Raw genomic sequence first — 63,853 nt, 5'->3', positions numbered from 1 at the left:
CTACCAGAATGTCTTAATTCACAAATTTCGGAAATTTTCCACAAAAGGTGCTTAAGCTTCAAAGTGGATGAACAAAATTTCTGAAATTTTGCAGGATGGTTTAATTATTAGGGTAATCGATGATATTAAATTTTGGCGGTTAAAGGTCGACGGGTTGGGAAGATAAGGGGGTCGTGTGAATTTTCGGCAGGGTAAGACTTAGTGACCATTTTACTCGTTATTAGCATTTACAATTTTTTTTTAACAAAACTTGTCTGTGTCCCAAAATTAACCTTTGTGCCATTTTATAATAGTTAAAATATAACAAATATTTTAATAAAATATGATAACAGATGGCGCCACCAAACTTTTTAATATAGCCGAGAAATTGACAACTCATTGCTGGTTTATTTTTCAATGAAGAAACTTAATGAAATTAAAAGTATTAAAATTCCAACAACAAAGGAAATCTTTAATTCAAAATAAAGCCTTTCAAACACAATATATACAATACATGGGGTTTCCATCATACATATAAGTATAATAATTAATCCTGTGTGAACCGTCTTTGTAAGCCAAGTAATGAAACACAGGATTAATATTCACAGCATCCACACCTACTACGTTATAATAATTAAGTTTTCAACCTGGACAGTATAAATAGAAAATGTTCAAAAATTTTTACAAGAATGCTCTCCTCATATTAATGGGTAAAGAATCTACAGCATGTTGAATACAATATGCACCGTACATCCGCTACCTTCTAAATGCTTAACTTAATGTCTTGTCTTAGCAATGCAAACACATTACTTTTTTCCGACATGTCCGCATGACCCAAAATTTGTGTTACAGTTGTCTCCTTCAAAAGCAACAGATTTTTGAAAACAATTAATTTTTCTCGGCGTATTTGTTAACAAGTCCTTAATGGTAGCTGCTTTTTTGTTTGAGACTGATGTCATCTGGACGAGTTTATATTCAATTCCAATAGTTTTGTCAGTAAAATAATGAATTATAACTGGAAATATCTTTGCATCTTTGTGATTGCTATTATCAGTTGCAATTCCTATGAATGGAAGATTTTTTAACTCTTCTACCTGTAATGTCATTTCTAATGAATACGATGCCAAACACCTTTAATCGAAGCTGCTGTCTTGGTTCCGGCAGAAGAAATTCCTGTTGCTACCATCGAGTCATTGAAAATTTTGGAGTTCAATTTATTTGTGCAATCTACAGATTTAAAGCTGAAATGATGTATGGCTGTGTGATAAGCTAATGCTAATGCTAATTCAGCAGCAGAAACCTTCTCCTCTAATTTTATAATTGTGTAGTGCAATACATTTCTCAATTCGTACATTGCTTCCAATTGATGTAATATTTTTCTTATGACAATCTGTTTCCAGATGATGTCTTTCCTTTATAAGCAATATTCAGTGTTTGGTTGCAAATTGGAGAAAATGCTTTATCATCCTTGTACAAAGGTCTAGGGCCTTGGTAAATCTTAGTTCTAAATTATGCCGCTAAGGCGAACAGCACCAATCACGGGAACTGGATTTGTCAGTTTCGAGTCGTGGTTACACGTGGGTCTTGTGTTTGTTCGGTCTTGGTTAATAGCGAGGTTGACGCGGAAGTTTTCAACGCGTAAACATGTTGAAAACTTCCGTCGGACCTTCGGCGCCGCTTTCCTGTAAGTCTAGAAGTTTTGGCAATGGCCTTTGGAAAGAAAGTGGAATCATGCTCGACATTCCAAAGGTCATTGCCAAACTTCTAGGCTTACAGGAAAGCGGCGCCGAAGGTCCGACGTACACGTTTTCGCGTTGAAAACTTCGGCCTCAACCTCGCTAATAATGGAATGCAATTTATGCTTGTCATTTGTTTGTCATACTGTCAACGTTGTTGAACTCGTTACATGTTAAATAAAATGGAATGTATCAACTTGTATACGACCTTTTGTTCGTGTGATTTAAAATATACCGGTACAGTACTTGTGTTTTCTATTCATAATTATAAATTATAAATGCTTTGTTCGAAATTACTAGATAAAAGTGAAAATAGAATAAATTTATGAATAGACAGACACCTTGCTAAAAATGAATTATTCTATAAAAAAATATTGTAAGATTATCAAATGGAACTACGAATAAAATAAAACATAGGAAGACTTAAAATTTGATATTTTCCCACTGACTTGTGAGAGAAGTGCTATTATTAGTAGTAATTGAACGTTCTGTAATTTGCATAAGTATATAGCCTAAAAACATTACCGTTTGCATTAATTATAAATTCCTTACTTACATGACATAGGCAGCCATCATATTGTCTGCATACTATTTCACATGATATATTCACATGACAGTCACATGCTTGCAGTACATCATGTCATGTGATAACTGATTAACTGCAAGTAATAACATGCCAGAATTTTTTTTTTTAAATGGGATTTTATTTTATAAATACTCTATTTTCAAATCATTAGGCTTGTATTAATTGACAGATCAAAAGTATGAATATGAATCTATGAGCACTGAATTTTGGCTCTATGGAGGACTATTGACATTGTCAGAGTAATCACACAAAAATGGGTAAACAGGTTTATTATAACAATGGTATGCATTTCAGTATCGATACCGATCAAAAGTAATTGCAAGATGTCAATTCACATGAAAGCTGATTGACCAATAATATGTTAAAATTTAAAAAATAGATTATCATCTTATAAAAACTCAATACTTTTAAATAAAACCCTCAAAAGAACAAATAGGAAGTGGTCAGCTCTCAAAAGAGGAATTAAACATTTGCAGATTGTTTTACAGCTTGGTGTCACTACTTTCTCTTATTAATCTAGGCAACAAACTGCTGATCATGTAAGTCAAAAATGATCAAATTTATTCAAAATGTAAGACATTCTTAGTACTCATCAGTTCATTGATCATGGAGATATTAAGGGTCAAAGTTGGCAATTTAACATTATGTATGTGGCTGAGCTTTAATACAGTACTACTACACTAATCTAGTGCGCTAATGCACTCCATGATCTTCAATACTTTGGAATGAAAAGGGTGCAAGAAACTTTTGACTCCTCATGGGTAATAATGTCTATTATTTTTATATAATCATATATTCTGTGATTTTGCTTTTTGTGTTTTTGATACTTCACATACTTTCATATGCATTTTAACCAATATCGGTCACGAATAAAGGAGAGTTTCGAAGTGGTGTCCTATCCAAGAGCATGTCGCTACGAAAAGTCCCGGGTATTTCTATTCCTTTCCTGTCCCTTTTGCTTTTTTTCCATTTTCCTTAATTGTAAGAAAGTTATAAGTTAGTATAAGCTGATACGACCCGCGTTTGATTGTCGCGCATGTGAGAATTTTATATATTTAGACTGTTATAAATTAAATAATTACTATGCAGTGGCGTGCCGTCATCGGAAGCGGTGGAAGCGCCGCTTCCCTTGTATTTTCTAAAATATAAATTCATATTGGGCGATTATTTTCATATTTGAACGTACAGTACTTTCAATTAATTAAAATTAATATTTTATTATAAGACACACACACCTTTATGCTGAGAACTATAAATTTAAATTTAATCATCAAAAACAAACGTTTTCGGCCACTCCACTGGCCGCCATCAGGTTAACTATATTCGAATACTATTTCGAACAACCCGTTCAAAATTGAAACAGATTACAATAGAACTCACGCGCTCAACTACGTAAACCAAATGTAATATAAATAACATAGAAAAATAAATAAAACAAAATAAATAAAATAAAACATGCCAATGGTACATGTAAACATAGCAATATCCATATATCTATAGGCAATCATTTGCGCCTAGTTAATGTGTTCTTGTGACTTTTTTAATTAGAAACTTCCAAGCTGATGGTAAAATGGTCGCATCTTTGTAATTTAAGCATTTTTTGGTTAAGCTGGACTTATAAATTTCACATTTTTCGGTTGTCGCTGCAAGTGTCGGCGAATGGACAGGTGTTATGATTTTGGCTTCTTCCCATTTAACAACGGATCCCTCCGTCTGCGCCATTTTTGCTAACGTTGTTTTATTATAACCACATTTTGTATTTTATTACAAATTTCTATACTATGTGTATTCTAAATTTCTATACATGTGAAAAAAACCGATAAGATTGCTATTGTATATTCGAATATCAGCGGAGGAATGGAAGCGCTGTGTTGTCGAAACCGGGTCAGCTTCCAAGCAGCCGGATTATAGGCATTGGCGCATGCATTTTACAGAGCACCTCCTTGTTTAGCCGGTGGAAGCTACACAGGGTACGGAGCTATCTGACTAAATGAATTGTTTTAGATAATCCTTACTTCCTCAGCAGATTTACCAACAATAATACACAAACACCTAATTACTTGCTGAGCTTGCTGATATCTTTATTTTCAAACGTTTTCAACCTAGTTATCATAGGTCATCCTCAGGAAAAAATTTATTCCATTTTCACATTCGAATATATAGCCTTCGAATGCTCGTGATATTACAACGTTTCGAATTTTCAAAAATTTTAACGGTTTAAATAATAACAAATTAAACCAACTACAAACACATTAAAAACATTACTAATTAACAAACATAAAATAAATAAATAAATAAATAAATATTGTATCAAAAGTAGATTAAACTAGTTAAAGCTGCCATGTCCTTTCTACGGGTTTTTTAAATCCCATTTCTTTTTCTATTACGTATTTCCATGCTGTTGGAAGATTATTTGCGTCTTTTGCATTTAAACATTTGTTTTCCACCTTACTCTTATATATTTCTACTTTCTCCATCCCTAATGCAATCGTCGGGGAATGGACTGCCTTTACTATTCTCGCTTCATCCCATTTTACGTTCGCTCCTTCTTCTTGTCCCATGATCGCCAAAATGGTGTTGTTGTGCCCTTTTTTTACATCATATTTGTGTTCTTTTATACGTGTTGCCAAATTACGTCTAGTTACTCCAATATATTCTTTTGTTGCCGCTAATTGCTCGTTCTCAAATGGAATCTTATAAACCCCCGCCTTATCCTGCATTCTCATTGCGTCCTTGTCATTTCTAAGTAATCTGTATATGCTTGGTGCTCTTTTATAAATCATTTTTGTGCCTTTATATCTACATAACTCTTCCATCACCCCTTCCATTTTTCTGTCGTACGTGAACTTGCTGATCCGATCCTCTCTATTAAATCCTCTGTGTCTATGCTGTTTGTAACTCTTAAGTAACCCTTCTATTATGTTCACTTTATAACCTAACTGCTTTGCCACTTTTTTAATTCTGTCAATCTCCTTAATTTGATCTCGTACATCTGTGCAATATACGTACGCCCTTTTAATAAGCGCTTTAAACGCTGCCATCTTATATTTGAACGGATCATTAGACCACGCCGGTATATATAGGGGCGCAAGCGTGGGTTTTAAATATACTGAAGTTTGTATACCTCCCTTTTAAACTTTATATTTATGTCCAGAAAATGGAGGCATGTTTACGTAGGTCAATCAGACTTATGAAGAACAAAAAATATGGAATTTTAAATGAGTGCATTGATTTGGAAAACACAATATACCAAAGAAATCCAGAATGGTTAAAAGAGATCAACGGTAGAACAGTAAAGCTTACAGAAAGGGTTAAAAATACCTTGGAAAGGAAATATTGCAGAAAGATGACATGGATTATAAAGAAACAGGCTCCCAAAGGGCAAAAACGAGATATAAAGCCATACATCCTATGGGACCAGATTGAGGTGCCAAAAGACGTAGAGAAGGTGTTAAAGAATGGGCCCAATTATGTTCCTGGCGACAAAAGCGAATGGGAAACTGCAATAGCTGAGCTGGAAAGAGGGATGGCCGGCCTTAACGAGGTTGAAAGAGATTATTTCAGATGGAAAATGGCATTTAGAAAAAAGAAAGAGGAACTAAAAATGAAGGGAAAAGAAAGATTAAATATGAAGTTTACAAAGGAATGGATGGCAAGAGAGCAGCTAGTGTTAACAAAAGCGGATAAGACTAAACAAATGGTAATTATGAAAAGAGAAAGGTATAATGAAGCCATCAAGGATTATATTAGGAAGACGGAATGTGATATTGTGGATGAAAAGATTGTAACGGCAACGAACAACAAGGTTAAGCGGCTTGAAAGAACACCACTCTCAACGTACCTGCCATTCTTAAAAAGATCGCATAATCCTAACCCCCGAATGCCACGAATATTTGCGTTCGCGAAAACACATAAGGAGGGCAAGGAGATTCGGCCGGTAGTTGAAAAATGCAATGCACCAACCTTTATACTGGAGAAGAGATTAAAAAAGTACATATATGAGGAGATGGTGGAAAATATGTATGTAGCGAATGATCCGAATAAGGTAGTAAAGGAGTTGCAGGATTTGGCTTTAATGAACGATGAGGTGGGGACGGTAATGGATTATGAAAGCATGTACCCGTCCGTGAATCTAACATCATGCTTCAATGCCCTTACTGAATTTTTGATAGAGCATAATCCAGGGTTGGCGGCGCATGTTGAGGACTTAAATGGACTTGCGGATTTGATGTGCTATCAATCATTTTTTGGATTTGGTGGGGTGACATACAAGCAAAAGAAAGGTGTCCCGATGGGAAGTCCCATGTCGGGACTCCTATGCGAGTTGGTAGTACGTCAACTAGAAAAAGATATCCTAAGATCATTTGAGGAGTACATTGTAATGTACAAGAGATATGTGGATGACGTATTGATAATTTGGAAGGATGAACGAAAGATTGGAGATTTTTTAATTGCTATGAATGACAATCCGCATGGGTTAAAGCTAAAAATGGAACAAAAAAAGCCGTACGCAACTCCATTTTCTGGACATAAATATAAAGTTTAAAAGGGGAGGTATACAAACTTCAGTATATTTAAAACCCACGCTTGCGCCCCTATATATACCGGCGTGGTCTAATGATCCGTTCAAATATAAGATGGCAGCGTTTAAAGCGCTTATTAAAAGGGCGTACGTATATTGCACAGATGTACGAGATCAAATTAAGGAGATTGACAGAATTAAAAAAGTGGCAAAGCAGTTAGGTTATAAAGTGAACATAATAGAAGGGTTACTTAAGAGTTACAAACAGCATAGACACAGAGGATTTAATAGAGAGGATCGGATCAGCAAGTTCACGTACGACAGAAAAATGGAAGGGGTGATAGAAGAGTTATGTAGATATAAAGGCACAAAAATGATTTATAAAAGAGCACCAAGCATATACAGATTACTTAGAAATGACAAGGACGCAATGAGAATGCAGGATAAGGCGGGGGTTTATAAGATTCCATTTGAGAACGAGCAATTAGCGGGCAACAAAAGAATATATTGGAGTAACTAGACGTAATTTGGCAACACGTATAAAAGAACACAAATATGATGTAAAAAAAGGGCACAATAACACCATTTTGGCGATCATGGGACAAGAGGAAGGAGCGAACGTAAAATGGGATGAAGCGAGAATAGTAAAGGCAGTCCATTCCCCGACGATTGCATTAGGGATGGAGAAAGTAGAAATATATAAGAGTAAGGTGGAAAACAAATGTTTAAATGCAAAAGACGCAAATAATCTTCCAACAGCATGGAAATACGTAATAGAAAAAGAAATGGGATTTAAAAACCCGTAGAAAGGACATGGCAGCTTTAACTAGTTTAATCTACTTTTGATACAATATTTATTTATTTATTTATTTTATGTTTGTTAATTAGTAATGTTTTTAATGTGTTTGTAGTTGGTTTAATTTGTTATTATTTAAACCGTTAAAATTTTTGAAAATTCGAAACGTTGTAATATCACGAGCATTCGAAGGCTATATATTCGAATGTGAAAATGGAATAAATTTTTTCCTGAGGATGACCTATAATAACTAGGTTGAAAACGTTTGAAAATAAAGATATCAGCAAGCTCAGCAAGTAATTAGGTGTTTGTGTATTATTGTTGAATTGTTTTAGATTTAAAAAGTAAAGAGCATTCAATGTTATTTTTATGTACGTTTTTTTTTTTGCAAAGTTATATTTGATTATAATTTTCTTTTAGTTATACTGTAATTATATTGACAGATTTTCAAACAAAATCTTTAAAATTTTCATCACTTTTACATGTTAATAATTTTAATATTATAAAAAACAATTTTTCCAAGCGTGTTTTAATTCTTTGAATTAAGTAAATTTTATGGGAAATTTTTTGATTTATCTAAATTACGTAGCGAATCGCAATATTTATATTCGTGTCCGGACTACACGGACAAGTAACTCTTAGACATATAAAGTATTATAATTAATGACGATCCGAACAAAGACGTGCTAAAAGAATTATATGATTTAATATCATTAATTTTTACGGTACCGTCTACCGATGGGCCTGCTGAGCGCAGTTTTTCGACCAGGAAGCAAATTCATACATAGCATTCAACAAATTGCAAATTCCGAGCGGACAAAGCCGTGGGTAACAGCTAGTTTTGTATAAATGTATATTACTTTAAAATTGTTTGTTCCCTGTCCTTCGTTCTATCTTTTCTATTGTCTTATTTTTCTGGAATGTTCTTATTTAACCCTCCTCCTTGTTATGTGGATAACTAATCTCCGAGAACAATAGATGGAATGCAACCCTGAGGGCGAGAAGGGTAGCAAGTGGTTCACTCTGGAGCAGGAAGCCAGAGAGTTAAGATGGCGAAATCGGTCTCCCCAGTGCGTTTTAGCCTCGCATGGGTAGAGACAAAAACTTCGGAAAGAGAGAGAATGATTTCTTGTGAGGAATAGAAAACACAGTCAGCCTTTCGAACTGATTATAAAATAGTGCGAGAATTGAGCCCATTCATGATCCCAGGAAGAATCCCATACCAACGACAAATAGAGAGGAAAGAGGGTACCTCTTTCCTCTTTATTTGTCGTTGGTACGAGATTCTTCCACAATCTGTTGCCATCCTGTTTTTATAATTAATTAGAAAAACTGAAGAGTTTTATTTTTATTAGTTACAACTAGGTGCTTACGACTACTTATAAGTTATGTATAGTTTTAAACAATTTGACGATTGATTCGGGTAGAGGTCGCCACGCGAATTTTGTCGGGAATTGATCTTGTGTTATTTTTCGTGCGAGTACATTGTGTATTATTTAGTGGGAGAGGTATTTGTTGGCATCCTAAAAGAATCTCATATTGCGATGAGCAAGAAATAAATTTGATATTTTATTCCTTTATCTACATTTCGCTCTATCAAATTTCACCATGGTATGTCACCATTCCAATGGACAATGTTCCCTCTAATTTTTTTTGTAGCTGAGCGGAACATATATTTCTCTGAGCATATATACAGGTATACCTCGCCTTACGTCGGTAATTGGTTCCAGGAGAGGCGATGTAAGTCGAATTTACTTGTGTAGTTACGACGTAAGTCGAAACTACGGTGGAAAATGCCAATAATGAACACTTAAAGACCGCTAAATAAGACGACAACACAGATGTTTTCATGTTTCGTTCTCTAGGATTTATCATGATTATATTAAAGTAAGCACATTTACAGTAAATGTTAACATGATTTTATGTGCTTTTAACGCTTTTCTAGTGATATTACGACTTTAATATTTGGGGCGGACGGATGTAAAGTCGAATAAAATGACTTAAACTTGATTTTTATTTTTCCATATACTTTTTTGGCAAACGACGTAACTCGAGGTATACCTGTATATAAAATTTTATTTTTTCCTATAAAAATTAAAATAATTATAGAGATTAAAACTTATTTTAAAACATACTTCCATACAAAATATTATTTTTCGTCAATGATTTAATGTATTTAATCGAAATATACGTAGTAGAGGGAACATTGCCAATGGATGCTGTCATTGTTCGGGTCACCATTGTAATTTATTTCATTCGCAGACAATTTACTAGTACTGTACATATACTATTAATCATGTACACTTAATTTTTAATCCACAATATTTAATTTGAAACATTTGCTAGCTACATATATTTTCTTAGAACCTTCTGACTTTTGTTCGAAAGATAAGTGCATTAGTTCTCCCCTTACAAAAAGCAATTAACACCCCACTGTGTTTATGATCTTGTTTGAGGGTTGACCTTGTCAGAGACTTTTTAATTGAAAAGGGCTGTGGCGTTTTTGTTTACTATTTTCGCTTAGTTTTATTGCTTTGATAGTTAAAAACACGGAATAACGGCTTATGTGAATGCGTTGGGGGTACTAAATTTATGCGATATAAATAAACAACACAAATAAAAAAGGTTAACAAAATTCATTTAAATCATTTACGTGAAACATAAACGTATATAACTAATAATACAAAAAATATAAAATGAAAAGAATTCAAGTATACATGAAACATTACCGTCTATAACTACTAATACAAAAATAGAGTCCTTAAGGAAGAAAAATTAAAACACAGTTGAATCCGCATAAGTGGTCATAGGCATAAGTCGACACCATCGGTTAAGTAGTCAGTTTTCTGTGGTCCCGGCCGACTTACATAGGCATCAATGTTAAAAAAACTGGTTTACTCGTCACCACTGGATAAGTCGATATACTTTAACTGTCCCACAATCGTTTAGACGTCCGATAAGTTGACTCCCCCCCCTGAAAAAGTGAGTTCACACCGCATAGTGCGGTGTGAACTCATTTTTTTTCAGGAGGGGAGTCGGCTTATTTATTAAGGCATTTTTATTAATATGTATATATAAACATTTTATGTATTTTTACATATAAAATAATAACAGATAAACAAAGAAAATATACAATCTATATGAACGTCATAGCCGATTCCGATTTTGCATTTTCTCACGTCATGCGTTATTTGTAGCACGTGTTTCACATTTCTGAAAACTAACAATGCTTACGCTGAAGGAAAAACACGAACTTGCGTCTGAATTTGAATGTAAGAGAACTTCGCAAGCCGAATTTGCAAAACAAAAAAACCTTCCAAAAACAACATTGGTGGGAATCCTGAAGAAAAAGGAGGGGAAATTAAAACTTTTTCATGGATTTTCGTCGCGGCTGTCTCGAAAACGCCAGAGAAAGTCGCCGTACCAAGATGTCGAAGATGCTCTCGTATGTTGGCTAAAGCAAATTGGCGTCGAATCTTCCTGTTTCGGGACGATACTGAAACAAAAGGCGATGGAAATTGCTGGATCCCCGAGTACTTAGAGTAGAAACCAACTTTAGTGCCAGTGATCGATGGTCAGAGAGGTAGGTACAGTACATTGCACTACTGTGATATCGGACCTTCTCGTCCTCCCTCTTTTTTTTTTGTAACCCTTTCCGCCCTGTGGGCACTAAAAGGGCCTCTTATAGCAAGCCCATTATGGGTTCGGCCAGGCCCACAATGGGGCGGCCGGGTGGTGAGGGACGGGGACCGACATATCCGGATGCACCACCCCCGAAAAATTTCTGGGAATTTTTCGACCCGTCCGGATTTGATCCCGGGTCCCTCAGGGGCTGCAGGCTGCTAACCTTGACCGCTCGGCCATCCGGCCGCTTCTCGTCCTCCCTCACTTGCGGTTTTGTCGGAACGGGTGCAATCCACCTGCACGCGGTAATAAAGAGTTGTAAAAGGGAATAATAAATATAGACAAGGAACCATAAAAAGAAAGGAGGGAAAAAAAGGCGGAAAGAGGGACAGGAGTTCGGAACACGGGGGAGAGAGGAAGGACGAAGTGGTGGACCATAAAGTTTTTTTTGTGTAGAAGTATTTGAGTGTTTTAATTTTTGTGAGACGAACCGACGGGGCGGAATCCGCTGATTCAGAACGGGTTCCCTACATTGGCGCAGCCGACAGGATTGTGAAGCCAGATCGACAAGATTCGATCTGTAAAGAGTGATTACGATCCAGAATAAGAAGAGCTGATCGACAACTGAGCTGAGTGGATAATTGGGCACGGCGCAAAGGTCTGAGAAATATACAAGGTTTACACCAGAGGAGAGGTAGGAAAATTTTGTACTTTGTCGGAAACGAAATTCACGGCGGTATGCTAAGCGTAAAGGGAGTCAGAAAGGAAGATCTACGGATCGTGGCGGAAGAGCTTTGTGCCACAATAGACGAGAATCTGAAGATATTGGAGTTAAGGGAGCTTATTATAAAAAGCGACGATTTTGCTAGTGACCCGGATTTTGTATTGGAAATTTTAATCTCGACTGTGGCTGAAAGGAAACAGAAGGAAGAGCAAGAAGCGGAAAGGAAATGGATAGAAGCTGAAAGGGAACGGGAAATAGGGAGGACGAGAAGGTCCGATATCACTACACAACACATTTTCACTTTCCCTTGGTATGTCGACTTATGCGGACTCAACTGTATATAGGTAACATGAAAAGTACTGTACAATCTGCAGCAATATTTTCAACGCAGGACCTGCATTGAAGAAAACTAAATAGAAATTCAGTTCTCTTCAATGCAGTCTTTGCACATAGGTGTTACATGCGACAAATATAAAAATTTTTCACATTTCTTACATTTATACTGTGTATATCGATTTTTTGCCCTTCCACATTCTGCACATCTTCCTCTTTTTTTCTGTGTTTCTACTGAGAGTTTAGGTGAGTTGGGTGATGGATATATCCTTTCGGCACTTTCTTTTATACTTTTTGGAAGCCAGTACATGTTTTCTCTTCTCAATCTGTTCAAACATTAGTTCCATTCCTAACTGCTTTAAGAAATCTTTCCTGCTTATATCATTCGTTGTATTCTTATTACTGTGGTGTATAATGTGTGCATTGACACCAGCAATATTTAAAAGACAATAAAAAATAACCATTGTCCATCTTTTTGTGTTTCTTTGAACGTTATAATTTGAAGTTAATTGACCCAATGTATTTACTCCTCCTTTGGTCAAATTATAAAATGTAACTATTTCAGGTTTTTTACGATCACCTGTAGTATCGTCAATGGCGTCATTATGATGAAAAGAGGACAAAAGCAAGACATTCCTGTTTTTTTCCGGTACATAAGAGACCAAGGTTAAATCTTTTAAAAATCCGAATAGGCTACTATAAACTTTTCTACCCCTTACATCTGTAAATTGAAGAGGAAGTTCTCGTTCGTTTTTTCTTATTGTTCCTACCATTGTAATTCTGTCCAGTAACAAATCTGAGACTAAGCTATAACTGGTAAACCTATTAGCGACTGTCAAAGTTCTCCCTGACTTCGCTATAGGTCTTATTAATCGTTTTACGACTTGATCTGGTGAATTCGAAACAGAATACTGGCCCTCTGGTTGTTTTCCACAGTAGATTTCTAAATTATAAGTGTAATACATTCGTGCGTCCGCTAGCACATAAATTTTAATGCCATATTTCTGAGGTTTCTTCGGCATATATTGTCGAAATCCACATCGCCCCCTAAATGCTTCTGCTTTCTCATCTATCGTGCAGTATTCCGATATAGAATAATTTTGCTGGCAAGATTTTACAAATATGTCCACCATATCCCTCACTGCAGCCAACTTGTCAGTTTTAATTCGCTCCTTTCTTAAATTTTTATTGTCGAATCGTAAATTGTACAGTAAAAATTTAAATCTTTTTTCACTCATTACGGTTCTAACAATTTCAAGGCCCGTTCCATCCATTGTCCACATTTCTTTGCTATTGCAGCGATTTAGTTTTTTGTAACCCGCTAAGTATAAAATTCCGATAAATGCTTTTATTTCAGTTAAATCGGTTAGGTTTGCGTCTCTTTCTCTTCCGTAATTTGGTTGTATTTTTTCAATTCGTTCATTTGTGAATTTTACTAACATTTCTAAAATATCCTTTCCTATAAATAAATTTCAACAGTCCATAATGGATGCTGCTTTAGTGGCATCGCCTATGGGACCAGGAAGATGCGTTACCGTGTCACGCTGCTTTGTTTTTCTGGTATCCATTTTTCTTAGTTTCGATGTTGGAAATTTATTCCAGCGGGTTTTAAAATCACGCCCTATATAAAACGTGTTCTCATCTTGTTCAGAAGTTGGAGGTTTCACTTTTTGTTCCTCATCACGTTCTTCCTGTTCTGTATCAGTGTCTTCCTCTCTTGTTTCACAGATATCAAGTTCATCTTCAGATGATTCGTCATCATATAGAATATTTTCCGTCTCCGTGTCTGAAAGTAAAAAGCTTGCATGCTCCATATTGATGCAGCTGATAACAACGCTGTTTGAACACTTCCACTGTTCTAACAAAAGTACAAATGCAAACGAAGTAGCACGTAGTCTCCCCTTCAGCGATCACGTGGACTCTGTGAGACGCCCCCTGGCGTTTTTTTCGTCTCATTTTTTCCGAAATTTTTCAAAAAATTTAAGTTCTCTAATTTCTTCGAGCTGCGAAAAATGCAATAAATAACGTTTTTATTGCGCGCCGAGTTTACTCGGAAAAAAAAGTCGAAAAAGTGCCGGCATCTCACAGACTCCACGCGAGCTTTCGGGTAGGAAAAATTCGGCGGAAAAACCACGCTCGCGATAATCGCTATCGTCGATCGCAACCACCTTTTTTGCTATCAATTCTTTTCTCCCAATAATGTTTTTTATTTCAAGAAAAAGATCGATTATAGCCCGATTTTAAAGCTAGATATCGCAATTGATTATTAAACTCAGCGAAGTCTCATTATACTCTGCGAGAAGTCGCGTTGTCGCGCGCGAGAAATAACAGCGACAAAAATTTTTTTCAAAATTAATTTCGCGAATACAAATTGTGCTAATTGTACAATTGTTCAAATATATATCTGTTTTAATACAGAATTACAATATTTTCTATTTAATGTTTATACTTTAATTATTTTTATAAATATCCACATGTGGTGTTTGTGCTTGTGTGAGTATGATAATATGTATAATATACAATTGCACTTAAACTTTCTTTATCTAGGGGCATCAGATACACTTATGCTGGCCCTGAATAATATTGCAGGCTCCAGGCTCCTAATGAGTCTGTGACAGCCATCTGCCATGTATTATATGCAAATTTATTTTAGCTATAGTTACTATTTGTAGACCTTTTGGAATGTTCTCTGTTTTTCTCTTTTGTCTTGTTAGTTTATTGCCTAGGAGTGGAGGGGAGTTGTGCATAGTAGGTGGACAGAAGAAATGAGACATTCTATTGGTGCTGCATGCAAATACAGAAGGAAGGCTCGAGAAAGTCACTAGGTCAGTGGTGACTAGACAATTTATGAGATTGGGTTCAAAAAATCACCAACAGAAAGAAAATTTGACAATTCCGGAATGCCTGACTCTGAACTATCCTTGTTTTACAGAGAGAACATTATCACTTTAATCCACAACTATTTTGGGCCAAAAGTATCTCTCTCACTTTGACCCATCTAATGTCTCCCTCCTCTCCCACATTTCCATCTTCTCTAGCTTTAGGATAATTTTAAGATAGATTTAAGATTGTGAGTTTATGTATTAAATGTTTGTTGTGATTATTGAAATAATGTAATGGGAATTGTAATATAAACAGTTTTTTCCCCCCTCTGACATATCTGTTGGGTTCATTTATAAACTTGAATAAAACAAAAATTCTCACACCCCAAAGATAGTGAGATGCTCAACATCTGTCATACTCTAACTGCAACAGTGACAATGCCTCAATTACTTTCATGCAAGATGGAGTAATTGACAGATATATAACAGATACTGTGTACAGCAGTTTCTGCAAAATGATAGCAGAATGATTAATTATTGTGCATTTCCTACAGTGTTAGACAAAAATATAAGTTCAAGTAATGTTTTAAACTGTAAATAAATAAATTGTTTAAATGAAATGGTAACATACAAAAATAATCAATTATATCTATTATTTTGATATGTTAAATAGTTTTATACTCACAAATTATTTGAAAAAATATTACAGAGACAAAATTATAAGTTCAAAAATGAATTAATGTCTTAATTTAAGGAATTAATACTTTTGTAACCTCCTTGCAATGAATAACATCATACTTGCTATATGGCATTGAATCAATTAATTTAATCAACAGTTCATCTGAAATTTCATCCCAACATTTTTGAATGGCTTGTTTCAAGTCTGCAACTGTTGAAAATTGTCTCCCATCTTTGTAACTGGACCAAAGAAGAAGCTCTCACAGATTCTCTATTGGACTCTGATCTGAGGAGTATGCAAGTCCTGACAAAACTTCAATATTATTTCTAGAAAACCATTGTTATTGTTTTATCATTTTTGAATTGTGGCAGGATGCATTATCCTGCTGAAAGATGAAATTTTCATCTCCAAGAATGTGATCATACTTACTAAGTTGATCTTTCAACTTAGAATGTAATAGGATTTAGAGGTCAAACATCAAGACCATCAAGGTTAAACTTTTATCATCTAAAAATAATGTACTATACCAGGGATGGCGAACCTTTTTGGGAATTGGGTCAAATTTTGTTCATTATTTTTTTTAGTACTAGCTCGTGGGTCACTAAATTCGTGACGTCACATGGAAAAGAGGGGGGATGGTTAAAAACTACTTTTTTTTGTTCTCACTTTTAAAATCCTCTAAAAAGTTTACGTTTCCTTTTTGTTTTACAACTTTTACTTTTGCAAGTGAAGAGCAAAAAATAAAGGTCGACGTCAAAAAATTGATATCAATGGGTGATATCAATTTACTGCACCAGGACATTACTGCACCGGGAATTACTGCACCAGGTGACACTATGCCCAGTCGGCAGTTGCCCCTGCACCGAGTATTTGAATGAACAAGGAATAAAGAAAATCACATATACATTATGAAATATTATTTATTAATAGATATGGTTACAGGTATGTGTATGTATAATAAAGTTGAAGTATATTTAATGAGAAATCTGCTGCTGTTTATTTTCAGATAGTTTCTTAATATTAGGTTCATATTCCGTATTCATCAGTTTAATGCATTTTGCAGTCAATTCATTTCCAAGTTTACTTCTGTTGGTAGATTTTACAAAATTCATCGAAGAAAACAATTTTTCACACGAATATGTGGACCCAAACATCGTTAAAAGAGCTTAATTTCTTCTAATGAAATGACAAACCGATTAAGAACTTGACCGCAACTTAGCCATCGAACATTGTTATATGTCAAAATCCCTGAATACTGGCACTCAATTTCCTCTAATAATTGGGCAAATTGTCGTTTATTAAGAGCTCTTGCATTTATAAAGTTGATTGCTTTTATTACAACTGGCATTACATTGGAAAATGCTTTTAAACCTTGCTTCGCACATAGAACTTGCTGGTGTATTATACAATGAAATTCAATTAGAGAATGTGTAATATTTTGCTTAAGATACTGAATAAAACCAACGTTTTTCCCCACCATATTGGGTGCACCGTCTGTTGTTACAGAAACAATTTTCTGTAGGTCAATATTCATTTCTTTAAATGCAATATCAAATTCTTTAAAAATATCAAGATTTATATCGAGCAAACACTGCTAATTGTGCATAACCATTTACATCATTACTCTCATCTAAAGCAATTGAATACATTTGTGCATAATTTAAGTCATTATGTATTTGCGAAAAAATATTTCTTTCTAATTCTATTACTCGATCTTTAATTGTATTGCGACTTATTGGTAACTCATTTATACGCTTTATAATTAAGTCCTTTTCTTTAAAATCTGCAAACAAAGTAGCACTACATTCTAAAACCGCTTGTTTTACAATCTCTCCTTCTGAAAGAGGTTTCCCCTGGCGAGCAATGCAATGGGCAACTTGAAAACTAGCAGCTGTAATGTTATTTTTTGGAATCAAAAAAGTTTCTAAAACACTGGTTTGCGAATGATTCTCTTTTTTCTTTTGTAAAAAATATATTCTTCTTTCTTCATCTGTTGAAAGGCTGAGACTAGAATGCATCTTTTCAAAATGTCTTTTTACATTGTATGTACGTGATGTAACTTTTTCGTTACAAATTAGACACAAAGTTGTTCTATTCTTTTCAATCACACCATATTTATCAGACCATTCTGTTTGATATGGTCTGGAACTTGTATCATTTGTTTTTATTTTTTTAACCACCGACATAGTACAGGGCTACAACTAAAAATATTTATATTTAGTATACAATAATTTGAGAAAAAATTTCTTATTAACATACCTGATATACTTACATATGTAGATGAGAAACTTTAATAATAAAAAAATAATAATTTTGAATTATTAAACACTTCTAGACGCGTACAACAAGGCTGCCGCTTAGTTCAACACTGGTATATCCCCAAGCTGGTACATGTACATCTCCCCGTTCTACGATGCAACAAATATGTATGAGCGTCAAGTTTGTCATGAATGCACAGGTGCTGTGACACAATAGAAAATCAGCTGGCCAATGTCCACTTGAAAATATTTACTATGTAAAGTATTGGCCTTTTAGCAGAGAGGGAACAAAAGAAGCGCGACCTTGTCAATTGGACCTACTGTGGTCAGGTAATATACCACTTGTAAGGTGTTGACTTGTAAACAGAGGGAAAACAAAGAAAGCGCTGACTTTGTCAATTGGACCCACCTGTGGTCAAGACGATAGGCTGCTTGCCATATAAAAAACTACTAAAAATGAGTAGCGGACACTAATGTTAGCTCCATACTTTATTTTTTAAAAATATTTTTGATTGTCTGTTCTCTCTTTTATGATATAAAAAATAAGTTTATAAAAATCAACACGTGGGTCATTTAAAAAGCCTGCCATAGGTGTCATAGGTTCGCCACCCCTGTACTATACCATGGTATCCTCATTAGTTTTGTGTATTTAATCATTCTTTTTGGATTGCAAAACTTGAGATAGCCATAGTTGAACAGGAAAGTCAAGAAGCACTTTTAATTTTACTTGCTGACTACTTAGATTGAGTAGCAAGTAAACAAATCTGTCTTTTGTCACAAAATGATAAAGAACTTTTTCTTCTATGGGGCTGTCCATAAATTACGTCTAAATTTTTCTTTAAATTTTTACTCCCTCCACCCCTACCCTTCTATTTCATTTTAGTTTTCATAAAAATTAAATTATTTGTATTAACTGAAAGTATTTATGGACTTACATATTCATTTAACTTAAATCTTTAATAATAATTATTTTGAATTAAAATTTATAGTATGGTAAATTATAAATTGAAGATTGAAAATATATTCATGAAATAATTAATGTGTTATGGATAAGATAGTGCTGTACTTTTGTGCCTATAATTGTTTTTAAAAGACAATTCGAAAGAATGTAGGTTGTATTCCAATTGAAAATTGCAATTACAAACTCATTTATGGAACAGCTATTGTGCCGTGGACAAAGGATATACAGTGGAGATGAGTCTTATTTTCATTCTAGAAATTCTCTGCATGGATGCATCACTGTGGATTATACACACGAAAACTTGTTAGTATAATTTTATTTAAAAAATATTAAATCTTTATTAATAATTTTTTTTTTATTAAGATGACAAAAATTTTCTGTAATTATGAACCAGAATGAAAGAACTCACTGAGTAAAATTAAAAATTTATTATCCTTTTGTATTAGTTTTTACTATTTTACATTAAAATAATTTTTAACTTATAAATAAGTAAAATAACATAAATGAAAGTTTTATTCTCTTATTTTATATTTTAACAAAAGATTTCAACAGCATCAAAATTATGTAGAATCAACTTTCAACTTCTGGCAATATATTTATAAAACAACAATTCAGATATGACAGATGGAACTGCAGTAATTTATGCTGACTTTTATAAATATATTTGAATTTATGTACATCTACACATCATGATTCTTATGATGATGATGATGATGAAATAAATTCAATTTCTTTTAACAGTATTAATAATAATCTAAAACAGAAAAATCGATGTGATGTAACTCCTATACAATTTATATACAAAAGCTTCTGAAATAGAATGCATTTCCATACACTTCTTATATTTTTCCCACTCAATGATATTAAGATCTCAGAATATTTGAAAAAATTTTTGTCAGATTGCTTAGCTGAAAAGTTTGCATATGGACCATGGCATGCTGCAGTTCAAGGTACTCTGTGTTACACCTCCAAGAATTTTGGATTTATGTAGAAAATGATTCACAAATTAATCGCTAAAAATTAATCACAAATATAATAACTGACAGACATTTTCCCAATAAATTATTTATAATACATTCTATGCATACTGATATACATTAATACAACATTGTTATGGTCCCATTATTTGATTTCTTGCTTTTATGAACTGGGACAAGTAAATGGTAAATACATTAATCAATTCACACAGGCAAAATGAGGAGCAAAGGATGTCATTGGAAGCACGAAGATTTTGTAGACTTGAAAAAAAGTGAACTTTGGAATTCTACCTATATTTTCACACACCAAAATAAATCAGTTTTCTGGCAATCATAATACAAATAATCGTTGATTGCCTGTCAGCAAAATTTGAAGCTCGGTTGTATAAAGCAGTTTTTTTTTTTTTTTAAATTTTTAATATATAACTAGACCCTTTCACTTACTAGTTCTGCAGCTGGAGATATATGACATCCTGGAGAATCTGTACTATCAAATTTCATGTACATAGACTTAATAATGGGACTTTGTGTTGTACTAGTCTGACTAAAAAAGTTCCCATGTTTTGGTTTAAGATGACGGTTGTTTATTTCCATATGAACAATCTTCATGAACTCTATCTGACCTGCTAGTTTTTGTATCTCTTCCTGTAAATTAATAAAATTTATTTCAATTTTACATAATTATCTTTAAAGTGATTAATTTAACATACCTTTAATTCTTCATTTTCTTGATAAAGATCAGTTGTTTCCTCATGAACTAGACCAACTCCATTTAATGAAAAGGAAGCTGTTACTCCTCTTGCTCTAGCTCTATTATCCCAAGTATCACCTTCCCCTCTAATTACTCGATAGAACTATTTTTTAAAGATTTATGATATAAATGTATTTAATAAAGAAAACTGCTAAAAAAATTTTCTTTTTACCTTTGGTCCAAAAATAAGGATAACTGTGACTGTAGTGCTCAGCTGAGTGCGAATAAATCCAAATAAATATTTGATGTCTGGACCAGCTGTTGGCAAAATGACAATGCTACAATAAAAGAGATTATTTTTTTACTTTTATTGTGGTAATAAATAATCTCTTCAGTACAGTTAAAAAAGCTAGATGTGAATTATGATAAATTCAGATTTGAAAACTTGATTTAGCTGTTGGCAGCCAAATAAGTATTATTTTTTCTCCAGTTACTGCTTTAGCTTGGAATTCTTCCAAATATAATTGATTTTGTCAAGAAGTGAAGTATGAATCAAGCATTTCTGAACTTGAAATGTTCTTAAATATTATATTATAGAATTTAACTTTGTTTCTATTCCGCTTTTGAAATATCAATATGTAACCGGTTCAAACACCATTATTCTTTAGGAATTATCACATCCATAGATTCCAAAAGTACTAGCCTATTATTCAATAGGTAAAATAAAGTTGACGGGCTAGTATTTTTTGGAATCTGTGGATGTGATAATTCCTAAAGAATAATGATGTTAGAACTGGTTACATATTGTTATTATAAAAAATTCATTTAAGAACTTTAATTATATGCTAATTTTTGACTTACTGAATCATCACCATGATAATATTGGCAATTGTGATGTTGTAGATGGCCCAACTGATGTGTTTGGCTTCATTGAAGAAAGACTCAGCATTGCGGACATTGTAACAGACACGTATACCCCACAACAGAAATAAAAATTCACCTGAAAGCCAAATGATCATTAAAAATGCTGACAATTTTTGTTTAGTTAATTTAAATGTTTCTATTAGAAACTAACCTATGGCTATGCTATGATCCCACCAGTTAAAATCACATTGTCGAAATTTCAAATTATCCCAATCTGATATATATATTCCTTCAGGTGGAGATGAGATTGTCCATGTACCTAAATAAATAGCCATCACTAATAAGATGGGAAATAACCATTGCAGAAGTTGCTTATCTGTTAGCTTTAACTTGTGAGCTGATTTTACTCGATAAGTGAGTGAGACTCTGTAAGAAGAAATTAATCATAATTTTAGATTTTATTAGTTTTTATTTACATTTAAGATAACTTACCTCCAAGTTTTAAGTAGAAGTGCACTATAAGTGATACAGAAACCCATATGTCTAGTCCATTTTGTAGCCACACAGCTGTAAACTTCCAGAACAGGAAATATAGCAGCCATCTAAAACATTGAAATTGAATTAGATGTTCATAACAGATATACATGAAATTGACATATTATGAATAAATGAATAACTAAATGCATAAAAGACTATGCAAATACAGTTTGAACAGAACGCTTTGCAAGCAAGAAGAGCTGAGAAAACAACAGAATTCCCCGTCTTCATCCATTGCTAAATAAAGTCATTGATCATTCTTGTTTTCGTTGTGAAGAGAATACCTGACAAAGTACTCATCTTCATCCTCACCAATATTCTAATCAGAGAGAAGTTTCTGAACTGCAACCTGCACAATAATTATTTATTTATGAAGGCACTGGCTCCCACATATCTATTTTCTCTTTTGGTCCATGATATATGAATTTGTGACTATACAAAGAGTATTATTTGGAACTTTGTTTAAAAATTATAACGGACTAGTAAATGAGCCAAGCATTGCTTGGGCAAACAATTTGGATGATTTGGTAAATATTGTATGTTTGGAAATTAAGTTATTACTATCAATGGTAATCTTCAACAATCGTAGTAATTGTTTTATAACACATACCCCTTATTGCTGAGAATCACTTTACTGCTTTAAACGAACATTTTAAACCTGATCAATTTTCTGGAGCATTTACAATCATTCTATAATCGAACCAATATGCAATAACAGATTTGAATTTAAAACGGTTCAAACATTTGGTTAAAAAATCATAATATATAAAAATATTTATAACAATGTCTGAAATGTTATCAATTTAATACACCTAAGTACTCAATAAATACAAAACTTAATGAAGACTAAACGTAAACAAAAAAATCACAAACTAATCAAATAATTTAAAAAGCCAATGGGATCGGTAAAATTTTCAATTCTAAAAAACTTTAAGTTAAAAACCAAGTAGAAAACTACTCTTTAAAATCCGACTTCGAGTGAGTTAAAAAACAAATAAACAGAAACGAAAAGATGCTATACTTTTTTCATAATTTTATTGGTTCTATTCCCCAAATGCATTTCGCCAAGCCTCACTCACTGATGAGGCTTGGCGAAATGCATTTGGGGAATAGAACCAATAAAATTATGAAAAAAGTATAGCATCTTTTCGTTTCTGTTTATTTGTTTTTTAACTCACTCGAAGTCGGATTTTAAAGAGTAGTTTTCTACTTGGTTTTTAACTTAAAGTTTTTTAGAATTAAAAAAAATCACATCTAAAATAGTACAGTAGAAGCCGTTTTTTGGGTTAAGCCTTAATCCTTTCCCTCTCCCCCACAAGGGAATTTCCAAAAATCCCGTTTTAGTGTGCATTCTCATGGCGTACCCTGTGTACCAAATTTCACCTCTTTAGATTCGGCAGTTTGCTCTAGGTGATGATAAATCAATCAGTCAGTCAGTCAGGACATGTAATTTTATATATATATATATATATATATATATATATATAGATAAATTAAATATTCTTTGTTAAATGAAAAGAAAGTTGATCATTTTTTTTCCATTCTTGACAGTCATGCTGTTATCAATATAAAAAGGTAAAATTCATTTGTGAAGATTAAATTTATCACTTTTCCCAAAAAAACTGACTGATATTAATAAAATAAGCAAAATCACCTTTGAAAATTTTTAAATGGTGTATCTGATTTGTATTTTTGAATATATTTTTGTATTTAAATTACATTTTGAAATGTAAAAGCAAATATATATATATATATATATATATATATAAATGGAGACATTAAACTTTTTATATTCATTTTATATTTATACACTTTTAAGTTTTCTTTTTAAATTTCTCAATAAATAAGATTATTCAATGTACAGTACACAATCTGTATTGAATAAAAAAGAAAAAACCCTTAGTGATTGAATGTTAGTAGCTATCATTGCTTGTTAGCCATTGATAGCTATTGACATTCAGTCACTAAGAAGTTCTAGATTATCATCAATTTAATATTTAAATAAAAAAGTAATGTTAAATTGTTAAAAATATCTCATCTTTTCTCCAATGTTTAATAATAATGTAATCTTTTAAAGTAATAATTTATGAAATTCAGTTTGTGTCAGTAACAGTGAATAAAAATGCATACAACAGATAGTAAACAGTATTTGGCATCCCAAACAATATCCAAAGACATCCATTTAAGATTATCACTTAAATGGTTGCCATTTCTTTATAAGTTGTACACATAAGGAATTTGAGTTGCTATGACAACAGAGTACATAAGGCAGCAGTAAAGCACAAAATTTGTTGTAACACATTAATATCCATCAATTAATTTATTCTTGCATTTATCCATTTGGTTTAATTCTTTTTTATTTTGACATTGGTGGCTGCATTTAATTTAATTCCATTTGTTCAGTTATTTTATATCACTTTTGTAAATGTTTTATTAACGTAATCTAATGTTTTATTAATTTATTAATGTAATCTGTAAACATATTAATTGACCTTCATCAGGATGGAACAGTTGTGTGTGTAGTTAATGTATGCATATATTTGTATGTTATCAGTATGTACAGTATGCTATTTATCTATTTTCGGACTTGTGTAATAGGCATTGAAAAATTATTCTTTTTTACTGTTGAAAGTAGTATTTATCTCTTTTTTTATTATGTTTATTTTATATAACCGAAGCTTGCTTCTTTTTTATTGATTCAAACTTGTGAATCCTTAGATATAGTAATAAATCATTTTTAAGATGTGTTTAAATAAAATAATAATAAAACAATGAGGTAAGATAAATATTTTGGCAAGATAGGAACCAGTTCCATGTTTAGCTCATTTTATATGCAATCAAGCTCACATATAATGAGATCAGTTATTGTGAATTATTGGTTAATACAAATTTTTGTCTGTCTCCCTTGAATCTTCAATACTAAGCCCAGACTAAAATGTTTGGATATTACAAAGTTGTACATTGGATATAATGAATATTTGTACTCGTTGATACATGGCTCTGCCAAAAATTGATTACATGACAAGGGAAAGCCAATCTTATTGCTTAAAACTGAATGTCACACAAATTCTTTGAGAAAGAAATAAACTTAATAACTAAAAGTTCATTTTTGTTTTTCTGGCAATTTTGTTTGATTTCTTCCTGCTTTACATGTTTAAGCCTATGACTAATGCTAGGTGACCAAATCAAAGCATTTTATTACCCCTGTGGCACCTGTCGGTAATGTGCCGATTCAGACCGATAGAGGGTGCAGAAAAGAGGAAAAAGTGAACTTTGAACTGGTCACTCACTTCCTGACCAGCAACTACCAAAAGCGGACGTTTTGAATAGGCGATCAACATGAACAACCTCCAACCTCGGTCGACGTCAAGCTGTAATTATACTGTATTGCACATTACTGAATATACCCATAAATAAAAGAAAGGGTATTGATATTCCGACTGGATTTTCTTTATCCACATCGAACGACTCTTATTGGTGACTAGTACACCAAACCCCTTTTTGCTTTCATTAAGGAGCTGCAGTAGACAGTCAGGTTATCAAGTTGATTATTTTGAGTTTTCTCCCTTAGACTTGCATAAAAGCTAATAGAAATTGCTATTTAGAAATCTTAATTCCATTTGAGGGTGGATTTTTTCTCTCCTGTTATCAAATTGACCATTCCTTTGTTCTTCTAGACTTCAAAACAATTAGGACCATATCCTGTTTCTATGATCTAGGCTCATGATTGTCAGATCCTGACAGCTGTATTGACCAATTTCAATCCATAAATCAAAGAAAGTGTAAGGACCCAGACGAGGTCTGAAATAGCAAAAATGCAGAATGCTGTCATGGAAAAAAAACAATAAATTATGTAAGAGAGAGAGAGAAAAAAAAAACTCTTAATCAAAACAACGTAACGTAAAATGTAAACAACGAGTCTCGGGATGACATCAACGCGTGTTAAACGACCTGTTAATGTTTAATCCAAAGGTAGAACTTTGACACACGCACTCATAAAGAGATATAAGGTTGACACAAGTATTCAAAGAAAAAATTGAACTTAGGAAAACAATTTCAGAAAAAGGGAAAAATTGGAGAGATAGAAAAATATCGCGTGATCGTTAGAATTCCAGAATGACATCAATTGCAAACAACGGATTAAGTTATGAGTGCAGGTGTTGTGGTTCTATCAACAATCTTGGAGCATAGTCGACAAAGGGTGTCAAATAGACACCTCGAATCGGACCTTTCCCGTGACCCGACATGGTCTCGTTTTGCGCTTGGAAACAAAGGGGAGGCCAATCAGGAAGCGAGGAAAAGGACGAGGGACCAATCTGCAAGGTAGACAGGACACGGAAAAACGTATAAAAACTGGGACTTCAAGGTCAAAGGAAGAGAGTTTTTCGGAATGACCGACGTGCCTCTTGAGGATTAAACCAGTGTGTGCTGTGTCGTCCCTCGGAACTTTAAGTGTGCCACCATCCGTCAACATCGCTGTACGGCCCTTCTCGTCCGCCCGGGACTGGATATAGTGACCTGCCGAACTCTTACGTTCTGAAGATCGCCGAGATTTGGATCAACCTAACCGATGTAAGCATGTATTCGACCAAATAAACGGTTTTCCGCATATAAACACTTGTCATCATTTGCCTCCTTCGCAATCGCCCACATACACTGGTTCCCTTAAGCTCATCCTGACGCGGGATATTTAAGCCCAGTCTACACCAGTCCAAATCTTACACTGGTGTCAGTGACGCGGGATTAATTGTATCCCCCCTTAAAGTCGGCAAATCTTACAAAAGTAAATGTGATTATTCTGCTCAAAATTTAATTTATTCTGATTTTGTTTTATTGAGAGGAGAGTGCAAACTCATTGCAGTATGTTTTGACCACAATGTCTGAGTGTGGACAAAACTATGTCATGGAGATGAAGATAGACAGCATAAAGTTAGTTGATGGGACACAGCTGAAAAGCTGTGAAGAAATTTAGCATTCTGGTGAATTATTTGTCAAGATGTTAATCTTCTTTAAAGGTAATTAAGAATACTGATAATGAACCAAACCAAAATTTATCTTCATCACTTCAGCAATATTAATGGATAATTTTATTATTTGATTTTATATTTAATTACTGTTAATTTTTAATTTTTCTGTGCTGAAAAACAGGTCAGTGCTCTTGGAAAAATTCAACAGCAATGCTGTGCCAGCAAGATGGAAGTTTCATAGTGCAGCTCATAAAGATGTTGAAGATGATTTGTTCAAGTAGTTTGAAGTAGTATGAAACAAAAGTGTTTTTTCATTAGTGGATTGATTTTGAAGGAGAAAGCTAAAGACTTTGTTAAACTTTTAGGAAAGCCTAATTTTGAGCCTGGAAATGGAGGGCTTTATCATTTCAAAGATTAGCATGGAATTAATTCCAAAAGTATCTGTGTAAAAAGTGCTGAAGTTGCAGACTGCATTGTGATGAAATGGCTGCAATTGAAAAAGGACATGATTGATCAGTATAGTCCATTTGATGCATACAGCACTGATAAAACAGGTTTTCATCACCAAGTTTTACTAGATAAAACACTTCTCTACGAAAGGGCAAAAACTTCTCTAGTGGAAAGAAATCTAAAGCCAGGGTTGACAGTATTGGTGACTACCAAAATGGATGACTCTAACAAACAAAAGCTTTTGGTGATTAGAAAGTCAAAAAATACAAGATGTTTTAAAAGTTACAAAAGTTTGCCCATTTCATATTGTGTTAATAAGAAAGTATGGATGACTTCAGAATTGTCTGAAGGATAGTTCACAGAATTTGATAATGAAATGACAGAAGGGGAGCAATTATCCTTCTGGTTGAGGATAATTGCACATCTCATTCAACAAATGTTAATTTAAAGTAAATTAAAATCTGTCATTTACCTCCAAATGATACTTCAAAGTTATACCAAAAACTCATAAATTTATTGAGGAAGCTGTACAGAAAATGAGTCTTGCATCATATCTTGCTAAGTTTGGAAGTGAATCAGACAACAATAGATTTTGGAACTGCATGTGAGATGCTAATTGATGCCTGGTACAAGGTCACACTGGAAATTATTAGACGTCATTAGAGTCAATCTGGATTTTGTAGGGTAGTGACAGAAATAGAAGATGATCTTTGGATTCACCTATAGCAAAATGGACTTGTGCCCAAAAATGTTGTTTGAAGACTACTTTTCTGCTGATTACAATGTAATGACAAAATGTGACGTGACTGATAAAGACAATATTGCTTCTATTATGAATACATGGAGTGACAAATCAGAAATGAAAGACACAGAGGAACCCACAAAGGTATCATTAAAAGTTGCTTTCTTTTTTTTTCAACATAATGCAGATGTCAATAATGAATATTTGTATGAAATGAAGAAGAAATTATGATAAGTTCATGTGTTCTTCAGGCCAAAGTTCAAAGAGAAATAACACTTTTTTAAGCAAGTGCCTCAACAGTGTCTTTTCCTTCCAACATCATACACAGACAATCATGTACATGATGCTGGTGTGCCTTACATCTTTTTCTGTCCCTCTTTGCCACGTGGTGGATTCGACTCGGTGGAGATGAGTTGTGTAAATCTGGATGTGTAACCTAGGGTGGGAGATTTATTGGAGGGTATGTTTTGGGGAGAAGTTAGAACGGAAGTAGAAAGAGAAGGAAAAATCAGTAGGGAAGAGTGTGGTGTGTGAAAATGCATGAAAAAAATAGTCAATGCCGGAAAGTAAAGACTGTTCAACCAGGTCAGCGGGAAGATTTTGTTTTTGAACTGTTTCCTGTCCGATAAGAAGTAAAAGAAGAGGTACACTTTAAACTTATTGTCGGTATGTTTTATGTCTGCGTGTTACAGGAATTCTGTAGCATATTATTGTCGGGAGGATTGTGTGTTAAAGCTATTCGGTAGTTTGGGTTGTCAGCTCCATAGTTCCTATGTGTTTCCCTGGATGTATTGTACGTTCCAAGGAAAATTAAAGGGTTATCTTGTTAATTTGGATAGTTATCTGTCTAGTCCCTACTGAGATAAATGGATTTCCCCTTCTAAGCGTCTGCTCTATCAAGCACATTTGTTATCAATTTCTCCCATCGAAGAAGTCACTAAAGTTCTCCATGTCAACTCATTCGTACTTTATATAATCTCATACTGGAAGAAAGAGGCACTGTTTTCTTGTATTTTAAGTAATATTCTTATTTGCACATTTTTTTTAATTTTGTTTTAAATTAATCTTTTAAACACAGAACTGAATGTTTTCTACATTTTAGTTAAGTGAAAAATAGTATATGCATTTGGAAATTGAGAATAAATGCCATACAATTTATTATGAAGTATTGCTATAATGAAGTTTTATTCAATCTTCTTGAAATTTGTTATATTGTGACAATTACTTGTCATTTCTGTTTATAAAATTAAATTGTCAATTATGAAGCTTTTGTTTATAAACTTCTAGAATGTTCCATCACTCATTATTGTTTGGAGGGACAACAGTGGCGTAGCATAGTGGGGCGGCAGGGGCGGCTCGCCCCGGGCGGCACTTTTAGGGGGCGGCATTTTTTCACAATAAATAATAATATCTTGTAAAAATTTGAACCATTTCATATTTTTGTCGCACCTACAATTCGGACAGATTGAAATCAGTACAGAATTTTTCATTACTTATTCTGTGACGAAACTGGGGAATCCCCTTTCTTTAAATGAATGTATAATAATGACATCTTGCTCATTGTAGCGACTGACAACACTGTCTGTACTGACTTGTAGGGATTTCCCATATTTTATTTAAGGGGAGGGGGCGAAATTTTCTTCCGCCCCGGGCGGCTGACACCCACGCTACACCACTGAGGGACAATAAACTCAGCGGGGGAGCAGCAGAGAGTATATATTGACTCATGGTTGAAAAAGCGACTCCCTTTTATTTTTGGTACCATTATGGGAAGAACATGAAGGCGACCAGCGACAACAGGACTGTACAAAGGAAGAGTTACGAAAGTCAACAGACTCTGTGCCAATCAACAAGATGCTTGGGAGAAGACAGTGATTATGCGACACAAAAATTTGTGGAATTTCTCACATACTAGTGCTTCCTCTCTCCTGTATTTTCAATTGTCTAGGATTATCATGTTAGAAAATTAGTGGATTAGACTACATGTAATTGCTGCAAAAAAGACAAAATGTCTGAGTGTAACAGGAACTAAAGTGTTATGATATTTAAATACTCTGTGAATATTGTGTATATCAGATTTGATGTTGAGAAAATAAAAAACTTACAATATATTGGCCAGACTCTAGTTAAAGTTCCTTATTATTCATATTGTAGACAATACAGTTAAAAATGTAAATATCGGTAATTTATTTTGTGCTGTAACTTGTTAATAATTTTTCTAATATAAAAAATTTTATTAGACGAAATTATTTTGAAAAATTTATATTATGATTTCATTGCATTAGTAAAATAATGAAAATGAAATACACATCAACAAAGTTTAAAGAAATTTTGTCAATAAAGTTATCTTCGGGTAGTTGAAATAAATAAGCTTAATAGAACAATCAATTGATAATTAATGCAGTTCTACACTTATAAATATTGAAAAATATAGCAAAATACAAATGTTATTGAAATAATAAATACAGAAAAATCTGTAGGAATAATGGAATGAATCTTTCTATAAATAAAATGAAAGAAATAACTTAAAAATTGCTTTTGATTGTTATAAAAATATCTGAAAGAGAATGCTAAATAGTAGATTTTTGGTTTTTATTATTATAAATATGGAAACACTTACTTCACTGTACATTATAGCACAACCTAGAAGAGTTATGCAAAGAAATATGGGGCTGGCTACTTTAATTACTTTGAGTTTTCTGTAACGGTAAACATATCCAGCTAAAACAATAGTCAAAATGATGCAGATCACAGATATGGTCAATAGTGATATCCTATAAAAACATTATTTATGAATATTTTTTTATAAAAAATTAATTAAATTTAATTAAAATAGCAAGTTTTAAAAATTATATTTACCGGAAGGCCCAGTTGTAATGAGATAAGCAAGGGGAATCATCAACACATACATTACATCCGGCTTGGCATGACTTGCATACATACAGCATCTCATAAGAAGGACTGAAATTAAGACAGACTTTAAATTTTATTAGAAATATTATGATATACGTTCATATTAAATACAGAAACAGCAAGTCCTCGATGTTGTTTCATTATGATGATCATGGGCATAGCCAGGAAGGGGCATGGGTGGGCATGGCCCCTCCAGTTAACCTGGTGCCCTCCCCAGAAAGTTACAGCCTCTACTAGGCCCCCATAACAAAACCCTGGCTACGCCAATGATGATGATACAATTGAACAATACAAGTGTATTTGTAATCATTTACAATTATTATTGTTGAATTTTCTTTATAAACAATAAATTGGTTTTTTGAGATGGAAAATAAATGCTGGAGGTTGCAATCATGATTCAATTAAAATAATATTAACCAAATTATATCTTGTTTATATCATTTAGCCTATGGTAAAACTAGTTTTATTATTTGTCATTTCACTTAGTATTGTCAATAAGTTCTCAGAAAGTGAAGTTAAGTGAGGACCTGCTGGTAAATAATAATGTGTGGTATTTGGTTAATAAGAGATCCAAAATATTAAATGTAAGATCTACAGTTTTAAAAAGTATACTAACGTAAATGCAAGCTGAAAACTATATTAAATTTTTCAGTTACTGGATAAGTAAATTAAAAATAAGTTTAAAATAATAAAAAATTTGAAAATTATTATTTTTCTATTTGTGACTTTAGTTTGTGTGGATAACCCTCACCACCATATACCCTACAGAAAATTAAGTCGTCATTAGTAGAAAGCAAAAATATTCTATTTTTTGCTTTTTACTAATGATAATGAGTTTTTAGATGAAGATAGGTGAGACAATGTATATTGTTCATCTAACAAATTAAGTGAAAGGAAACAAAATGGAAATGCATACACCACTAGAGGAAATAAAAAATCATTTTAACAAAGAACAAATTTTCTTGAAGTATTTCAATACATATTGAAGTTTGACTGTGTTTATCAATAAAAAGTTTAAATGTTGATAGTTTTTCAATAATAATTGTTGGAATTGTGAGAAAATCAAGTCAACTTGAAGCATCCTTAGTAATAATGACAGTTCAAATAAATTTTAATTATACTAGTTTTTAAATGTATTAAATGTATTTTTATTGTCTGGAATTTAACTGTGACAATTCTATATTGCTGTCTCTTCAATTCTCTATAAAGGTTAATTTGTTCCCCAAAATTAATCTCTTCTTCAAAGTTGAAATATACAGTATAAAATAAATGCACTGTCTGGTACTTTGGGAGAAAAGTTAAGTGTACTAAAGATCTAAAAAAAGTCTTTAAAAATAAATAAAATAATTAATTTAAATAATAATAAATTAATAGATTAAATTAATTTGATATATAAACTAAATTGACTGGTCAAACTGTTTTAGGATAAAATTACCATAGCTAGCTAAAAGAAGCAACCAGTGCTTTCTGGAAACTTAAAACTAGATAAAAATAGAACCTAGTAGTAAAATTTTCAAAAAAAATATATAAAAATGTAGACCAATAAAGGTAGCAAAAATTATGGGAAAATAAAATGAAGAGACAAAAGAAAGTTTGAAAAAGAGATCTCAGATTAGTATTTACCAGATAAAAATTAGAAATGTTTCATTTATTATTATTTTTTTTCAGTTTAAAAAGTTTTTCATAAAAATGATGCTAGATTTTTTCCACACACCCAAAATTTTTATTGAGCTGACCTTGTGAACATAATTTATGGTTAAGTAGGGATCAACATAATTCTTATAATTGCTTACAGGAGAGGAGAAGGATCTAAAATGACTTATATAATACTTGAATGTTCCTTTAAGTCATTATTTCTGTTGCCCTTAATCATTATAATTACCTATTGACCATAATTTTCTGTTTCCAGGAATATTCCACTAGGGTACCATTGAAGATAGGACTGGCCATTGGAGAATAATAACTATTCCTACATTGGCATTTATATGACCCTCGAGTCCAGCCATAACCCGGAGTAAATATACACTAAAAGGAAAATAATTATTTAAAATCAAAAGGTATATTAATATATTCTTAAAAAATTTATAAATTTACCTGACTAGTAACATTGTCACATTTGTGTGTATGCAGAAAAGCTGAGATCTGTAAGGAATTAGTAGGTGTGTCACACTGATTTATGTCTATATCTGAGACATCCACATCAGCACTGATAAGACCCACTAACCTAAAAAATTAACATATTTTGTATGAATTATCATAATTTAATTTCTATTATTTATATTTTACATCTATAAATGTTAGAATACATGCTTCTGAATATTTATCATTTACTGTTATAAACATGTCTTACTTATAGTCATATATTAATATAATGGATATAGAGTTGGACTAATGCTGGCAGACAGTAAGCTGAAAATGTTTCTAATAAAAATCAATTTTGGTTATCTTAAATAAGCAATTTGTGTTTCCTTCTATCATTGTGAATTGTCCTTTGTTTGTGAATTATAACATTGGAATAATAATTTACTATACATCTATAATATATTGTTAAGTGTCATTTAACTTAAAATGAATTTAATTTTCTCTAATAATATTTTAAAACATTAATTAATTTCAGATTGTAAATAAGAACTTTGGAGTTTATATATGAAATTTAAGTGATTTTATATATTAAAACTAATGTAAAGTATTTTAATTATAATTAATGATTCATTTTATCTTCAAAGAATTTGGAAAAATTTTATGAGAATCTTATTTCTTACTTTTCAATTAGCATGTTACAGTTATTACAATTTTACTGGGTAAATTTTTATTAAAGTATTATATTTTGATAATGAAATACTAACAACATAGAAAACTTATTTAATCTAGCAAAATTATACTGTATTTTCTCTCTTTTTTTTAATTATGAAGTTTATAGTAAAGTATTTTAATACTTTCTAACTGTTTTTAAAGAAATACAGTATTTTAGTGTAATAAAGATTAAAAAATAAATTATTATTAACAAAACAATAATATAAAATAAATTATTTTTTGTAAATTGGTTAGTTCACATTTATTATCTTGTGTTGATTTATCATCTTACAAATTTTCTTCAATTTTTAATGATAATAAATTATTAATTATGCTGGAATATATTAATATTTACGACAGTAATATATTAAATTTACTTCATTTTGTTTTTGAATCTTTTAATTACTTGTAATAAAATTGATTAATATTTGATTACAATTAAAAGTAATTACTTCAAAAATTATTTTATCAATAATTTTTAATTGAATTAAATTTCATATATGTTTATTTTTTGCATTTCTTCAAAATTTTACTAAACTAAGTCATTAATATATTCTTTTTATTTTGTTATATTTTTAATATTAATATTATTTGCATTTATTGTTTTAATTTGTATTCATTTTTTAAAATGGTTCTATATTAGGCATATCTTATCTGTATATAAAAATAAATTGTAATAATGTCTTATTATTATATAAATAATTATACTGTATGTATAATTATTATATAAAAGCATCATATTTTATAAAGTTTTTACATACTTTCAAAATAATATTATATATACAACTGTTTCTTAAAAATATACAAAGTCAAACTTCAACCAACAATTATTTATTATAACATTGTCACAATGCTGGGCTACAATTCTTAATCATATTTTTAATTTATTCAACTGAAAATAATGCTCTCCACCTCAAATTAGTAGTGGCTTGCCCCTGTAAACCATACTTTTCCTTTAACAATAGAGTCGTGCTGGTCATTAATTAACTGCTTTCAGGGAAAAATTTTGAATTGAAATAACGACTTCTAGTTTGCATTGGAAGTTCGTATATAGTTAAGGTTTACATATCTGATCTCGTCTTTCATCTCGAGATTAAGGAAAGACAGACAGACGTTTACAATTCTTTCAAATTGTAGTCCAATATCATACCAAAAAATAATGATAAAGGCATTTATCATTTTGATAAGGTATCATAATTTTTATAAATTGATTGGGATATATTTAATGTTTTGATATTTTACACCAATAAAAATTATTATATAAATTTTTAGTTTGGTAAATGGAAAGGAAAAACAAAATTATAAAATTATTTATTATTTTATCGAATAGATTTAGAACATTGTTATTACTCTTGTGATATCAGTATTGATTAAATATTCATTTAGAAACAAAAAGTTAGAATATAAATTCCAATTTGCATGCAGTTTGATTTATAAAAATATTTTATAATGCCTATAACTCAAAAAATAAATCATTTATTACAAATGACGTTAAAATTTCAATTCATTCTAGAGTTTTCGTGATTTGATTTTGTCGATACGTTTATAATATCAATAGATTTTATTTTAAATTCTGATGGGGCCCAGTATTTCGTACATTTTCGAACGAGATCGGGAAGATTACGTCTAACAAAACGGAGAAAACTCCTCTTCAATCACCGGCCGAAATAAATTGAAATAGCAATTTCCTGTATAAGTTACAATCGAATTTATTTTTTTTCAAAATAAAATGTTCTGTCTAGCCTGTAATTTCAAATTTTTTCTTTTTTTAATTTCAGAATTAAGTCAAGTCTTTAGAACTTTTTTCGTGTCTAATATCATTTAATTAGAGTGCTCTAAGCGAATTTGTTTTTAATGGCTAGTCGGTCGTAAAAAATTCCAGTTGTTTCCGCATTTCTGCAATTATTTTAGCGAAATAAATACAAGTGATCCAACATACAGTTCCAAAGAAATGTGAACAATTATAAGATAATATACGTCTGTTATTCTCAAATTTATATCTTTTTTAGTCTGCAATTGAGAAAACTATAATCAAAGATAAAGTAAATAAGAAGGAAAAGTCCTGTCTATTGTCACTTTATGCCCTTTGCACTTTTTAAAGCTTCGTCCATTTTTACATTGATTATTGGGCTGCAATTTGAAAAAACTTGTAGACCTATAAATTCCCACTATCGTCCGTAGTCTGTCCGTCTGTCTTTCCTTAATCTCGAGTACAGAGTTAGATAGATGAAAGGCGAGATCAGATATGTAAACCTGAACTATATACGAACTTCCAATGCAAACTAGAAGTCATGTTATTTCAATTCAAAAATTTTCCCCTGACAGGTGTAGATAGATGACCGGCACAGACTCTATTGTTAAAGGAAAAGTATGATTTACAGGGGCAAGCCACTACTAGTTTGAGGTGGAGATCATATACCGGTATTTTAAATTAAAGAAATAAAAAATTGTAGTCCGGCATTATGACGATGTTACAATAAACAATTGCTCGTTATATATAAAAAAATATCTGACACGTAATCTTTCGATCTATTTGTCATCATTTTAATAATAAAACAATATAAGATTTATCGTTAGTTAAAACAATATAACAAGCTTGTTAATAAAACAAGCTTTATCGTTATAAAAATTTAATATAAATATTAAAATGTATTACGTAAACTTAAAGAATGTTCCCACGGAATGCATAATAATGAACATCATACGCTGATTCATACAAAACAAGTCTATTATTGCAAGCTGTAGCACTACACCCGGCAAGAGTGTACTTAGGAGTTTCAGTTTATAGTTTTTTCTTATGTTTATCTTTCATGCTTGTGAAACAGATTGCTTTATAATCCGAATAAACGAGATTCTACTGTACCTGTACTTAAAAACATCAACTGTAAATTTTTGGAGAAAATGAATGCAAAGTATAATGTTTTTCCTACATATTTCTGGTGCAAAATATCGATTTCTTTAAAAACCAGAACTGAAAAAGTTCTATAATGAAAAGTATGAAATTTATTCGTATTTTTGTCTTTCTCGTCAGTTTAATTTATTATTTAAATGCTGAAAGAGCGAAGAGAAAAATCTTCCTCATCTATTTTGGACACGTTGAAAAATTTTGTAAGAAATTGAAGTTGTATGAGGAAAAGAGATAAACTTATTTTCTTCCATGTTATAAATTATAAGATGGAATTGGATTAGTTTGTGAGGATTATCATATAATGGGCTATCTGTTTCATTTTAATTATTATTGAACAGCTTAAACTTCAATGAGATAGTTGAGAAGAATCAGTATGTGAGAATGATGTCAGTACTTTAACTTTCTATGAACAGTTTAGAAAGAAGTCTTTATCCGATTTCTTACAATTACTTGACAATTTCAAAATGATTGGATTCACAATGCTGATTTAGTCTAGTGAAATTTATTTCATATTGTTAAGTGATTTTTGTAATTTATAAAAGGAAAAAAAACAAGCGTTAACTTAATCGTTCCGCATATATTGAAGTGAATTAGCAATCTTTGCTTCTTGCATGTTAGTATCTTAGTTACGAAATTCTTTGAACGAGTTTTTTTCACGAGTAACTTTTTTTTTTTATCTAGCGATACTTATACCGTGTAATTTCATTGCTGTGAAAATTAACTCTGAAATGAGAAGCTGAATTAATAGTTTCAAAATATCTTCAACATTAAAAGCGCATTCAGTAAATTTATTTCGTAAGAAATGAATAAATTCGTTCATAAAATTGTTATACTTTACTAATATAAATAGAATCCAAATTTTAAAGTACAACTTGAATTCGGATAGAAGTTTTATCCAATACCTCAGTATTCGCTGTAGTAAATTGTTTAGCCTTTGAGCCGTAAAAAAAATTGAACGTATCGCTTTCAAGTAAGCTATCTGCATGTAAATTTTGCGTAGATTTAAAAGCTAAAAGAAAAATAACCTTTTAAAACAATCAAAATCCAATTCCATTCAAAACAACAAACGAATAATGATTATTAGTGTTCTTGCCAGTAGAACGAACTGCTATTGACAGTTGTAAATTTGATGAAAGCATAAAACAAAACAGGTCGAATCACTTAAATACTACCTTTAATGCTATTGATTATTTGACGTCAAAAAGCTTTGTGTAGGAAAAGCATGATACAATAACCCAAAATGAAAATATTGAACTTATATTTTAGTTAATTTTATGGGTTAATGTTACCTATGGTTCCAAAATGGCGGCTCGTCTCTGATTCCAGCAAATAGAAGAAAGGAAAGTGGGGACGCACGTTCTAACCGAACCTAACCTATTCTAATAATTTTGTTGGGTAATTTATTAGAATAGGTTAGGTTAGGTTAGGTTAGGTTAGGTTAGAACGTGCGTCCCCACTTTCCTTTCTTCTATTTGCTGGAATCAGGAACGAGCCGCCATTTTGGAACCATAGATAACATTAACCATTTTATGCTATAATACATGTACTTCTTAAGAGATTGATTTCTCTAAAAGTAACAATTTAAAGCGAATAAATTATTATAAGAAAGAGTATAAACTATTTGTCTTTAATTAGATTCATGAATATAAATGTAATTAAAAGCAAATAGTTTATCGTTTCAGTTGTTTCGTTTTTATATACATTTACAAAATCTTTGGATAATTTAGTTGAGATATAAAACAGATTTGTATTTAATTTTTGCAACAGATGGCAGAACTAACGTTAATCAAAATTTAAATAATCGTGATCAAAACTTTAAAAAATTCGATCGCACTTCAGTCGTCCCTATTGCTGAATTTATGAGTTTGTTTATCGAATCAGCCAACCAAACAATACATGAAAAATTTTTACGACAGGAAAGGCATCATTAAAATAAATCTGTGCAAGCAAAATATAAATAAGCTCTTTCCAGATGTTTAATGAAAATGATTGTTAAGAAACAACAGATAAAATTTTTATACGCTACTGTGACGTAGAGAAATCATTTTTAAAGTAAATTTTACAGAAAATTTTCATTTTTTTCGCATTCAATTTGCAAATTTTTCTACTCTTTTATCTGACTGATTCTAAATTTAATTTTTCTGAATTAACGTATTTAGCATATATTAATATTGAATAGTGTCAATAGAACTTTAAAGCGTGATTAATATTTAATAATTGATAATAATGGCTTTAAAAATATAAAAATGGATAAAAACTTTATGAATGCAATATTTTATTGTCTATAATTTAAAATGAACTCTGAAATTAGCATTAGATAATATTTATAATTGCATTTTAAACCAATCTGTGGTGAATTGAAAAAGTGCTTATCATTAATTAAACCAAAAAAAAAAAAAATTGAATATATTCAGAAATAATTTCATAAATGGAGTATAATTTAAATCTAAAGTAAAGTTAATCCCTGATATACGAGTTGAAAATTAGTTTAGCTTGAAACAAAAGTTTTTTGTAACATAAGATTTAAATTTATGGTAATTGTATAGCGCATACACAAATTACTATTGTTTATTGAAAGATAATTCAATAGTTGTATAGAACAGATTGCATTGTAAGTATACAATTTCTTCAAAATATATTAAAATCGATCTGGAAATTTTGTTAAATTGTTTAAAACTTTTTTAAAAATTATAATTTTCCATTCGGTGAACTAAATTTATATGTAACACTCGCTTCGTTTTAACAGATTAATCATCGATATTTATTTAAGTAATCAATCAATTTTTAGAGTAAAATTTTCAAATATCAAATAGGCCAAACCTTTCTTCCGTTTCTGTTTTGTAACGGGTTTTTTCGAGGTTTTTATTGGCATAAACTAAAACAGTATATGATATAATCCATTTTTTGAAAGTGCAGCTGAAGTAAGGATGCGTCCACTGGCTCGTTGTATAACTACCGTTTTCTAAATCAGTATTTTGTATCTTGCCATTGCCGTCGGCTTTCTCGTTCAACCAAGGCATGTCCGTTACAGATTCGTTATACGTGGTTGACCTCTCCAGCTTCTTATCATTGCCACGAATGGGCTTCCAAACAGACGAGTATAAACCGGGAGACTGTAACGATCCATTTGCTATCCAAAGAACTCTCGTTCCAAATATTAATTCGTCCGATTGTAATACTTCTTCCCCGAATGACTTTATCATTCCTTAGAGAGAAAAAGTAATAATAAATAAAATAGTCCTGTAAGAAAAGAAAAGAAAAACTTCCATACAGCAAAACAACTATTCTATAAAGTATGCAGTACTATAAACAATCTTATTTTTAGGATTTACTTATTTTAAACTAAATTTTAGGCGAATTTAGTGTGTTGTGTGAATGTTTTGTCGGTTTTCTATCGATTGACGTTTTGTATTTGGTACTTCGATGACTCTGGAAATATTTTTCAACGTGCATTAAAAACATACGGTGAAAAACACATTGCGACAACAATTGCTTAAAAATTATTGCCATCTTTGTTATTTTGAACATAAACATACTTTTCATTTCCATTTTAGTTGGGTGTTTTTTCATTGTTAATATGGGGATGGTTTATTTTTTTCACTGGACATCGCCGTGTATCTTTTGTAAAAAGAGCATTTTATGATCTGTAAAAGGATTATGAAAAATATCCCGTTTTTTAAAGAACCTTTTCCGGCTTTATTAAAGTTAAAATATTACAGTACTAAGTACGGTTCATTTGAAAACAATTTACATTCGGAAAGCAGATCCGTTTTTCGATATTGCTTCTAATGACAATGCAGCATTGATCATTAGTAATTCGTCTCGCATATTCATTTTCTCGAATAATAGGTTAAGCCATTCGAATATCTTATATTTTGCTTCATAACTTTTATCAATATTTCAAAATGATTACTTTTACGATAAGAAAGAAAACTTTTCAAACGAGCTACTGTAGCCTACAATATAAGTAAAATGTTTAAATTGTGTTAGCTTAGACTAGAATCTATAGAATTCGATTTGATTAGTTTAAGTTATAGGAAAAGCAATACTGCAGAATAGCTACGAATAAAATTGAATTTAGAGTCTTTATTTTTAATGACTTACTCTCTTCTCTTCTTGGATAATACTCTCCCAATAGTTTAGCCCCTAAATCGACTTTTTGGCTGACGGTGCTGAATAAATGAACTGGAAAGTCGATAGAAAGAACTTGATAGGGATTCTTTTCGGAACACATTTGCAAATTGCTGGTTTTTTCGATCAAATCCAACAGATCATCTTTACTTTCTTGCTTTTCTTTATCCCAGTCGACTATCTAAAAAATACAAAGATAAATAATTTAATCCAAGTTGTTCATGTTTTAAGTACTCTCTCCAGAGAGAACCTAAAATTGCCTTCAAATAAGCCAAAGACGATAAAATGGTATAGGAAATTACTACTATGACTCGTCTCTTTTATAAAGTTCTAATTGTTTCCAGCACTTAAGAGAAATAAGATTATATTGAAAATGGTTCTCTATAAAAGGGAGCCATACAATAAAATTTATTCGAATAGAATAAATTTTATTGTATGGCTCCCCTTTTAAAATATTAAAATAATATGGGCAATAAATTATTTCGGAGACAATTCTGTTAGCGCTGTTTCTATTGTAACAGATATGTTGTTGTCTTTTCCATTCAAGATTCTGTAATATTTAATTGATGATTTGATTAATAATGTATTTTTCTTTTCTAAATAAATGAAGAAAAAAGTAAAAAATTTTGATAGCTTTTGGTTCTTTAGGAGAAGAATGCTTCTTTCTCAGTTCTTTTTAGAGATTAACACGAAGTAAAATTTTTTCTGATAATTAATCCGAGTCTTTGAAATGAAAAAAATATCTCCAGTAAGAATGTTATAGATGTTTCTATAGGATTTTTAATCTTTTTAATTAAATCTTGAATAACGTCTTGACGTATTTTAATGAAAAATGAAATTCGGATGGTTTGGAAGCTTTTAATTATGGAATTAATTGGATTAATTGATTCTGTTTATAACAGACTTTATTAAAATTTTAATTAATAAATTGTTATCAGTAAATTAAAGAGATAGAGACGTTATATTAGCCGAACGATTTTTATTTTCCGTTTCGAATTTTTTAAAGCTATTTGCTGTATTAATTTGATTGTTTTTATACAAAATTTAGTCGCGACTTACCCAATTTGAATTATAGCTTAAATAATAATAATTTATGAACTGCTTTTGTACTCGCCTGTTGCTTGTCATCATCATCTGGATCATCTCTTCCGTTACACATCTTGACGATCAACACCACCGCCAATAAAATCAGATTTCTGTCCCGCATCACGGGATGAACTGCTCAGGTTTCATCTTGATTAAATCTGAAAATGGAATCTATATCTTTATTATTCTCATGAAACTGACCTGTAGAATAAGTTAATAGAGATTAAACTATAAGCTATGTCTACTTTCAAATTAGCCCTGTATCATACACGTGTGTAATGAAGATAAATATATTTTTAATCTTTAAAATGCTGTTAAAATCTTAAAATAACGTTCAGAAAATCTCTTCGTATATAATTCAATAAGAATTTCTTCTTCTTTAAATTAGATGGGAAATTATTACAAGGCTTAATTATGTATAAATTAAGGTTTTAAATGGTTATTAACTAACATTTGTTAATTTCTAAAATTATTACAAAGATTAAATAAAATTATTGATCCTACCCATTAACTAGATTTATGAACATTTTTCCTACTTTAAATTAATTTATTCGGCTTGTTTTCTGTTCGAAATGTAATTAATAGAAACTTAATTCATTTATAAATCGTTCTTTCAGAATTAAAAATTATTTTAATAAAATTAACAGCAGTTTAATCTTAATTAATTAGCATCTGTTCCTTGCCATGAACAAGTTAACATCTGCTGTGGAAGAGAGTTACATTCTTATTTATATTCTGTGCAAAATATAAACTAAACATATCCTAATTATAAGCATTACACCAAAAATATTAGAATGTAATTTAACAGCTTCGAAAAAATTTCAAATTAAAATCGTACGTATGAGAAATAGAAATTACAGTTAAGGTAACCGGTAGAAAAACAAGGCACGGACATTTCTTGCCTTGTTTTTTCTACTGGGATCCCCTAATTCAAATTTGCCTGAGCTCCATGACTATAACGCGCCACTGACATAATTTCCATTTTATTTACTACGTTTTCGTTTTATGTATGCAACATCGAACTATCGAAATTCTTGTTTTAGCATTTAATGAGAAATGTGTGGAAAACTGAGTTACAAGACTTGATTGATTGCTGTTCTCTCAATTAGTTGTATGTTCTTTGGAACTTAGCGTAAAGTTGCTATTGAGAACAAATCATACAGGAACACTGAGTTATACAAGGTTTTATGTAGATAATACGACTAAAACGTGGCTGGTTTGCCCTACGTGTAGCTCAATCTGTTTTTCAGATTTTTACAAACTCTAAAAATATGCATTGCCATTGCGAATATATATATGTATGCAAAGTGTAACTAGATCAAAAATTGGGAAATGGGTAAAAAGCGTATAAATAGTGTAGTTACTTCAGAAAATGACTTCGTTTATGTCAAAAAACAAATTCGCAAATGAAATTAGAACTTAATTAATAGTTATGGTATATTAACAATTTGCTTTTTAGAATCTATTAGTATAGGCTTACTTATACTTATTAATTTAATTAATTTGGATAAATTGCTTGAAAACAATAAGTACATTGTGAATAATGCGTTTGCTTTGACTTGGAAATTGTTTATTATCTGAACTCGTAGAATGTGTCGAATCAAATTAATTCAATACAAATGTGTACTATTGTTAAGAGAAATGATAAGCGTTGTAGTTGAGCTATAGTTTAAATATGCATACTTTCCTCACTCAGCATGAAAATAGTTCCTGGAAATCTGACAACTAGGATTCGGGGATCTGTGGTCGGACAGTAATAATGAGTTTTATGCACAAATGTCAGTTTGTAAGTTATTTGACTTTGTGACGACAATGTCGTTTTAAGGCAAAATCGTACATTTAGCCTATTAATTATCAGATACCGAAAGGCTCTCTATTTAATATTTATGGGAAGGATTTGTTCACAAGTATTCATTGGTGTTTTACGAGAGAGGAACAATTTATAAAGACGCTACACTACATCGAGATATGACTGTATTACTATAAATAATTTAACAAAATTTAAATTTACCTATCATACAGTCTTGTGTACAAATTTATAAAATTCTACTGGCAAGATCGTCATACAGTAGTGCATTCAATCACTGTGAAGTTTAATATAATAATTATATGAAGACTGAAAATAATAATAGCCATAATCAATTCTTGCTTTCGTTATTTAGAAAATAATGTACTGTATTGCAATTACTAAATTCGATAAACAAAATATTTTAAAATAAAAAATTGAATGTGAAGTTCGAAATACAGTAAAAGTTTGTTAATTTAATGCGTATTATATATGTACAGTACATTAATCATTACAAATATTGGTTTCGTGCGATTGCACGTTTATTAACGTTTATTCATGTTTTCAATTAATCTTAATACAGTATAGTCATGCACTGTATCATCATCAGACTTATTAAAGGGAGTGTGTACAAATCGGAAGAATACAGCAGTACAAAATGTATGGTAATGCCTGCAGCATATCGAATTTTGCGAAAATATAAAAACGACCTGTAATTCTCCATTTTCAATAATCCGGACTATGATCCCTTATGTGTCGGATTTACGAATTTCTATTGCATGCAGAAACGAAACTATTGGTGGCCGGAAGGCCGAGAGATTAAGATGTCAGGTTACTGCCCTGAAAGATTCGGGAATTTTGGGGGTGGTCTGTCTCTCACTACCCGGCCAGTCCATTGTAGGCCTGGTCGAACCCAACTATCTCCGCCCTGTGGCACAAGAAAGGCCCTCTCTTTCCACAGGGCAGAAATAGTTTTTTTTTTTAAAAAAAAAGAAACTATTGATTGGTGCCTGACGTATAACTTGGACCGAAAATTCGGACTACAAATTTTCAGCGCCACTTAAAATATTACTTGGGGCGGAATGAGTTCCGGTCATAGAGTTGGCGCCCGTGCAAAAGCGATGTGATGAGAAAATATAATACACAATACAGTGATGGCTAGAAATCGTCGCAGTTGTAATTATCTAATTGTAATATTCTGAGAACTTAATTATCGATGGTAAAATATTACAATTGCTACCATTGTAGTTCCGATTTCATCTATCGAATTTCAAACTGAGTCACACGCAAGATTAAAATTTAAGCCTAATAGAAAATAAAATCTAAAAGCAATTGAGATTTAGAAATTGCATCATAGTACAAGAGCATAGACATATAGGTTAAAAGTAATACAGTATATTGTAGTACTTTTAATTAAAACCCATTCACTACTTTGAAAATGTAATTATTGCAAGATTTGTCAATCACTGATTACCACACTTTAAGCAAAAGCGAAATAGTGGCCCTTTAGAATTTTACCGAATTTAGATTAATAATTAAATTTGAAACTGATTGTAGCATGTTATTGATTACAAACCAAACAATCAGTTTAGATTGATTTAAATTGTCATGCGTGACGACAGTTCAATTTACACTTATTGAACTTAATAACTTAATTTATATAAAATACATTGTAAAATACAAAATATTAAAGACTTGTCTTCTGTCGTCTTTTTTCATCATCATAGGAACAATCACATGTTCCTGTGATTAATATTTTGTATTTTACAATGTATTTTATATAAACATATTTCTTCCTATATGTTTAAGAATTTTATTTTTACAATGTTAATGCTTAAATTTAATGTAAATGTAGTAAATTTGATTATTTCTTAACGAAATAAAAAAGCTGCTTTAACATTATCAAAGGTACACTTTCTAAAAAAATAAATTTTAACTGATTGATTCGAGTATATTTTTTTAAATTTTAATTTAAAATTTAAAAATATGCTCGAATTAATCAGGCTCATTGTTTATCTGACTTCTTCGTTTACGTTTTGTTTATTTTTTAACGAACAATTTTATGTATTTTGCATCCTGCATGAGAAATAATATACAAAGCAGTATTATGGGCAGAAGTTTATCGCGAATTTGCGACACCTGACGACAATAGATATGATTGTCCATGTGCCAGTTTCGGAGGCGAACAAACAAGAGCTTTGATGAATTGTGCATACACTGATGATGAATAAAATCGTAGTTTTTAAGATTGCAATATTCATATCAGCATAAAATTTAATTTTTCGTGACGCTTTTATTTGCTACTTATTAATTCGGTGTCCTCTTTTTCGATAATAACACTCATCTTAAGTCTCTGATTGTGATATAATTTCAAAAAATTATTTTCGCTTTGTATTTTTTCCTTGGAGATAATAATAAAAATGCTCAAACCAATCTGGGATTCGTGGATACCCAAAGGGTCCGTAAACTCGGAATAAAAATCGCATCAATATTTTCATTGGTCTCTAACCGAAATTTTATTCTTTCAATTATGAATGTAGGCAACAAACAACGATAGTAAGCCTACCTGTAACTTTGTCACCAATTAAAATTACACATATTTTACTATATGACAAATCTTGTATATTTTATGCATTTAAAAACATTCTTTTGAGAAGGAATCCATTGGCTTCATCAGACTGCAAGAGGTCCCTGGCACGAAAAAGATTAAGAACTCTACATGAATTTTGTATTGTTAGGAATGAAGCAACTCGATTATTCTGTTGTAATATTATTTCTTTACAATAACCAAACACAGATTGTACAGTTGAAAGATTGATGTCAAAATCATATTAAACTTTTATGATTTTTATTGAATATACTATAAGAGTTTGAATATTGGTGACCCCTATGTATTCTTTGTTCAAGGCTAACTGATCATTCCTATACGGTATTCTGTATATTCCAGATTGCTCCCCCTTCTTTAATCCTATCTTTATCATTTCTCAAAAGAGTCGGTGTTCTTTTGTATAGCAACTGTGTGTTTTTGTAACTCGCTACTTCCTTCATAATACCAACCAATTTCTTGTTAAAGGTAAACTTAGTTAGGTTGTTGGTTCTTATATCTTCCTTCCTTGTCGACTTTTTTATTAGGTTCGGCATATGCCCTTAGCAATCTTTCAATAACTTTGGTTCCATACCCTAATGCTACCGCAATGCTTCTAATTCTATCCAATTCCTGTAGCCTGTCATATATATTGGAAGAGTAAATGAAGGCCCTTCTAAGGCCGCATAGGGGTCATTTGTTGAAGATGGAATGTATAGTGGGTCATGAGTGGGCTTAACGTACGCCCTCGTATTCAAATAACTATCGTACAACAAGATTTCTATATCCAAGAAATGTACTCAGTTGCTCCAATTTAAGCTTCAAATCCTTCCTTGTTTGAGTTTACTTCATCCAAAACAGTTGAATTTTTCTATCATTTCTCCACAATATGAACAATATCCACATATCTCTTGTACAGAATTATGTCATTTCTAAAATTCATAATAGTATTTTCTTCTAACCTGCGTAAGACTAATTCACAAAGCAAACCCGACACTGGGCTGCCCATAGGTACACCTTTTCTTTGTTTATATATTTGGCATTCAAAGCTAAAGAAAGAATCCACAAAACCTGGTATCTGAGTGTTTTAGAACATTAATTAATTATCGAAAAATTTTTCCTCAAAATAAACTAAAATAAAATACTTAGAACGGAGCGATTTTCTGTTAAATTTGATTACAAGCGGGAAACCTCTAATGAAGAAACAAAAGATGTTTTTAGGTACGAATAATTGAAACTTAACGTGGATAAAGTACAATAATGGCACTAATATTTTCATTTTGGGAGGATGGAGTGGAGCGAAACATTGTTTTAGTGGGGCGGAAGTTATTTAAATTTTATCGTAAAAAAAACAAATAAAAAAAATTAGCTATCAATTTTCAGCAAGAACATATAAACAGAAAAAGTTTAGCAAGAACGTATAATTACTTGGCGAACAATCAATTCATATTTTCAAAGAAACTCCCAATAACGATCAGTATAGATAAATTTAAATAAATTATTTCAAGGTGGACGATAGTGCTGTCCATGATAAAGCGGAAAAATGAAGATTCTACATGTAGATTAATAATTAAAATCGCATCCAGATATAATGGTCATCGCAAAGCATTTCAAACTATTCCGAATAGGATTTTGAACCTTGTCGGAGAAACAGGTCACATGAGATCTTTGTTAATACTGTGTTAGTCTTTGTTAGAACTGACCAGGAACAGAATCGAATTCAGGGAATTCTTGAAGCAAATGAGTTTCCGAAAATCAAGTTCCCCAGAACAAGCAAGGAATGTAAATTAGTGAAAACAATGATAATAAGGTAAGACATGCTGCCAATTTGTCTTTTATAGAGTAGTTAGCAATTAACTACAAGGTGATTTACTCGAAGTATTGAACAAACCCACGATTGCACAGTCACATTTGAATAACACACCTTGTCGACTGCATTGTCACGAAATAAAAAAAGCGCTCCGTTCATGTTTCATGTTCATCTTTTCATTTTATTTGGAGATGTTACACATAATAGCGAGGTTGAGGCCGAAGTTTTAAACGCGAAAACGTGTACGTCGGGCGTTTGGCACAGCTTTCCTGTAAGCCTAGAAGTTTGACAATGGCGTTTGGAACGTCGAGCATGATTCCACTGACTTTCCAAACACCATTGTCAAACTTCTAGGCTTACGGGAAAGCGGTGCCGAACATCTGACGTACACGTTTTCGCGTTTAAAACTTCGGCTTCAACCTCGCTAATAAGTGTTCAGTCTCGGGTGAATTACCTTTTACTGCCAAGTATTCGAAAACAAATTGATTAACATGTTAATAATTGCACAAATTGAAGTAAACGATTAATTAGAGTATTAAAATTTGTGGAGAAGCCAGATTGTACAATAAATTACTCAGTCTGTATTACTGTAATGTAATTTTGAACAGCAGAGCATGACACTAGTTCTTGGTACTCAAATTGGTTTGTTCATTGTCGTGTGAGCTCATAAGAATGTCGTTCGCATTCGGAAAGTATTCAAATAACTAACGCAAATTCATGGAAACGACGAAACTTTTGCTATCGAATGGTTCTCAAATCTTGCATTCAAATACTCCCATTTTAGTTGGAATCACTTTGGATTAAGTGTTAAGTCATGTAATAAAACTCTACGTATGTAAAAGGGATTTTATTATAAAAAATTAACGTAACTGTATGACATTTATCTGCAGTTTAAAGATTAAAAAAAAAAAAAATACTAAAACCTGTTCAAAAGGGAAAAAAATAATTCGGTACCGTGAGAATCCGGTTTACAGTTTTTACTATATTTCCGCAATTTTCATTGATTTGGAAACAGCTGATATTTTCTGGTTTTTTTTTATTGTTTTTACTTTCGTTCTGAAGTTCAAAATTCGTAGAATTTTTGTTCTTAATTGTAAATTTACAGTAAGAATAAATACAGACTGAATTAAAGCGCTCTCGTCATTGTGATTTGCGTTCTAAAAAAAATAATAATTTTTTGATAAAAATATATATATTTTTTCATTATAAAAAGTATATCTTTCTCAATTTCCGGTATTTTTTAAAGAGATATTGCAATTATAATAATTTTGTTTATAAAGCTAGATATTTAGTTATGCAAATTAGTTAAAGACAACGTCTCGCGACTTCCCATTACACTAATTGATGCGTAAATTGGTTAAAAATTAACGTAAAATTTTTTAACATGAGTTTTTATATTGACTAAAATCTAAACGAAGGATATCTTCTACTACGGACATGTTAATTGCACGAAAGAAAATGAACTTCGGCGAAAATAAGGTATGATAATATTCAATATATGAATTATATCTAGTAATTCTTATTGGCACGCGTATAAGAAAATTTTAAAAAAGAAAGCAAAATCCATTTAAAATACTTTTAAAATAAAACGCAATCGAAATACGAAGGGATAAGTCGGGAAGTCCGAGTATTATCTGGCAATTTTACAAGAATTGGTGTGCACAATTTGTTAAGAGAGAGAAATAGACTGGTGGCAGTGGCCCATACTGGCAAGCAATAATCAACAGCAGATTGGACGTTGGTTAAAAAAATAAGGCTCAGATCCGAGAGGAAATAAGACTGTAATATCGTCAGACGGGCGAAGCTACTGTGGTGTTGGAAAGAGTATCTCGCCTCCCAATTCCACTAAATAGTCTGAAGTCATCCCACCAAAACTTAATAACTTATATTTTTTCAGAATTAAGAGAAATACAGCAGTATAAAAAAGGAGGCACGAGGGATGGGGAGAGTTTTTTTTTTTTTTTTGTAACTCTTTCCGCCCTGTGAGTACTAAGAGAGCCTCTTATAGCAAGCCCATTATGGTTTGGCCAGGCCACAATGGGGCGGCCGGGTGGTGAGGGACGGGGACCAACATATTCGGACGGACCACCCCCCGGAAAATTCCTGGGAGATTTTTCGACCCGTCCGGATTCGATCCCGGGTCCCTCAGGGCGGCAGGCTGCTAACCTTGACCGCTCGGCCATCCGGCCGCCGGGGATGAGGAGAGTAGAGAGTAGGGAAAGACAGCCAGCCTTCTTGACAGACACTTTATATGAACTATCTGTATCCAAATGCCGAAAATATGGCCGTCTTCAGAATGTCAAATTTTTTTTAACCATAGTCAATGTAGGAAAATAAGTTTCCAAACAAAATTACTGGCCGAATGAACACAGTTTATGACCCATTAATAGAAAAGGAGAGAAGATTACGGACTAACGAAAAACACATAGTAAGTGATTTATCAAGATTAATTTTGAGATGATTTCATTACGGTAGGTAATATGTTAAGATCACTCTAGCTGACGGTCTAGCATCTGATCTTAACATATCCGGGCGAGCAACCCAGGAATTTTGTTCTGTATGATTGGATTCTTCCCTCACCATCCGGCCTCTCCCATTGTGGACTTGACCGAACCCACGATGAGTTTATAAAGAAGGCGCTCTTAATGTCCATGGGGCAAAAACAGAGGGAAAAAATGAAAGATAAGACTGATGATCTAACGTCGTCAGCGTACGCAATAACGATTAATTTAAGATTCGAGATGATAAAGTTTAGATAAACTATAAAGTCGTCTCGAAAAATTTTATTATTAATCAAATATTATTCGTGATTACGTAAGAGCGAATTTTTCTGTTATGCAATATATACTGTATCTCTATTATATAATCAAAATATTATTCATTTAAAGTTTTGTATTATGACTTACGTAACCAGCAATACACAAAAACACTTATAATCTATTCGAAGAATAAGATTGAATATTGTCGATCAAATATTTACAGAAGTAAATTTAAAATTAGATGATAATTTAAAGTAAATACTATATTATTATTATTATTATTATTTTGAAAAGTTAAATTTGGAAGCATTAGATCGTAAAATTAATAATAAATGTATATTCTGCACGAATTTAACTGAAATATTATTTATTTTTGATGAAGAATTAACTAAAATAAGTTAATTTTTTCAAATATTATAATGTAAGGTGTAAGAATATGACAACAAAAATAATGTGAAAGGTTTAAAAGATGGCTTCTACTCGCTTCATTCTAGAGAGCCCCTTATTCAAACCCCTGTAATTCTTTTTCCTGTAAAAACTTGAGACGAATTATAATTTACTACATATATATATTCTTGCTTATCAGAATAATGATATATTTATGATAATATAAGGGCGCTTATTAATTTACCTTTTAAAGAATTGTTTAATGTATTATTTTACACGAGAAAAATGCAATGGTTTTTATTTCGGAAATGGAATATTTTCGTTTAATTGTTTTTTTAATAAATAAATATAATTGTATAAATTTAATGCATGATATTTCACTACGCTAAACGCGGCCTTATACAATATTGTGATGTTTCGTTATTATAATCTCAACTTGTGTATGATGATCGATATTTATCAAAATAATCATCATTTCATGTAATTGTAAAAGCCTTACTGTCCTTAAATTCTAATATTATTGTTATTGTCTACTTGGACTTTACTTATTAATAGGACTTTATACTGGTGTTTAAAGATTGGTACAGTAATGAGAGTTAGTTCAGGAAAGAACAAAATTTCTTTATTATATCACCTGTAGTAATAATTTCTGTACACATATTATACGTGTTTCGGGCTAGCATGGTGGCAAACGAAACCTTGATTGAAATGTTTAATTGTAAAACGAGAAATATCCAGTTATACTCGGGATTGGAATATGTATTTACATGTTTGGTAGTAATACTGCTGATGAGGGGCATGCTAGCCCGAAACACGTATAATATGTGTACAGAAATTATTACTACAGGTGATATAATAAAGAAATTTTGTTCTTTCCTGAACTAACTTTCATTACTGTGCCAATCTTTAAACACCAGTATAAAGTCCTATTAATAAGTAAAGTCCAAGTAGACAATAACAATAATATTAATCATCGTTTCATTCTTAACACAAAACATTGTTTTGTTGTAATAATCAATTTTCGTAACTTCATTAATTAACGCACTGCATTAAATTATGAAATATTATAATTTTATGTAATTATACAATGATTTAAAAACACTCTTTTCGCTACAAAGACAATAAGATGGCCTTTGTTGCATTCCATGATGTATTTGGCCAGTCCATAATAAGGACGAACTGATTTGGTTTGGTGGAATAAGACAAACCAATATGAGGACTGTTTGCCTCTCGGCAGATATTTCTATAGAAAACTAGTTCCTATTTAAGTATTAGATATGCGAAGAAAATCTGGAAAACTTCACGCAGTCAGAGCCAAAACTGCGACTAACTACTAGCGATTTTATTCACTCTGCCAGTGATAGGCATGGCGAGAGATGGATTTTTAAAACTTTTTGAAGCTCTGATTCCAACTTGAATTACACAGAATTGCGGACTGGTGCAAAAGCACCAGTCCGCAATTCTGTGTAATTTAAGTTGACGATTGACGGGTGATTGGTAACCGATTGACGACTGGTAACCGGGTTTTACCACCCAGTTACCAATCGTCAACTTATGATTTATGAACAATAACTTGTAGAATGTACAATGCAAAATTTTTTACAGATCACGCAAAATACGTTTTTAATAAATTGCGCAAAATGTTCATGTATATTTCACAAAAAAGGAAACAAATTTTGCTATAAGCGATAATTTTTCTTTAATTTTTACGCGTTAAAATGCGCTTTCACGTAAGTCATGAAAGCATTCTAGAATCGTGCTAAAATGAAAGACGACAAAAAGCCTGTAATTTTAAATGAATTTCAGGTTAAAATATCATTTTTTAAAATAGAAAAAAGTGTTTATTGTTACACTGGAATCATTTCTGAATATAAAACAATAATAACTTATTATTATTCTTTTTTGTTTTAATATAATTTTATAGCTACGAAAGTATCTATACTTGCATTATGCGTTATGTTTCTGATTGCGTGTTCGTTAAATATTTCGAAAATTGTTTGGAGAAGGAGTGTAAAATTAATTTAATTTCCAGGTTATAATACACAGCAATTTAAATTGACAATTCTTTTCAAGTGATGAGAATCACCGACTTGCATTTTCTTTTACACCAGCTTTAAAGATGTAATACCAATTAAGAATTATCGGTTATTTTGATACACAGTATATTTTGCCACATTTACATGGTAAAATGTTGGTTTTTGAAGAGTCCTGTCTGTCGTATACGAGAATAAATTGATCTTCGACGTTACTGTCGAGTCTCTAGGTTATCTTTTTGTTCGAATGTTATATTGATATAGCGTGTTCTTCGGTTAAGCGCGTTAAGTGAATACTTGTGTAAATATTGATGGTCTGTATTTCAAAAAGCATTCTCGTGACCGATTTTATGCTTTTCGAGTAGAAGTATTATATATATAGGACACGGTCAATAATTCCAGTAAAATTTTAAAGTTCTGCATTGAATGTTTGTCATTTGAATTTCGTCAATACCTTCTATAATCGTAAATTCTGTGTATTCTCATGTCTTCTATATATTAATTTTTCTGTGAAGAAATTAAGTAATATACTTTTGGTTTATTTTGTAATTGACATTAGCCAGAATTTCTAGTAAAGAATTTCATTATTTTGATTAGACATTTCGAGGATCGTCCACTTAATAGCGATGCGTTGTTCTTTTATTTATGAATTGACAAATTATTTAATTCGTTTAAAATGTATTTTAATTTTATAACTTGGGGATCGCCCGTAAATTACGTAACGCGTATCCTCGATCAAACCGTAATTGTACTAAGGGATAATACACACAGAAGAGGGTGCCGAACGTTACCACGAATGTGTAGACATTCGGTATTCGCCGAATGCCCGAAAATTTCTTTTCGAATGTTTGCTAGTCGGCGAGGACACACGTACACACACCCGATTATTTGCCAAGAATCAGTTCGTTGCGGGAACGACCGATGTTCGTCCGAGATGTAGAAAATGGACAATTCTCAAACAATAATTTGTGCCGCCGCTGTATTAGTTATGAGTAGTTCATATCTCTTAATGAAAAAAAGTTTAAAAGGAGATGGTGAAGTTATATCACCAAAGCAGAAAAATTGAACCTGAAAAAGAAAGGAATTTAAAAAAAAACAATAAAACCATATTGCAAAAAATACCAGATAAAACTGCATAGAAAAGATAAACTAAATTCAAAAATAAAAGACTGGATCTAGTATTAAAAAGACTAAAATGGCAACTTGACCGAAAACAAGACAATACACGAATGCCTGGAGGCGAATATTCGTCTCCTTTTGATTCGGCACAATTTACCGATAAGAATATTCGTCACGAGTAAACAACAATACTTGGTATTTAACAAATGTTTGCTCGACATTTCGACGAATATCGAACGTGTGGACTCTCCCTTACATTATTGTATTAATTACGTATATAGCGTACAGTACAAAACAGTGACATAAACAGTACTTCAAAAACAAAAATAAATCATTCTTATACCCAGTTGAGATCCTACAATCACGTAACATTTTTGTAAACATCCCGCCTCTCTTGTAACGCATCGTAACGATTACCTGCACTGCATATCCAACCACCTGTTACGTAATTTATGTATAGCCCCATATATTTGTCTTTTGTATAATTGTCTTTGCAAGCATGAGCATTAAATACTTGCTAAGTTTAAACACCGATTTCGCTGAAATAATCAAGGAGACCCTCATAGGAAAAGAATAATTTTAATTTAAAAAATTAGAACTGAATATTTTTAAAAATTTAATTTTAACTTAAATACGATATAATACTGGTAGATATTTTTTTTGTTTTGGGGTTGTCTTAATAAAATTCCAATCTGCGCTATTACACAAATTGAAATTAAGTTTGATAGGGGTTAATCTATTAAACTCAGACTGGAATTAAGAATAGTTATAAGAAATACGGTTTTATTTCTTAAGAATATTCTAGATTCAAAAAACAATACATGTACTGTACTTATGTTAAATTTTAAATTTACGTAAAAAATGGCTTACACGCGGGTTTCACGGTAAATAAATAAAAAAAAATCATTTTACTAAGTCTACAAAACGTCTTTAAATAACGATCGAACGATGCATAACGATAACAAAGTGCTATTCGATTCATTTTTTATGCGGGTTACCCACATATTCGTATTTTTAATACACTAGCAGTATTGTTTAATGTTTAGATACATTATCGATAAAGTAGAAAGTTTAACAAATAAAAGGAAATTGATATAAAGAGTAGGAAAAATTTACGTCATAAAATCCACGTCACGACTTAAAACTTTTACTTAAATTAGAGACTGGGAATTTCTCTTAATGGCAATAAATATCCATTTATTTTCTAAATAGTTTTTCCTTATAAACATCAATAAAACTTTGTCATATACATATAATATTTCCATAAAGTTAGGTTATCGTATGAAATTTATATAAAAGCTTTTAAAGTTTTCTTTTTATATAAATAAGAGCCTACAGATTATAATATTATGTAAAGCATAAACTTACACCATATTACAGCGATGTAATTTCCATTATTTTAAAATCTCCAGACAAAGAAACGATATCTTAAGATGCATTTCATTTTTAGACAAATCGATTTTTTAAATATTTTATTTAAAATATATTTATTAAAAAGATAAGGTTTTTAGAGAAATTAATCAAAATAGTTACGTAATAATTAGCAAAAACCAAAAAGAAGCGACAAATCTTGAATTTCAGTAAATAATAATTACTATATTTTAAACAAACCGAAATATATTGGAATTTATAATAATTGAATTAAATGTAAGAAAGAAAATAACTTGGAGGAAAGTTCATTGTATTCGATTTACCTTTTGGATGTTGGATTTATTCAATCGTGAGTAACACAGAGAGAGAGACAAAGAACTAGTTTGTGACAAACATTAATAACTCTATCTATTTATAATAACAAGGCATAAAAAATCTTATGCCGTAGTTTGTTAAGAGAGGAAATTTTCTCATTTCCGAAGATGGGTACTCAATTTGCAATAGTCAACTGCAATTATCATTTTATTTCATTTTTTCTTTCTAGTCTCATTTTAGTTAAAATTTCCGGAAATTTCAAAAAGTTCAACCTCATTTTTTTCAGTAGTAATTGAATAAAAGATATATATAATAATAGAAAGAATAACTTTTCTAAGAGATCGTTTGTCAAGTCATCGTCTTTTCTTTTCTTTTGTTTTTTTTTTGTCTTTTAGTTTTCTTTTTTTTTCTTTTCTTCTGGAAGAAACATTGTCGAGAATATTGCGCTTTTGACATTTATTGTTTGGCTTGTCCTGTAACAAGAAAGTCGAAGACTCAACAAGTAAGACTTATTAAAATTTTATTAATACTTCGGACGATAAAAAGGAAAGTCTTCTTTAGAAAATGTCGCATTATCAAAGATATATTTTATGTAATTATAATTTTTAAAGGGAGCGTAAAGAAATAGTAAATACTATTTACGTTCGCGTAGAGAAACGAACGGGATTTTAAGAATTTCTCTACACACAAATTGATATTATAATAATATGCGGTAATGAGTATATTTCATAAATATCTATCGATTTCTAAACTTAATTTCATAAAGAAACTGGATAAATATTCTGATATTATCGAAGGAAATTTATAACTTCTCAAGTCACTTTCAAAAGGCCGTAATCTCTCGATATAAAATTCGAAATTGTATTTAAATCCGTAAGATGATTTAAATGAAGTTTTTATTATTACTTTTCCGGAATATTTGTTTAGAAAGTTTTTCATCTATGAAAAGTAAGGTAGTTTCTCCTGTTACAATAAGTCTTGTCTTTTATAAGAAGAAAATATTTTTCTCATTAACATGATCGTATTAAAAAGGACTATATATATATATATATATAGACATAAAATTCTTGAATGTTTTGAATGAGAAAAATATTTTCTTACGGAGAAAAATATATATTCTATATATATATATATATATATATATAAGACATAAATTCTTGAATGTTTTGAAAGATCTTGTTATGAAAGTTGGAATTTATATCGACGTTGTTACCGAAATCGATACCGTAACATAATTACACGATACTTATTCTTCTACGGGGAATAAAATGCGAATGTTGAATGTATCTCAGTCAAAAATATACTGGGAAACTTTTCCGGATTTTTGCTTGTGTAGAAATTACAAATTTGAATTTATAACAGACAATTCTATGAAATTGTATTATAACCATAAAGAATATTTTTTTTAGAAAATATAATAAGAAAATATTCAATCAAATAAAACTTTATTTATTTTTTTTCTCTCGTTTTTTGAAAAAGAGATTTTATAGAATTTAAATAATGCTATTGCTATATATATATAATTTTATAAGATCTTTTCAGGAGAAAGAAGGAGAAAAAAAATCGATACTATTGTGCTGAATATTTTTGATACTGGGCATATTTTTATAATATATTAATGCTAAAATATATATTTATCAATTTTAATTTATAATTAGGATCATGTAGATAATGTCCGGGGAAAAAAACTGCTCCGATACGGTTGAAAAATTTTGCTCCATAAATATTTTATCAAAATATAACGAATTTAAATTTTATTTTCCGAAAATTCTAAGGAGTAAATCTATTATTATCGATCGAAAGAATAGATTTTTTTTTTAAATATATGATTCGGAATTTTTGGAAATAAAATAATTGTCTTCTGTCATCTACACCATTCTTTGTACGGATAAGGATGAAGGACTACAATATAGCTGCTTACACCTTTTTTCCTTTCTATACATTAGAGTGGTTATCTTATAACTTCCATTGTACTTCTGATAACTTGGATTTAAGCTCATAAGAGCATCATCGCAAATAGGAGATGATTTCTATATAAAATTTATCAATTTTGCTTTATTATTTTCAAATAAACCTCTGAAGAATAAGTAGAAAAATAAAGAGGGATTTTATCAAGGATCCAAGCTACAATGTCTTTTGAAGATTCGATAAGATGACAGAAAAATGAAGGATCTTCAAAGAAAATAGACAGAAGCGACCTCATTTTAAAAGAATTTAGAAGAATTGTAGAGGAAAAACAAATAAAGAAAATAGGTATACAGTATCGCAGAAAATTTCGTTAGGCGATATCTTTCTATGGTGCTGTATACCTATTTCTACGAATAAGTTTGCAAAATATATAGGATATATTCAGAAATGTAAGCTTGTAAGCTTTTTTTTCCGAGTATCGGTCAGCATAAATTTGAACAGTACACGACACCGGATAAAGAAAACAGATTTGTTTTTCCTCCCCCGAAACGTATTGAATTTGTCCTAAAAAAAATCTCCCTACAGAATAAAACATTCGAAGTAAAGATATAATAACGCGGAGAAAAGGACGTCCGCATCTTGAAGCAAATAGAATGAGCGATGACGTGGCCATTTGTTAAACTATTTTTCGAGGTCCCGATTTAGTGGTGCGGAAAAATTAGTTACGTACTCGGTAATTGTGAGTCTCGTTTAGGCACAACATCGCATGATTACGTGCCGTAACTGGTCAAATTTAAATATATCGATCCACAAGAAAATATATTTCTCACCTGAATGAATCCGTAAGCGATAGAATATCGGAAACGGTGAAGGATATCGTACACGTACACTGTTTAAGTTTAACTGGTAAACAAGTAGGAGCGCGATTCTCAAAACGGAAGAGATTAAGACCTGTATCAGAAAAGTACATTTTTTTTTCTTAGAATTTATACGAGATCTGTTGTTTACCTTTTTGTTTCTACGTCTTTTTTAAAATATATATAAATATTGCTCTATGGAATCTTATTTAATATATCTAAAACTTGAATAAGAAAATTCATATATATATAACTTATGGAACTAGAAGTTGGTAGATTATGGCTTGTGTAGTGTAAGTCGTGGTTTGTTAATGTTGGTAGAAATCGTTCCGTTCCAAAACTGATTAACTAGTCACAAATTAAAGAATTATTCATTAACAAAGTAAATTTTGTATAAAGTTTAATAATGAACAATTTATTCTTCATTAAACATTACTTAGAATAATTAACGTTACATAGCGTTTACGTCATCTGTTGCATTTGCCGCTTGCTATTAATGTATAAAAGTGTAAAAGGGATTTAAATCGTAAAGAAAAGAAAGGTTTTTAAGAGAAAAAAGCGTCGACAATGAGTGAAGAAGTGCAGAAAAGTCCACGCATAAAATAGAAAATCGAATTTATGATGTGTCAGGCAGTTTTATTCACTTCACTTACGCTAAAGTAATTTCTTTTTTGCGTTTTGAAAATTCGCTTTGGTAGAATGCATACGCTTAGATTTTATTTGTAAATTTCCTTTGGATTGCCAACCTAAAAATTCTTTGTATAACGTTATATTTTCGCATTTTAAAGAAGAAAAGTAATTAATTGAAAAGAAAATATACTCGTGCAAAGCGTAAGGCAAAGCTATAGATGCATTCTACGTTGATCGTATATACATATATTACAAAATTCACAATTAAAGCCACGACTAATCGATGTGGAAGCGTGTATAGTTGCAGATAACTATTTGACATTCATTCTAATGATAATTTTAATAAGTTAAATGCGATCGAAAGTGTACGCACTACAAATCACACATTAAATTGTACATAAATTAGTAAAGAGCGAGGAGCGCTTCACCTTAAAAACTTAACGAATTATGTAAATCTCTGCACGATTTTTCGAAAAGAATTCAAATAGGAAAAAAATGATTCGCATAGAGAAAAATATTACACAAAAATGTGGAAAATCGAATTATTAGATAGCTTTACTCGTAAATCCCGAATAGTCGAACACAAAACAAAAACAATTGGTCTGCGTGTTGACGTAAAGCTGCATTCGACTCACTATTCGATATCATATTAATAAATAGGATAAATATGGCTTTGGTTAAGTATTGACATAGTAAAATGGATTGAACAAATTCTACTGTACGAGAAGCTGGCATTAGCTGTGTAACGGTAAACGGCCGATTTTCAGCCATATATCAAGATGGCTATCGCAGAAATCAATTTTAAACATTTCTTTATAATATTTTGCCTTCTTAAGTAAAATACCGTAATACATGGCAATCACATTTAAGTGAATTTAATGATTTTTTTTCTTTTTTTTTCCGTTTCATTTTCATTTTCAAGCATTTAACATAGGAAGGAGGAAACTTTACTAATGCGTTTACGTAGTCTGACAGATGGAATTTTTCTCCGAATTCATTTAAATTAATGCATTTATATTTTCAAAGTTAATTCAATCTTTTGTATTTGGAGTATATAACAATTTTTGATTAATGTTACCTATGGTTCCAAGATGGCGGCTCGTATGATTCCAGCAAGGAAACAGTGGGGACGCACGTTCTAACCTAACCTATTCTAACAATTTTGTTAGTAATAATTATGGTAATTTATTAGAATAGGTTCGGTTAGGTTAGAACGTGCGTCCCCACTGTTTCTCTTCTTCTATTTGCTGGAATCAGAGACGAGCCGCCATCTTGGAACCATAGGTAACATTAACCCAATTTTTTTTTTTTAAATTTTATTGTATTGGGAAAACGTTAAGAGTTAAACAGTTTAGACGAGTTTAGAACAGTTTTGAATTACAAATGTACTTCTTTAACCTGTAAATTTATAAATTGCTTAAGGAAATTATAAACAAAGTAGTGGACGTTTCGAATTTTAATATTAATATAAACCAAATACTTTGCAAAGGATTTCAGCAAAAATTGAATTTGTGGTACAGTGGCGAATCCAATTTCTCCCTTCGTCGCACAAACCAAAAAAATAATAATCAAAACGTTGTTTACCGCAATACAATCGTCTTGCATGTGCTGATTAAAGGTCCTTTTTAGGTATTTTTAATTGTTGAGGTGGTTTCCCTTTTGGGCACTTCAGGATTGGAGTTGATTGCGTGTGATTATGATTACGCTACGAAGTGGTTTTATCTCGGTAAAACGAATCGAAAATGTTTAAAATTTCCTAATTGATTTTTATAGAATTATCGATTTATACGCATCCTTCTTATAATTATAAGTTATTGATTTATTGAAAAGATAAAGCCATTTTTGAAATCACTTTCCAATTCTTTACTTGTTTTATATTTTTTATCGACTTTACAGAAAATTTAAGCTGTTCTAACCGAAGTTATCGCTCTAATGGACGAATAGAGTTATCGTTATAACACTTTTTAGTTGTTAAAAGGCTTTTAAAACGAGTCATATATTTCGATTAGCTTTTTATGACAACAACAAAAAAATATATTTTTCTAATAAAATTTAATTTAAGAAGATTGACATGGTTTTTAAAACTAATTTTCGTTATATAAAAGTTATCTGTAGTGTAAATTTTCGATAGAAAAATTATATAGAGTTTATTTCATTTTGTAGATCTAATTTACATACATCGTGAGCTTAATGCCAATTGTACGTTATCACATTAGGTACGTCTAGAATTTACAAGTTTTCTGAAGTTAAGAAAAAGAAATTTAACGTTTAAAAAGTTTTTCGCCTAATATATATTCAGATAATAAAGAATACAGTAATCGGAACGAACGGCGTGCTTTATAAATGAAAGAAATGTCAGTTAGCCTCCTGAATATGAAACAAGAGAATTGATTGGATTGCAGGAGGTGGTACAATCGAATAAAATGAAACCAAATATAGTAAAATGTTACTAAATTAAATTTAAGAGATTTAAAAAAGTTATTAATACGCAAAGCTATAGGGGGAAAAAAGGAAACGAATAAGGAATATCATAGGTTTTACATAAGAAAAGCATTTTAATGAAGAAAGACGCTTGTCTTTCTTGGATTGGTTCTTATCAAAGCATGTTTTTACGAATTACAATATAAAATAGTAACGTGCTGTATATGGAATTTTCCTGTTCTTTAACTAAGTTTACTCTCTCACTATTAAGCAATGCTGTTAGCAGTTCTTTCTTCTTAAGTGCCATCTAACTTCAGAACGAATTAATGTTAAAGAGCAAGGCGCTGTTTGTTCTCTATTTTGTCGTATGCAAAAAAAGACCCACTGTTATATTTTTTAAATGCTAAGAAACTTGGCATAAATCGCTAGTAGATTGCTGTTGTTGTTGCTGTTTTCTTCTTCTGCTTTGTGCATTGTATTGTAGAATGTATTTACATAATGGGACGTGTGGATGTTTGGAAACGATAATTTCATTCATTGATCGAATTGAGGAATAAATGATTCAAAGTTGTTCAAAAGAATCGGCATTCATTTCCTATTGCGATAAAAATTATGCAGCTGCTAAAAATTACATCTATAATTATTGGAATGAAAGATCAGATGAATTTCTTCTTAGGAGATCCTAGACGACAGTATTTCTTTTTTATGCAGTTTAAAAAGGAATTAATGCACTTATAGGTTTAAAGATATAAGTGCATTAATTCCCTTTTAAACTGCATATTTAAAAGCAATTATATAAGCGTGTTTTTATTGCTAATCTTCTGAAAATCGTTAAGACGAACATTCATTAATAATATATTTAAAACACGTTGTTTGGGCTTAAAAATTAGTTAATATTCTTAGCATAATAGGTTTACTATTAAGTAGTTTCTTTCGTAATGAAAGTAAAGATCAAGTACAAAACAAATATTGATAAGAAACAGTAAAGTTTTATCTCTGAAATGAGGAAACTTACATAATAACAAAGAGCAATTATCTTGGTAAATGATATTCAAAATGATTTAGATTACTAACTTAATATTTATTTTGTGCGATCTGTAGAAAACTAATAACATGGAAATAAAACAAACCTTAATATTTTTTTTTAATAAGGGAAAATTTGGCTTTCATGAAAATTCGAAATGACAAATTGTCGATATGTTTTCTTAAATCTCTGAAGTTTATATTATTTTTATTTCAATTAATTTTAATTAAATAGTTACTAACTTTTATAATTTTATTTATTAAAAGAAATGTACTCTGTTAAAATTTTGGGCAAAAATTCTAGAAAATTTGTAGACTATAAGTTCAATTATAGTCTGCAGCAACTTTGTCATATTGCAGCAGTTTTGTAGAATCAAATAAAAATTTTATAACAACTAGAAGTCTGCACAAGAAAATGAGAACAAAATAAATATCTTTTAATGTATCTTATATGTTCTGAATTGTTATAAATAAATAATCATGTACAAAATACCTTTTGTAAATGTTCTTTATTATTGTTTATCTATTGCTTAAAGCATTAAATAAACAATAACCTAAGTAATATTTTCTTGCTTTTTAAACAAAATCCAGAGATCATAGATTGATTTAAATAGATAGGTTTAATTGGAAAGATATAAGAAAATGTTAAGCTGGAGAGGTTAAAATATAAATAATAATCTTATTGTAAATTGTTTAATAATAATAATAGCATTTGTAGAGAATGTTGTGCTTATTGTGCCATTAGTTCTTTTTTGCACAGGCGTCATACAG

General features: G+C 31.2%; 4 protein-coding genes across 4 annotated transcripts; 1 reads left to right on the top strand and 3 right to left on the bottom strand.

The window, feature by feature from the left end:
• Nucleotides 1-5,458: 5,458 nt before the first annotated feature.
• LOC136982818 (uncharacterized) lies at nucleotides 5,459-6,847 on the top strand. The gene has a single exon (XM_067279343.1). It carries the CDS (start codon nucleotides 5,459-5,461, stop codon nucleotides 6,845-6,847), a length of 1,389 nt encoding a protein of 462 aa, XP_067135444.1.
• A 5,695-nt stretch (nucleotides 6,848-12,542) lies between these two features.
• LOC136982817 (piggyBac transposable element-derived protein 4-like) lies at nucleotides 12,543-13,742 on the bottom strand. Its single transcript, XM_067279342.1, has one exon. It carries the CDS (start codon nucleotides 13,740-13,742, stop codon nucleotides 12,543-12,545), a length of 1,200 nt encoding a protein of 399 aa, XP_067135443.1.
• A 3,627-nt stretch (nucleotides 13,743-17,369) lies between these two features.
• Nucleotides 17,370-17,987, bottom strand: LOC136982838 (EPM2A-interacting protein 1-like). The gene has a single exon (XM_067279367.1). It carries the CDS (start codon nucleotides 17,985-17,987, stop codon nucleotides 17,370-17,372), a length of 618 nt encoding a protein of 205 aa, XP_067135468.1.
• Nucleotides 17,988-20,418: 2,431 nt separating this feature from the next.
• On the bottom strand, nucleotides 20,419-41,170 carry LOC136982823 (probable G-protein coupled receptor CG31760). The gene is made up of 12 exons (XM_067279348.1): nucleotides 40,967-41,170; nucleotides 39,683-40,067; nucleotides 33,256-33,385; nucleotides 33,044-33,186; nucleotides 31,108-31,209; nucleotides 30,869-31,022; nucleotides 22,045-22,154; nucleotides 21,764-21,978; nucleotides 21,550-21,688; nucleotides 20,921-21,026; nucleotides 20,708-20,851; nucleotides 20,419-20,642 (listed from the first exon to the last, which is right to left on the bottom strand). Exons 1-12 carry the CDS (start codon nucleotides 41,094-41,096, stop codon nucleotides 20,424-20,426), a joined length of 1,977 nt encoding a protein of 658 aa, XP_067135449.1. The 5' UTR covers nucleotides 41,097-41,170; the 3' UTR covers nucleotides 20,419-20,423.
• Nucleotides 41,171-63,853: the final 22,683 nt, after the last annotated feature.

Source organism: Centruroides vittatus, unplaced genomic scaffold (genome assembly GCF_030686945.1).
Source record: "Centruroides vittatus isolate TY-2023 unplaced genomic scaffold, ASM3068694v2 contig_864, whole genome shotgun sequence".
NCBI classification, from domain to species: domain Eukaryota; kingdom Metazoa; phylum Arthropoda; class Arachnida; order Scorpiones; family Buthidae; genus Centruroides; species Centruroides vittatus.
Note: the sequence above shows the minus strand (reverse complement) of the source record. Positions and strands in the feature narration are given on the sequence as shown.

Bases quoted from the DNA above. Each gene is read 5' to 3' on its own strand.
- LOC136982818 (XM_067279343.1), top strand. From the start codon at position 5,459: ATGGAGGCATGTTTACGTAGGTCAATCAGACTTATGAAGAACAAAAAA.
- LOC136982817 (XM_067279342.1), bottom strand. From the start codon at position 13,742: ATGTTAGTAAAATTCACAAATGAACGAATTGAAAAAATACAACCAAAT.
- LOC136982838 (XM_067279367.1), bottom strand. From the start codon at position 17,987: ATGTCGGTGGTTAAAAAAATAAAAACAAATGATACAAGTTCCAGACCA.
- LOC136982823 (XM_067279348.1), bottom strand. From the start codon at position 41,096: ATGTGTTCCGAAAAGAATCCCTATCAAGTTCTTTCTATCGACTTTCCA. The intron at 31,023-31,107 runs GTAAATATAATT...ATGTTTTTATAG, and splicing joins CATTACAACTGGGCCTTCCG to GATATCACTATTGACCATAT. The intron at 22,155-30,868 runs GTAAGTGTTTCC...TCAATGTTTTAG, and splicing joins GTGCTATAATGTACAGTGAA to ATGGCTGCTATATTTCCTGT.